Genomic DNA, 64,343 nt, shown 5'->3' with positions numbered 1-64,343 from the left:
ACAACCAGGCATGTGCCTTGACCGGAATCGAACCGGTCCCTTCAGTCCTCAGGCTGATGCTCTATCCACTGAGCCAAACTGGCCAGGTCAAGTGTAACCAACTTTTCAAATAAATCTTTGAGAGTGGGCTCCAGCCTGTGACCTTGAACCAGATGCAGTGCTGGGGTAGTCAGTGCCCATGTGCCCACCGAGCAGGTCTCACTGAAGGGGCTGAGTTCTGCAAGAAGTTGTTCTGGGCTTGGACCACATGCCCGGCCTGCGCTGGAGCCAGAGCTGAGACCCAGGGCCCTCACCAGAGAAACCTCTGCAGCGGGTCTCACGCCCACGTGAGAGATACAGTGAGAACAGAGAGGAGAGGCCTGAACGCTGGGATGCGATGGCAGTGACTGTGTTTCTGGCCACATTCTGCTTTTTTCAGGAGCTGCCACCTGCTCACACTCCATCTCTCACCTCAGTCTATATCCACAGCAGCCTAGGGACTGGCCAAGTCCTACCACACTGAGCCTCCCAGAAGCTCCTCCTGCATTTAGGACGAAGCCTAAACTGTCCCTCCACCACAGAGCGGCCCTCCCAACCCTCCTTCCCTTTCGTGCCCTCCCTTTCGTGCCTTGAACAGTGTGCCCCTGGTGACCTTGCACCTCTGCCCTAGGGCTTCGCACCTGGCTTCATTCATGCTTGCTGACCAATGGCTACTCTTCCATCCACGGGACAGAGGTGGTGTGATTTATTCCCTCGAGGATCCCTAGCCCACAGCTGAGAAATCTGTTGCTAAATTCAGTACCAACAGTTTCCCGTTCTCTGCCTGGTAGTTCAGCTTTGTCCATTGCACCAGACTCTCTGATCATCATCTATAATAATAAAAGTATAATATGCTAATTAGACCAGACATCCTTCTGGACAAAGCCGGGGCTGCGAGGGAAGCCCGGGTGCCAGTTGCCAGAGGGAAGCTGGTGCCAGCAGCCAGGGGAAGGAAGGCCTACTCTTGCATGAATTTCGTGCATTGGGCCTCTAGTTTTCTATAAAGACCTAGAGCAGCCGTGGGCAAACTACGGCCCGCGGGCTGGATCCGGCCCGTTTGAAATGAATAAAACTAAAAAAAAAAAAAAAAAAAAGACCGTACCCTTTTATGTAATGATGTTTACTTTGAATTTATATTAGTTCACACAAACACTCCATCCATGCTTTTGTTCCGGCCCTCCGGTCCAGTTTAAGAACCCATTGTGGCCCTCGAGTCAAAAAGTTTGCCCACCCCTGACCTAGAACCACATTGTCATGGCTGTTGGTTATTTGACTACTCAAAGTTCCTTTCCTCTTGGAGCTGATGTTCTGGGCGGGGAGAGAAAACACAGGAAGAATATAAGGGGGCGGGGGTGGGAAGGGTTGTTTCTGGAAGTATGGGTTGGGCAGTTCCTGAAAAGTGTGCCTGAAAACTTCAAATGAAGGAGGAAATATGCAGGTAGGGGCCACAGGGCTCTGCGGGTGGGAGCCATCAGAGTGGCATGGATCACCTGGTGGGCTGCTCAGAGTGTGGACAGCTCAGGAAGGCCAGGGTGGAGGCAGGGAGGCCAAGGCCACTGCATTACTCGGGGCTGAGGATGGGGGCTCCAGCCAGGGTGGAACAGTGGGCTGAGAGGAGCTGAGTGCAAGCAAGGGTGGGTGGGGTGTGATGGAGAGAAGGCTCAAGGCAAGCATCTGACACTTTCAACACCCTGAGCTTGTCAGGGCCTCCTGTCCTAAGGCAGGAGGTCTGGCTGGCAGCCAGCACTGCTAGACAAAGTGTCACAGTCCAAAGGGAGCCTAGAAACACTGTCGCTGCCAGACTGGGGTGGACACCCACTCTCCAGGCTCATAGCGGATCCCAGGAATACCCCATACCAAACTGCCCTTGAGGATGAGGTGGCGAGTGACTAGGGGGAAGCATGGAGAGAATTCCAGGAGATGGTTTAGCACCTGGAGTGCACAGGAGGGCAGAGGGGGGTGATGAGCAGTCCTAGCAGGGGGATGGTTCCGCCTCCTTCTTTGGGGCCCTTCCTTTACTTTCTGCTGCCTGGAGACAAGCCATAAAGGTTTATGGCTAAGTCACGCCTTATTATAACTGCCTTCCCAGGCTCCAGGGCCACAACCTGGAGCTTTTTGTAAAATTCAGACTCAGCAGACCAGAGCCTGTGTCTCCCCCATGCCCTTCCCCCCATGTCACCTCTGCCCCCTGTGCAGCCCAACGGGCACAGTACCTCCTGAAGGTAACATATGACATTTCTCCACACTGCGGACAGGTAAAAGGAAGCAGTAAAGAATTGGCTCCAGACACAATTTGAGTGAACCAAGGGGGCACCCTGCTTTCGAGCTGAGGATCAAGAACAGAATTGTGTACAATTTCACCAGCAACCAGAAAGACAAAGTTTATGGTGAGACATGGTGAGTGTGATACGGGTCCTCCATGAGGGAGTGGTGGAGGCCTGCTGCAGCTCATTCTGAGAGCTGGCGAGGCATTGCTTCCTGATTGTTCCTAGCACTGCTGTTCGACACTTGTTTCATCCCAAGAATATGACCGCAATGTGAAATTGAAGACGCGTCACTTTCTGAGTGTGGCCAGGCGGGTCCTGCACTGTCCCTCACCCTACTCCCTCCCAGGTCCTCCTGCCCTGGCATGGGAATCTGGGAATCCTCACCGGCTGTGTGGCTTGCTTCACTTTCTTTTTAAATTTGTTTAAAATATATTTTTATTGGTTTCAGAGAAGAAGGGAGAGAGATAGAAACATCAATGATGAGAGAGAATCATTGATCGGCTGCCTCCTGCACGCCCCCTATTGGAGATCGAGCCCGAAACCTGGGCCTGTGCCCTTGACCAGAATCGAACCCCGGACCCTTCGGTCTGCAGGCCGACTATCCACTGAGCCAAACCAGCCAAGGAACTTGCTTCACTTCCAAAAGCCAGTTAGGGATTTTTTTTTTTTTTTTTTTTTTCAAAATTGACTGGTTGGGTCCTGTCACTGCAAAGCTGACCCATTTCCTCCCATCTTTTTGATACTTTTACATCTGGAGATTTTCATATTTCTCTAAGATCTTCTAGCTAAATACTGAAGCCTGGGTCTTTCTTACAATCTAGCTCTTTGGTGTTTTTTCTCTCTCCTTCAACTCAGCAACATGAGTGTGGATTTGGCTTATCCCCAAAGCCCGCCCTCCTCCGCATCATCCAATTCTAGGGAGCCTTCAGCAGTGCCCGAGACCTATCAGCCTGAAGAAAACTCTGCATCCTTGCAAATGTCATCTGCTGAGATGTTCCACAGAGACTGCAGTCTCTTCTCTTCCTTCCTCCATGGACCAGCTTATTCAGACCAGCCCTGCTTCTCCCACCAGTCCCAGCGCAACACTACCCACCTCTGTACAGAACAGGACAGGGAAGGAGGAGAAAGCCCAGGTCAAGAAACAGAAGATCCGCCGAAACCGGTTTGGCTCAGTGGATAGAGCGTTGGCCTGCGGACTGAAGGGTCCCAGGTTCGATTCCGGTCAAGGGCGTGTGCCTGGGTTGCGGGCACATCCCCAGTGGGGGGTGTGCAGGAGGCGGCTGATCGATGTTTCTCTCCCATCGATGTTTCTAGGTCTCTCTCTCCCTTCCTCTCTGTATAAAATCAATAAAATATATTTAAAAAAAAAAAAAAAAAGAAAGAAACAGAAGATCCGAACTGTCTGCTCACAGACCCAGCTCTGTGTACTCAATGAGAGATTTCAGACAGAAACATCTTAGCCTCCAGCAGAGGCAAGAACGTTCCAACATCCCGGACCTTAGCTACAAACAGAATAAGACCTGGTTCCAGAACTGGAGAACGAAATGTAGGAGGTGGCAGAAATATAACCGGCCAAAGAATAGCCACCGTGTGATCCCGTGAGCTCAGCAACTACAGACGACCCGGGCCTCTCCTCCTGCCAGCGGGGATGCCTGGCGAACGCTTCTGGAAACCTTTCCGTGTGGAGCAACCATTCCTGGGCCAGCCCATCTTGGGACTACCCTGCCTGGAACAGTCAGACCTGGTGTCCCCAGGCCTGGAACAACCACTTCCTTAGTTATGGAGAGGAATCCCTGCAGCCCCAGATCCAGTTCCGGCAAAATCCTGTCAGTGATTTGGAGGCCTCCTTGGAAATTGCTGGGGAAACCTATGATGCAATACTGCAAGCCCCTAAATATTATGGTGCCCAGCAATCCGCGGGTTCATTCCCAGATTATTCCATGAGCGTATCGCCTGAGTCCACGAACATATAGCCATGAACAGAGTGTGATGATGGGTGTATCACTCAATCTCAGTTTGGGCAGTGGCTGTATTACCTCTCCTAGGATTTTTCTACGTATCTCTGCCTTGATGTGCTGCTTCTCATTATGCCTTCTGTGCCAATTTGGAGGGTGGGGTTCTGGTATGATTGGATGATTAGAGTCTAAGTAAAGAGGCTTTGTAGTCTTGCTGCTGTTAGACAAATGATAAAAGATGCTTCTGGCTATAGATAATTAGATATAATCCTAGATCTAGTATTTGGATAACTCTAGATCTAGAACAGCCGTGGGCAAACTACGGCCCGTTTGAAATGAATAAAACTAAAAAAAAAAAAAGACCGTACCCTTTTATGTAATGATGTTTACTTTGAATTCATATTAGTTCACATAAACACTCCATCCATGCTTTTGTTCCGGCCCTCCGGTCCAGTTTAAGAACCCATTGTGGCCCTCGAGTCAACAAGTTTGCCCACCCCTGATCTAGAATCTTAACCTCAAAAATAGAAAGTAAAAGTACAAAGGTGTATGATAAAGGATTACTCATGTTTTCTGGGATTGGGAGGCTTGTTAAAATCCTCAATTCAGGTGAATGGTTAAGCTATAATATGCTTCACTGATTTCCTCTGCCCCTTCTGCTGTTTTACTACAACCTTTAATTTGTTTATTACTCAAGTATTTGTAGATGTTTTTTGTATTTTGCTGTCATGACAATAGTACCAGTTTGGCTGGTTGGTTTATAAGTTTACATACAAATAAATAAAACATCTACTTTACCATAAAAAAAAAAAGCCAGCTGGGAAAATGACTATCAGACGCTGTGGTCTGTGGACAGAAAACCTTGCTTTTGTGAGCAAATCCTGCTGACGTGCCTGCAGAGTGAGACATCACAGCCAGGCGGTGACACGGCGACCGGCAGAGGCTGTCACTTCCCCCTGGTGACTAGTTCCTGTGGGACACAGAGGGGAGGCTCTCCTGTGCTCTGCACTAGTCCCGCAAGCTGTGCGTCTGCCCTCCACAGCGCCCGCTCCAGCCAGGGCCCTCACTTCTGCACTTCCCTGGAAGGCACTGGAAGTGGTCAACCTAGGGTTTTTTAAAATACATTTTTATTGATTGTAGAGAGGAAGGGAGAGGGAGAGAGAGCGAAACATCAATGAGAGAGAATCATGGATCAGCTGTCTCCAGCACGACCTCCACTGGGGATCAAGCCCATAACCCGAGCATGGGCCCTTGACCGGAATCGAACCTGGGACCCTTCAGTCCGCAGGCCGATGCTCTATCCACTGAGCCAAGCCAGCCAGGGCCACTCTAGGTTTTTTCAGGCGTCCACAGCTGCCTTCACCTGGGAAGGTGCAGTTGACCCCAGGGGACATGGGCATGAGCACCACAATGAGAAGGTCCTGGGACTGGCTGCAGCCACCCTGGTATTTAAATGTTTGGAAATTTCATAAGTAAAAAACTTACTTGGGATATTCCAATTCAGCTTAAAATTATGCAGTGGGCTAGCCAAACAGTTCTTCTTCCTTCACAAAAATGAAACTTATGGTAAGTGCCAGAACTCTAGAGAACAGAGGACAGGTTCCAAACAAGACACACAGGCATGCACAGACGAGACACATGCAGATACCCACAGACAAGACACACACACACACACAGATACACACAGATGAGACAAGATACAGGGCTGCTCCGAGTGGGGACAGAGCAGCAGCCAAACAGAAAGGCTGTGGAACTCCACTTTCCTCCCAGCCTTCCCACCACGTCTCACTAGATCAGACTGCACTTAATTCTTATTCTTAGTAGAATAACTTTATGAAAGAAAGAAAGCTTTTGGATGACCACTCTGAGAAAAACGTAAAAAAATTTTACTACAAAATTGATGAGGCAGTAAAAGCAACCTATTCTGCATTTTTCAAAAGGTGCTGGGCATCGCCCGGCCAGTGTGGCTCAGTGGTTAAGTGTCAACCTATGAACCAGGAAGTCATGGTTTGATTCCTGGTCAGGGCACATGCCCAGGTTGCAGACTCCCAGTGGGAGGTGTGCAGGAGGCAGTCGATTGATGATTCTCATCATTGATGTTTCTCTCTCTCTCCTTCTCTCTTCCTCTCTGAAATCAAGAAAAATATATATTTTGAAAAAGTTTTTTTAAAAATGGTACTGGGTGTGGACATGCCTGCAGAAACAAAATGGAACTTCAGAATCACATGTAGAGTGCCACGGAAGGTGACGGCTTATCCAGTTTACATGACCAATGTGACAGCACAATCTGAGTTTATGGGTAATTACTACGGTCAGGACTTCCATTGCCCCACACCTTGGCCCTCACACACAAAGACATCGTCAGATTTAACGATGTAGTAACTGCGCACGTGAGCGATCTTATACAGCATACACTAATAAGAAAAGGTGATGAAGCCCTTACCGGTTTGGCTCAGTGGATAGAGCATCAGCCTGCAGATTGAAGGATCCCAGGTTCGATTCCAATCAAGGGCATGTAGTTGCTGGCACATCCCCAGTAGGGGGTGTGCAGGAGGCAGCTGATCAATGTTTCTCTCTCATGGATGTTTCTCTCTATCCCTCTCCCTTCCTCTCTGTAAAAAAATCAATAAAATAAATATTTTTTTAAAAAAAGGTGAAGACTATGCTGCGTTATTGGTGCATCCCTAAAAATGTAGTTTCATCTCCATCTCTCTCCTAGCATTTGTCTTCTAGCTTCTGCTGTAGTTAAGTATCAATGACCTGAATGTGAAACCCTCTCCCCTCACATTTTTTTGTCCTCCAACCTCAGAGGAAATGACCCAAGGTCACACCTGAGGTGACTACTGAAGCGGTCAGAGTGGAAACGTCACGGGTGGCATGTGGGTGTGGCAGAGGCTAGGACGTCCATGGTGACTGTGCATTTGACCTCCATGTCTGTGACTGACTTACAGAACCACCAGGATGCCCACACTGCCCACTGCTCTACCCACTGGGGACCTCAGCCTCTCAGGGAAGCTGTTTGTTCCGAATCCCATGGCACTCATGTGTCCCCAACTACACAGGCTGCCACTTCCAAGCTCTCCACCCCTGGGCAGAAGACAAATGTGAGCACAGAACTGATAAGCCTACAGAACCAGCTTGTGTGAGCCGATGAAACCATGAGGCTGAAGTGCGAGACCTCCAGGCCAGCCGCATGCCCCAGCCTAAGCCTCCACCTTGTCAGGGCACAGTGTCCCCCTCACAGTGCTGGGCAAGTGGCCCTCCAGCTGCAGGACCAGAGGAAAGCATTGCCATCACCAAGCCCTGAAAACAAAAGGTTTGCAATGATGATTAAAACTTTTTTAGAGGCATTTTGGTCATTCTTGAAATCAAAGCATAACCTTTATTTTCAATAGAACTGCGCAGAAGAGATGGTTTGTTAATCCACCAGGAAAGAGTCTCTGACCACAGACAGCACCAAAATATATATTTGAAAAATTAAAAAACACACAGCCACCCCTCACACACACGTGTCCCCCAAAGCCACACAACCCAGACCGAAGGGAAAACAAACCAAACTCACTGCCCTCACACACAAGAAGTCTTTGAGTTAGGGTTTACAAGTTCATATAGTCTCTGACATGAAAAAAACAACAAAGGCCAGGTGAAAGGGCAACTTGTATGCGGAGACAGGAGAATGAAGAACGCGTTTCGTCTGCCCACAAGTTCTCAGAAAGCAGGACAATGATCAGTGCTTCCCGTAGACTCTGGGGGGCCTGGGCGGTCACTGGTGTCCGTAACAGGACAGTGCAGTGGCCAGGGAACCCTTCAGGAGCAGGACACCTCGAGCACCAGGGGCCACTGCCACTACCTTCAGGATGTGCTGCATGAAGTCGGCACCAGCTTCCGAAGACAAGGTGTCATTCACTGCAAGCTTCCCAGCGCTCAAAAGGGCCATTATTCCTTTAAAAAAAGGTGCTGGGCTCCCCAAAAGTAAAGGGGGGACAAGAATCTCTACTGCAGTAAAAATCTCCCAGTCAAGCCGGACATGCCAGCGAGTCCGTGTGATGACACACGGGGTCCCCACACAGGTCTACTTGGGCTCCTCGATGACGCCTTTGCTGAGATCTGTCATTTTGGGGTACTTTACTTTCTTCTGGTCCAGCTCATTCTGAGCCCAAAGGAGCAATTTCAGTAACTTGGCCAGTTTGGGTGTTGACTCCCGGTTCTCATAATCCAGGACAGCCTGGTTCACTTCGCTCCACACCTGGAAAAGACACGTCCAATCAGCCAGCCACACGCAGGCGGCCAGAGAGTGTGTTACAGCACGCATTTTATCCATCTGCAGAGGCCTATAACCACTGACACACATGAGGCCCCCTGCATGACACACAGACACATTCCTGACCACAGGGAGCTCACAGTCCAGTTGGCAAATGTCACACCAGGCCTAGATGGCAGTTCAGTGCCATGAGCCAGCCTGGAGGTAACTACAAAAGAGGAAGGAGCAGGCAGGGGTGACAAGCTCCATCCTCAAAGCCTCAGGGAGCCTGCTGTGGCCTGAAGGACAGTGGAGGGGCCATGGGAGGACAGGCAGCTGTACTTGGGGCAACGGCTGACGAAATGTTGGCTGGAATACAGAACCAGCAGTGAGGACAGGAAGCTTCAGAAACAAGTCTGGGATTTTAAATAAAAAATACTTAGGACCCCTATTTGTAAGAGGCTCCAAATACACAGGAGGACGGCTAAGATAAATGAGAAAAATCGGCAGAGCTTGGAGACAGCTGACCCTTGAACACCACCATTCGTGGATTTTTCGATAAGCACAGTTGGCCCTCCATACCCAAAGGTGGGTTGTGCCTCCACTATTGGGATCCGTGGAGGTGAGGGGCAGCTGCATGCACTGTCACACCATTTTATACAAGGGACTTGAGCCTCCAGAGATTCTGGTACCCACTGGGTGTGTGTGTCCTGAAACTAACCCCGCCGTGGTTATGGAGGAACGACTGTAGTTAGGTTCCATAGGAGTCAAAGTCATACATGTGCCCAGAAACCTCACATTGTTCAGGGTTGCTGTGCTGCTGGGTAAGGGCACAGCACGCTGCGCCTAGCTCCACACGACGAAGAACAGAACACCAGGAAGAACTGGTGCTATCGTACCAGTGCCACACGCCCAGCACGATGTGTCCCTCACTCAGTCACCCCATGTGGGTTCTATACCTTCTGCCTCTGCATCATATTCAGAAGATCTCCAAAGGGCGAGTCCTCGGGATTATCGAAGGCCAGCAGGGCCAGCGTGCGCTCCATCTGTCAGGCACTCCCTGCTCTCCTCCCCCTGCTCCGCCAGCTGCGTCTGCGCGAACTCCAGCGCCGCCTCCGTCTCCCGCTGGCGGATCAGCTCGATCAGGTGCTGTTGCTAGTCAGGGGCCAAGGCGCACAGACTTACACACCGCACCTGGGCCAGCAGCCCCTAGCGGCACCAGGCTACTCTCTAGTCAAAAGGACAACTTAAAGGACACTTTTCTAGCACCTGAGTTATTAAATTTGCATTTTAAAATCAAGAAACCACTTCTGAAATACACAGCAGCTAACTCAAACCCCTTCCCCACGTAAATTAAACGATGTTCTATTAACACAGATTCACCCGACACTTCTGAATCATCACAAGTCACCTATCAGGGGTCCACAGAGCAGATAACTTTCAACCAAAACTCACCTGCAGGTGGAAGTAAAGGTAGCGGTTGGTGTCCAGCAGTTCCGGGTGGAGGCTGTTGATCAAGGCGATTGCCTCCTGAATCTGCCCCTTTAGGATCATCTCACGGATTTTGATCCGCTCATCAAGGGTTTCTAGATCCACACTAGGCTCAATCCCGGACTCCATTCGAAACTTCTCTGCGGCTTCCTTAAAGCCCTCTGGAAATGAAAACTGGCCTCACTGCTCAGAAAGTCAGCAAGACAGTAAACACAAAGCCTCCTCACCGCTGTCTGCCCCATCGCCTCGAGTGAATCACCCCCACATGAACCGTGCTTCCTCAGGGACTGGGTGTTAGTATCTTTGTGAATTCCTGGGGAGGCCTTGATATACAGAAAGTGAAGCCAGACATACTGGCGTGGGCTCCCTGGAGGAGGCTGCAACCCAGATCCAGTTGCAGAGCAGCTGCAGGTTTGTTCCAGGTGAGACAATAACTCACAGCCTCAAGGACCCGGCCACTCCCTCCTCTCCACTGAGTCCACAGCCCCGCCTCTGAAGCAGCCTGTTTGCCCTTCTCTATATACACACACAGCCACAAGCTCACATTTCCTCCTCACCTGTCAAAAAGTCTCAGCAGAGGCCAGTGGGGAAGGGGCACTCAGAACTACCAGGAAGGAGACTCCTCCCTTGTGGAAACGTCTGGGCTCCCCACCAATGCAGAACCCCCTTTCCTTTCCACTATCACAGAGGACGGCACGTCAGCTACAGACCACTTGCTTCCCTCCTGCTCTGCCCTCCCTGTCTCCTTTGAGTTGAGCACCTTCTAGAAACAGTGCGATATAATTTATCAGGCTGGTCAGGGGCCATCACTCAGGCTTCAAATGTACTTTAGAACATTCTTAATGATCTTGATTAACTGCAAAAATGTCAAAAGCCAAAAAAATTGATTTTTGCCTCAGGTACTATTATTTCAGAGACAGAAATAATGACCTCCTAGCCAAGAGAGGATATCTTTAACGTGATAATATACAAATCTGGTATGCTCACACTGGGTTTTATAATGCCAGAACAAACCTAACTGCACGCAGCACTTCGGTAGTAAACTCTGCGTGTGTCCACAAAAGGGAGCGTCTGTAGCATCCTGACTGCAGGCTGTTACCTGTGACGAGGTAGTTCATGATGAGGCGATTCCTGTCTGCTCGCTGCACGTGTAAGTTGTTGAGCTTTTCCATCCACTCATCTTTTGTGATTTCATCAGGTTTTTCTGTATAACTCATTCTGCTTTATTTCTACAGGGGAAAAACATTTTAGAAATTGGTGAAGAATTCTCCAACAAATGTGGTCGTTTCAGAAATAACACAGCGATATAGTAAGAAACAATAGAGAGTGGGAAGATGCTTCACTCTGGAGAACAGCAATGCAAAGGGCCTCTGACCCCAGCACAGTGTTAGGGACCAGGAAGAAGACTTGGTGTTCAGAAGGCCGCTTTCATGAATGCAAGAAAGAGCCAGGGATCAAAGAACCAAGAGGTCATCTGAGGTAAGACTGAGCGAGGCTGAGGAGGGAGTTTAGATAGCGTCTCTCCGAAGTGCAAAGGGCAGCTGCCAGAGGTATGAGCCAAAGCATTACATATTACATCCACACTCGAGGAACTGGCCATCGACCACCAGACCAACAAAAACTAAGAAGTGACACCACCAGCATCACAGAGACCCAGCGTTGTCCCGAGCTCTCCCTGCCGCCAGAGCAGCGCAGCTATGAAAAATGTGTCCGCCCTCATGAGGCCAAACACAAGTGCTCCTACAGCCCCGAGACGCTACGCCCGCCACACCAGACTCGAAAACTCACCACCCTCACCAGACATACAAGCCCGTCCACAGAAACACTGCTCCAGATGGCAGGGACACAGAAGCCACGCGCCACACGTCCAACCACCAGCAGCATGGACCAGCAACTGTGTTCCCAGGACCACAACCCCAGGCTCCAAACCCTTGGGCGGGTGTGTGAGGATCCAGAACTTTTCAGACCACACAAAACCTACGTGACAGTCTACACCAGGGGTCCTCAAACTTTTTAAACGGGGCCAGTTCACTGTCCCTCAGACCGCTGGAGGGCCGGACTATAGTTTAAAAAGAAACTATGAACAAATTCCTACGCACACTGCACAGATCTTATTTTGAAGTAAAAAAACAAAACGGGAACAAATACAATATTTGTATTTGCATGTGGCCCGCGGGCCGTAGTTTGAGGACCCCTGGTCTACACTATATGACACGGTGCCCTCTTGGGTTTGGGGCAGCACCCCATCATCGCACATCTCTTCTGTGCGATGGGTGAGTATTAGTGCTGAGGGGAATATAGGCCATTCAACAGCCTCCACCCCGAAGAGGTTAAAAACAAAAGCAAGCACTTGGTTTTCAGAGCTATTGGATTTAGTTTGCTGAGACGGGATTGTGAGCGAGGGCTCACATGGCAGAAGTTACCAAAGGGGTTGAAATGAATGAAGACAGCTACATGGACTGCTCTTAGGAACGAGCTGATGAATATAGCAAACTGTGGCAGAGGCCCATGTGTGGCAGACAGTTTAGTAAAGAACAAAAGCAAGGCAAACTGCATAACATGTGCTTTAGCAGTAAACACACATGAAATGGGAAATTGAGGAGCTGCCACCAAGAAGGAGGGGTGGACAGGTGCCGCCCCGGGAGAACCACCTGGGCTTCTGAAGTGGGGGTGCCGCCACAGTCCACTTCCTTTTGATTTCTCGTCACTGACAAACATACCCATTAGGAACACTGCTTTACAGACAGCAAAGTACATGCTCAGCGCTTCAATACATTTTTTAAAATTTTAAGATAGCCAATGTGGGGTGGTGAGAGTTGAGCAGAAAGACCACTAAGGAACCACCCAAACAAGAGGGACCAGGGGCAGATGTGCCGGGGACACCGTGGGCTTGCTGCTGGGACGACTGGAAGGCTGAAGCTGCCCCTGAAGGATGGCGCCACAGTGAGGAGGCGGGCGGGGCCAGGAACAGGTTTGGGGAGCAGGGCCCGTTCGGGCTGCCGTCAGACATGCGGCTAGGCAGCTCCAGGAGGCACCTGGATTACAGGTCCCGAGCCCCGCGCTGGGAACATTAATCAGGGAAACACTCGCCAGGAAGTAGGGACAGCAGATCCCCCAGGGAGGCAGTGAGGGTAGGGAAGCAGAGGGACACAAGACAAAGTCCTGGCTCGTGGGAGATCCAACTCTCGGAGAGCACCGGAGACAAACCCGAGAGACGCTGTTCTTCGCACCACCCCTCGCGGACGCGGCCCACGGCGAAACTCAGATCAAACTCTCACTCCCACTCGGGACAAAAAGACACCCGTCTCTGAGTTCTCAGGGGACAACCACACCGCCGGCACCGCTCCCGGACGGCGAGAGAGCCTTCCGACAGCGACCCCTTCGGAGAAGTCAGCGGCCAAACTCCAGCAGACACAACGGAACAGTCCGGCTCCGACGGGGCACTCGCTCCCCGAGCAGCAGGCTCCGTTCTCGCCGGCTCGGTGTCTGCAGGAAGCGGTTGTTATGAACACCGATCTCCTGGCAAAGACGCCAGTGCCGTGTCTCAGTATTCTGCTTCCGAACGCCGAGCCGCCCCGCGGTATTCTCCCGGTAGGACCACAGCGCCGGGCAGCTTCGGCCGGAGCAACCGGCAGTTTGACTTGCAAATCCAGGGGGCGACGCCGCCGCCGCCCGAGAATAAGCCGCGACCCGACACCTGCTCGGACCTGGGACCCCTGAAGACCCCGCGCAGGTCCGACCCCTCTCCAGCCCCCTTTTTGCCACGCTGTGCTCCGCGGGGACGCTCGGCCCGCCCGCCGGGGCCCACCAGGGCCATCTTACCGTGTGGATCCCGCCTCCCGCGCTGCGCAGTCTCCGCGGCCGCTCTGGGGGCCGGGCCGGCGGGGAGGGGCGGCGGCGAGGGGCAGGGGGAAGCGAAGGCGGGGGCTGCGACAGAGGCGGGGCGGGAACGAGAAAGCCGACGCACCGGCAGCCGTCCCCTCAGCCTCTTCCCGCGAGATCGCGCGATCGCGAGCCGGCAGCCAATCAAGTGCTCCCGCGACAGGGCGTGGCGCGGCGGCTGCCCGGAAGCGCGGAACTACAGCTTCCGTCCGGGCGCTGAACGCTCTAATCGGCGCCCTCGCTCTACGGGTTGGCGCGAGAGTCAAAAGGCGTCGTCCGCCTCTGGGCAAAATGGCCGCTGTGCTGGCGTCGTTGTCGGAGTACTTCGCGGGAGGAATGCAGCCGCTGCTAGACTGAGTCCGAGGCGAAGGTGCCAGCATCCCTTCCGTCGTTTGTGTGAGCCCGGAGGGCACGGGACGGGGGGACACAGGAGCCGGGGCCCCGCGCCGAGGTTCCTCCGGACCAGCCGCACAGGCCCGGGAGGAGCCGCCCAAGCGCGGCCAGCAGGAGCTCCCCGTTCCGTTGTGGGGTTCCCGGCCGTGTCGGGAGCGCGCACCAGCTCGCTCCAGATGCGGCGGCGGGGTCCCAAGCGGCGCGGCGCGCACCTGGGGGACGCGGAGGCGCACGGACACCTTGGCCGGAGCTTGCGGGTCGCAGCCGGTCTGCTCTAGAAGATTGCCGGCTCCGAGCAGGGCCCGGCTTCCCCGTCGCGGGAGAGGGAGGTGGAGCGATGTCGAGCGCTCCGGGAAGGCAGCGGAGGCAGCCCCGTCGCGGCCCTTTGAACCCGAGGGAGCCTTTTATTACTAGGTGGTTCTGTACGGCCGAGCTGAACCGAGACCCCGGGAGGCATGGGGGGTGGGGGGGTCGATCGGGTCACCCTCCCACTGTATCTTCACCTGCCTGTATTTCCTGTTATGGAGGATGCCACGAAGTCCCAAGGCACTGGTTATGTCAGAAGTTTCTTTGCATGGGTAAAAGCTACAGTAATATTTTAATGTGTAACTCCTGCTGATGTAACGTAGACTGTGTTCAGCATAGTGCCACCTAGAACAACGGGGTGGCCTGGGGTCGGGCGGCAGCCCTGTGTGGCTCGAGCTGACTGCCCCTCAGACCTGTCTGGTCGAGAGTTCGAAATACACAGACTGGTTTAGGAGTTGACCCTTCTTCTTCTTTCCAATTTAAGTTAATATGTATCATCAATACACACGTATGTATCCATAAATGCACACAATATATATGTTCACGGCCACATCTGTAAATGCTTCAAGGTTCTTTTTGCCTGGCCCAGATGTTGAAATCGGATGTTTGGCCAGTGGCGGCGCCACTGAATGAAGAAGGGACGTTTTTCAGTTAATGTCCACGTTTTCCTTTTTTTAAAAAAACACTTGCAAAATTTTGTTTTTGACTTTGAAATCCTCTTACCTTCATGCTTCAAGTGCTTACTTTGTGTTGGAGGGAGAGGAATTTTGTGTCTGACAGGCTCCCAGGATTTCTCATTCCCCTGCACATCCATAAAAGGCAGCGGGCTGACCTTCCACCTTTATAGACAGAGTAGGGCGCCCTTGTTTTTCCTTGGGTTCCTACATTTGGGAAGCAGTTGGTTCAGTTCGGAGCTTGAAAATCTCCTGCTGTGGAAGGATGACTTATGGATGTTGATTTTGTTGAAATGCAGAGTAAGAACCTTTAGGGTATGCTTTCACAATCCCTAAGAGCTCAGCCTCTGTTGTTATTCTTGGTGTTTCCGCCCGAGACACCTTTCTCATTTTCACCGTTTTGTTTTAGTGAGCCAGGCTAGAGCAGGAATGAATTTATACAATATTTCTATTCTGGACATATTTTTAAACACTCTCACTTTTTACTTACTTTCATTTTGGAAAAAGAACAATCTCACACTGTAGCCTGTACAATTGTAGCTGCCCCGCTGCCTGTAGCCCCCTGAGATCAGGGTCATGGCGAAGGCAGGCAGCTGCCTCGTCTGGGCGGCTACTCCTCACCCATGGAGGTTCCAGCTTTCCCTGCTGCTCCCCACCAGGTTCAGCGCAGAAGAGGTCTGTGGGCTCGGTTCTCGCTTCTCTGTTAGGCACTCCATCAGCCTGGAAGGCAAACTGCTGTGCTCTTAAACTGCTTTTCTGTTGGCGTCTGTGGACCACACTCATTTTCTTGGCTTTCTTATTTGCTGTGTTCCTTTAGACTTAGATTGTTGAGATGAAACCTACCAGCAAGGGAATGCAGTTTTAATGCCTTGTGCTTACTAAGATGTTAATTTCTCCTGAAATTGACTTTATTTACTTTGCACTGAACTCACCGGGAAATGTAGACATTTCAGAGTTACAGGACCATCCAAAAGGTAGTGACCAGTGCTATTATATGTGCACAGCTCAACTTGTCTCAGTAGCAGAGCTAAGGCGGGTCAGAGAGGCAAGAGGTAGAAATACTCCAGCTCTCTGGAGGGGCGGGAGCTGAGAACTCCTGATTTTCAGTGCCCTGAGTTCTCCGCAGTCCTTGCACCTCTTTAGATACTGGAGTGACCCAGAGGCCATGTCCTGTTGCTTTCCTAATTCAGTCTCACAGTGTCTTCAGGTGACGACACCATCCCTGATGGAGCAGCAGCTAGTCAGTACAGAGAAGTCCCTTAGGCCGCAGTGGTCGGCAAACTGCGGCTCGGGAGCCACATGCGGCTCTTTGGCCTCTTGAGTGTGGCTCTTCCACAAAATACCGACTTCTGCGCATGGGCCACGAAGTTTCAATCGCACTGTACATGCGTGCCCGCACGTGGTATTTTGTGGAAGAGCCACACTCAAGGGGCCAAAGAGCTGCATGTGGCTCTCGAGCAGCAGTTTGCCGACCACTGCCTTAGGGTGAACATGGTACTGTCCTCCCACCCTCCTCCCTTTCCTAGTCTTTCATGGCTATTTCTTCTTTGGTTTGAAGACAAAAGTTTGGTGCGGCTCTCATTTGCTCCTTTGAACATGTAGCACTGTCACACCCCACAGCTAACTTTCTATAGGTCTTCCATATTGGCCACACAGTTTAACTATCACTCCTGTCTTTTCCTTGCATTACTTGTTTTTTTGTTTTGTTTTTACGTGACTTACCTCGCACCCTCAGTTCTTGAGCACTCTGCGTCTGAGACAGTTGGTAGCCCAGGAACAGCACCCAGTACCTCTCCGGGTAGTGATTGGGGTGCAGTGGTGGGACTTGCCCTCCTGTGGACCGAGGTCTGGGTAGCAGTGGTAGCCCAGTGCTTTGTGCCCTTTTGCTTTGATTGTGAAACCTTATAGCTGTTAAACAAAAATTTAACTTCCACAGCTGAAGCCTTTCAAAAATAAAAGGTTTATTAGGCTATTGGTAGCAAAAAAAAGGGCAGCTAGTTTTGGGGTGCGGAGTCTAAACCACTTGTAGCCAGGCTAAGAGGGAAAGACAGACCCGCCCATCTGTCCGGGGTTTTGCTGCCAGCTTTGTACATTAGGTGGGTGAGAGAGATGTCAGCCTCTGATAGGATTTATGTTAGCTTTGAGCAGGGTGGGGAAGGGGGTGGGGCTAGTTCTGGGTGGGCCCTCCTGGGATTAGCTGTCGCTGCAGATTGGGAAATTCATGTGCTAATCAGAGCGGGAGGCTCCTGGGGTTTGAGGTGGCTGGCTATTCTCTTTTTTGGGTAATCACGAAATAGTCACCTGGAAATTAATTCTCAATTCTCACAGGTATGGAAGCAGACTTTCGTTAGAGCTGGTCCATAGCTATAAATTAGCTGGCTTATATAAAATGTCAAAGTGGTAAAAATCAGGTTTTTAAAAAATAAAGTGATTGACGCTTTTGTTAGCTATAAAAAATTACTAGATTTATCTGTTCCTAGGAATTTATATTCTAGCCGCAGGGAATGGTGGGTGTAACCTTTTCATTTTACATATTTTAATTCCACAAATGGTTAAGAGCACAACCTCTGGGTATCAGGCACCCTGGGGCCCTGGAGTAGGGTGGGTGGGTTTATTGCCCCTTCCCTCCTCATGGTCCAGCCTGGGGCAGCCCAAGGATGACTGGGAAACATGGAAAGGCCGTAGTTCTCCACTGAAATGTGCCACTGCTTTCACTCCAGTAAGCCTTGGGCCAGGGTGTGTGTGAGGTCCGAGCCTTTCAGCCCATGACCCCTGAGTCAAAGGGCACCGGCGGGTTTTCCCCAACTGCTAGTGGAGGTTAGGGAGGCCAAGGGAAGGGGTTCAAGGGGTCTGACCTTGGCCTCCCCCCTCCCCGCCCCGCCCCCCCCCCCCCCCCCAGGTTGCTGGGCTGCTCCAGGTCTCTGAATTCCAAATAAGAGTAACAATAAAACTATTTGTTGCTGCCTCGCTGGTTTTGAATTGTCCTTGGAAAGGGCCAGAACCTCGGAGAGGGGATTGGGGCTCTCAAGGTTGCACTTGATCCCAACGGTGTTCTGCTTTAGGGTTTTCATTTGAGACCAGGACCCTGCTTTCCAATGGGCTTTAATTCAGGGTGAGAAGAGGCTGAAAGCCAGGAAGCGGTTTGTTGAAGGATTGATGAATCCCGGATCTTTTCTGCTTTGATAGACTTCCACGAGGTGTGGGCGTAGCGGGACCGGGTCTACACGTATTGGTAATGCACTAATCATATTTTTTCCACCAAGACTCAAACCCCATTGAGGCATGGAAGCCTGTTAAGCTTCCTGTCCCCTCTGGCCCTCTGAGCCACTCCTGTTGCCACTCCACAGGACTTGGGAGTTTTGTTATGCATTGGGGTTATCTAGGGAAGAATTTGAGACACTGGAGACTACTTTTAAATTTAGGTTAGTTATTAAAATAATTTTGTTAGGAGGAAGTATTCCTTCATTGGTAGAGGTCAACTAAAAAATACCCAATCTACATTCCGGAAATGCCTCTTTCACAGTGAGAAGCAGCTCCCTTGAGGAGGTGTAACAAGTGGGCTGGAATTACCTGAAGAGGTCAGAGGGGGAGGCGGCCCTCAGCCCCAGACCCAGTCAGCCTGCTGGGAGAGGACTTAAGGCACAGCCCCGGGCTGTGAGGGTCATCTCCAACTACAGTGGGGCTTCCCTCTGTCCCCGTGGTCTCCCATTCTGAAGCTTCCTCAGGCTTCCTTGTCCACTCTTGGCCCTGTCCTTAAGTGCCTTTCACCCCTCCAAGCACCTGGCCTTATACTGTACCCCAAAGTTAAAATCTCAACTTGCAGAAAAACATTGCTGCTGGTTTGTGTTTTTTTGTTCTTTCATTTAAGGATCCTCAACTAAAGAGGCTGGGCAGGCAGGGTTCCCCCATTCTAACTCCCATTTAGGGGCCCTTTGTAGGGATGTTCATGTGATCTCCCTCAGTTCCCCAGCATGCCAGCCCCATTTTACAGACAACTTGCCCAGGATCAATCACCATGCTTGTTCAAACCAGTTTAAACTCGATCTGTTTGGTCTCTAACCTTCCCACTACACCTACCTGGGGGCAGACCTGAAGACACAAGATGGAAGAGCATAGAGCCCATCCCTGCAGATTCCACAAGCAGAAACTAGCTGCATTGTATTCCTTTGAAGAAAACTGACAGGCCTTGTGGTCCTTAGAGATGTCTATTAAAAAGCACTCCTCCTGATCCAGGCCCTGGTTCTCCTGCACATGCCAGCATCTGGGAGACCCGGTAGTGTCAGAGGGCACCTTTCCACTTTTCCCCTAGGGGTTCCGGCTTCCAAGGAACGTGGAAGTGGGGCTGTAGGGGCAAGTGATGGGAACAGAGGTCAAGAAGTTACTGCCCTTGGGGCAAATGTCCAGTGTCCACAGTGTTCCAGGTCAGCAGGAGTTCCTCTCTGAGGTCGACTGATTATTTGGGGACAGGCAGATGCTGGGGTGTCACTAGTCAGCCCTAAGTGAAGAAAATCCATGTGGAGGGTTGCGCATCGGCCAGAGCCTTTTCCCTTTCTGTACAGTAACTGCCTCACCTTTCCCTCCAACCCTGTGGACAGGTGTGCCCAGGTCGCTTGTTAGCTTGCGTGCGTGGGTGGGTGGGCGGCTCGCTGTTCTCCTTGGCCCCCTGGGCTGCAGTCCAGAAGAAACTGAAAACGCAGGCTGGTGGGAAAGGGGCCCTGCGCCTTGCTCTTTTGCCCTCAGGAGCCCGCCAACAGGAACCGGGCCACTGTGTGCCCCTAGGGGTGCGGGGGGTCTACCGTGAGCTCGCAGCCTGGGATTCCCGCCCTCCCCGCCCCCACCACCGCTTTTGCCCCAGCTTTGGCCCTTGGGCTCGGCGCGCAGAGCGCATGCGCGCGGTGTGAAGCCTGTACCTGGCTTCCTTCCGTTTGCCGCACGGGGGCGCCGCTCAGGGCGCGGGTATCCTCTCCAGCTCCAGGCGTCTCGGTGGCCGGCGTCTTCCCGGCGCTTGGAGTGGCGGGCGGGCCCTCTAGCCCCCGCATCTCGGTGGCCGGCGCTGACCCCGCCCGCCCGCTTGTTCCGGGGCTCTCGGAGGAAATGGCAGCGAGATCCTAGGAGCCTGGGAGCGGAGGTGAGTGGCGTTCGCGTAGCGGGCGAAGGAGCTGGCCGCCACGGGGCCGTGCTCTGGGGAGGGCGTGAGGGTGGCGGCTCTAGAGCCCGGCCCTCCCATAGCTGCGGCGTTCGCGCCGGGCCTGCTCCCGCCGGAGAGGGAAGATGGCGGCGGCGGGGGAGGGGCGGGGGCGGCCCGCGAGCTGAGGGAGCCGGGTCCGGTCCCGGCGGGAGCGCACTGAAAGGGGAGAGAGCGAATGCGGTCCTGGGACCCAGGCACGTTCCCGGTGCGGCGAGCTGACACGCAGAGACGCCTGTTCCAGTGGTCGTGGAGCTGGTGGGGTTGAGTTGTTTACACCGGACGTCTCGGTGGCGAAGTTTCGCTCCAGAGCCTGTTCAGGGTACGCTCTGTTGGCTTCCGTGTAACCGGCTGGTTTTGACGAGCGCCGACTCTTGCGAGGGTGACGCCGCGACGGCGCGGTGTGTGGTACGGAGAGACCCGCCTGCTTTCTCAGCGCCCGCGCCCGGCGGGAAGCGCGGTGTTGGGTTTTCTGGTGTCGCGGTGTGCCGTCCGGACTTTCGCCTCTGGCGCTCAGATCGTTAGCTTTCTCCTCGGTCCCCGCGCGCCCCGCCCCCGGCCAGGCCTAGAGACAGGAAGTCAACCAGCGTTCCTGCTTTGGGTCTGGCACCTCGTTGTGGGCGCCGGGAAGGGCGGCCTTAGGTGACAGCAGCGCGGTGACTTAAGCCGTAGCTGTTGAAGGTACCCTCATCCTTGCCCGGGCCGTCGGTAACCATGTCCTTGTCGTTGGCACGCTGATGGAATGAGATTTGAGCCTCGTGTGCTAAGGGGCATATGTAGGAGAAAGGGGGTTTTAAGATCTTTTCAGTGTATTCACATACCTTGTATCTAGGTTGGTACGGGGGAAGCTGAGCCTCCCATTAGGAGTGTAACGGCTTGCAGCGGGCCGAGTGCCAGCTCGTTGTTTTGAGAAGGGTGCTTTGTGTGCAGCCTGACCTCCAGCCGCTGAAGTGCAGGATTGCACGGCTGGGCTCTGACAAATGGTGGTTCCCTGGTTTCCCGGAGCCACGTAGGCCCTGACTGAAACATGCTTCCAAGAAAGGTGCTTTCAGCTGCGCGTTTTAAGGAAATAAGATCTCTGATCTTTGGAACGATTCCTTGATTTATTCAGCGAATATTCATTGCATCCTGTGTGCCAGGCACCAGGACAGAAGCAGCGACCAGAAAGTTGACCCTCCCAATCCTGTAGACAAGCCTAGCGGGGACATGCGAGGTCATCCCAGCTCCTTCATTGGGCTCTGCGTTGTCAACCCTGCACCCTGGAGCCTAGAGCCCCGTTGCACGTGTCTCTGTGACTGATCCACATTGTAAACACGGTATAGTCATCTCAGAAGGCCCAGCGCTGGCCCGGTTATAAACGTTTCGCCTGATGCATTTCCTCAGCACCGTTTTCTGCTTACCTGTATTCACCATGAGTTTAGGAATAACGCAGCTTTTGTTTACTTACGATTTTCCAAGAGCCTTTCCTTATTTTACTATTTGATTAAATGTAAGCTATTTCAAGCAAAGTGAGTTCTGTTCTCATAAGAAAAAGGGACACGAGTAAAAAGTTGTATAATTGGCTGCTCCTCTTTCTTCCTTACTATTTGCTGGTACCCATGGTTACCAATTTCTTTCCTGGCAAAGGGTGGCTGTGAGCATGTGTGCTGTGAGCATCACAATGGCTTGTTGCAGACGTGTCCCTGGGACTTAGAGATGGGCACGCTTGGTCCTGCAGGTGGGCCTTGGTTCATGGGCTTGCTTTTACATGGGGAGAGGGCTTTGGAGTGGGCACTTTGGCTCCCAGTGCAGCTTGTGGGTCCTGCTGTTGATACTGTAAGTACTAGGGGGTGCCTAATTTCCTAGGAGTTCCATCCCTGTAGCCCAGGGACTGGTTCTTTCTACTACATGTTGGCAAGATGTTCCAGGACCTGATTTTTCTTCAGATGTCTGTCCCATGATACCAAGTGACTTCATTTGACTCTTAACAGAGCAAAGATTGTGTTCGCAGGCTAGCTCTCTGTTGTCCTTGGGTCCCTGAAGGGTGGCACTGTGTCCCCTTAGAGGTCTGATTTCTCATACCCCTCTTAGACTCAGCAAGGCCACTAAGAAAGCTTTTCCCTACAGTTTGACTTTTGCATTTTCCTTACTTAAGTGGTGAGGTCACTTACAGTGTATGGAAATATAATGTTACCCTTTTTATGGCCAGCGTTCAGTGACCTTGCTAATTCCATCACAGAGGTCTGTGATTGACAACTAATGGAAAGGCATCAGTCGGGAAGGAAGGGGCTAGAAATCATTGAATCGAGTTCACTTGGTCCAGTGCCCACCTGATTTGCAGAGTAGTGGCTCTTGCTTAGGCCTCGTTTTATTTTTTGAGTAAGGTAAATTGTTACACGAAGTTGAATAGGTAATTGTATGTGTTGTAATAAGAATGCCTGTAACCATGACTATAAAGTATACTTCAGCAGGTGGTGGTTACCTTGTGTGTAATTTATGAGGCAGATATTTCTCTCTTTGGGTATCAAACTTCGATGCTGTGGTTTTGTTTTTCATATGCTGATACAGACACCTGTCTGTAAACGGGGGCTTTTTTCCAATATAAAGATAGCTTTACTATGATTTGGGTAATAAAGATAAATACACATATAGAAAATTAAAGCAATATTTAAAAAAAAAAAAAGAAAGCAAAAACACCACTGAGCTACGCCATTTGGGCCTGACATTGTCATTTTAATAGGTGACTTCCATCATTCATTGCATGTTTGCCTGCTGTGAGCCCTGACCAGTCTTGACTTTGTATAATTTCAGATAACTTTTTAGGAAACTGTGAGGTCACAATTGTCCCCCATTTCCCAGGCAGGAAAGTGCAGCCCAGAGAGAGGTAACTTACTGTTAAGTTTGCAGCCAGAGACATCCTGATGTAAAAGCCATTGAGCCCCAGCCCCCAATCTGCTTATCAAGGACTTAGCCCACTTGTCAATGGAGGGGTGTCATGTTGCGGTCAGTAGGGGAGGGCACTGCTGGCTGCCTTTGTCAGGATCAAGAATGGTGAGTGGTCCCCCTGAGGTGCCACCCCACACCCCATAGAGAGACAGGGCTAGGTAGATGCTAGCCTTGGACTCTTGGGGTTTGTTGATTGTAATCTGAAGTTTTCCCTCTGGTTGTAAGACAGCCTTCCTGGGCATGCCTCTCTGCCCATGCAGCATTGAGATAAGCTTGAAGATTCAGCTCTGTGTAGGTCCATGAAAATTGACACAAAATCCTGTTATTTATTCTTTAACACCTTAATTTAAGCTTAGAACTTTCCCACTACCCCAGTGGTCAGCAAACCGCGGATCGTGAGCCACATGTGGCTCTTTGGCCTCTTGAGTGTGGCTCTTCCACAAAATACCACGTGCGGGCGCACACGTACAGTGCGATTGGAAAGAAGAAGTGGGGGGTGTAGGTCGGTCGGGCGAGGGGAGACGCAGCGCAGGTGGGCGGCGGGATACGCAGTGTGGGAGAGGTACATTGTTTTGAGGTATGTTCGCTGAGGTCGACCCCTTCCAACTCTCCCATCCACACTCGTCTATCTGAAAAGTATACAAGACGAGTGTGGATGGGAGAGTTGGAAGGGGTCGACCTCAGCGAACGTACCTCAATCAGATTGAGTGCGTTTTTTTAGCAAAGGCCAGCTTAGGAGTACCCTAATGAAGTTAATAACAATGTACCTACCTATATAGTTTAAGTTTAAAAAATTTGGCTCTCAAAAGAAATTTCAATCGTCGTACTGTTGATGCTTGGCTCTGTTGACTAATGAGTTTGCCGACCACTGTACTACCCCAAAACCAAAACCAGACACTGGCCTCTGCTAATCTTGGGGAAAGAAAGGAAGATTCTAGCTGAAATACACAGTAATTCTTAACTTGTCTCCAAGGTCTCTAAGCATCATTTCTGCCCTAAGACCTGTATGGGATGCAGCTCTGCTCAGGAGACACAGGCCTGAGTATAGGCTTTTGTTTCTCCAGCCACCTTCTCTGAACTTAGGGGCAGTCAATGTGAGCGCTGCAGTCTCCTAACTGGAATCAGCCCCTTCTCGGCAGTCATGTGAAGCTGGTTTAGGGAAGGCGGGAGTCTCCACAAAAGTCCACTGCTGAAGCGGTGCTGTCCCTGCCTTGCAGTCCTCCTGGCTGGAAGGTCACTGGGTTGCTTGTGGTCCAAAAGGCAGCAGCCCTTAGGGTTCCCCCGAGCGTCAAGTCTGTGCTCTGTCAGCCATTCCCAGAGGTTTTGAAGTCAGGACCTGACACACCTAAAATTATTGGGACCCAGGAGAGCTTTTGTTTAAGTTGTGTCTGTTGATATTTACCATCTTTGGCATTGCCAATAGAGGCATTTACTTATTGTAAAACAATAAACCCTTGCATGTTAACATGAATAACATTTTACTGAAACTATTTTCCAAGACAAAACCAACTTAAAGAGAAAGGTGGCATTGTTTTACCTTTTTTTTCTCTCTTATCTCTGGCTTAACTGGCAGCAGTTTGACTTTCACATTTGCTTCTAGAATACTGAGAGTGACCCATGAAAACGGAAACAATGTCTTAATGTTGTGTAAATAGTTTGAACTTGGAGACCTCGAAAAGCCTACGGACCACACTGAGAACCTTTGCTCTAGAATCTAGATAATGGTTAGGAGTGCTTACTTTTGAGAAGTGCAAGTTTTAAGAAATAGTTGACTCCCGACTTTAACGTGGGAGGGGGGATGAATTACTTTTAGGAAGACAGGCAATGTCTTTGCATTTTACTTGCAACCACATTACTTGCTTTTTGGAAAAAGGTTGGTTTGTGGTCATGGGTGAAAGTGTTTCGGGGCATACCTCCCCTCCGCCTCCCAGTGGACTGCCTGAAGTGAGGCCAGGGTGCCTGCTGGAGCGGGGGAGGGGGGGGGCGGACGGAGGAAGACTGCTTTTAGCTGTAGGGCACTCTGCCTTGCAGGTGAGATGCCTGAATGGGAGAGGCCCTTGGTTTTGTATGTTAAATGGCACTTGGCATTTGTTGTAGGACATCCTTTAATTATACACAGCCTCTGTAACGACACCACTTGCTGCAGTGAAAATGGGTTGAGAGTGGCCTGTATGGGGGACTGCGGATGACCCCAGGAGACTCCAGCAGGGCACTGGGATCTTGTAGCAGTGCACCCACGAGGTGCCAGAAGGAAGTCCAGCACAGATGTAATTGGGGCCCAAACCGAAAGTGTGGATATAAAAGCAGTAGAGTGGCCATTTGTGGGGGGTCCTGGATTCTTTGTGTGTGTGCCTTTATTCTTTTTTTTTTATTATTATTGATTTCAGAAAGGGAGGGAAGGGGAGAGAGAGAGAAGCATCACTAATGAGAGAGAATTATTGATTGGCTGCCTCTGCACACCCTACACTGGGGATTGAGCCCACAACCCCGGGCATGTGCCCTGACCAGGTATAAAACCATGACCTCCTGGTTCATAGGTCGATGCTTAATCACTGAGTCACGCTAGCTGGGCAGGTCCTGGATTCTTAATTAATAGCTACAGGACTTGGGATACTCAGGGAAAGGAGTCCTTGAAGTGCCCAACAGGGATAACTGGGAATTGATTGATTGATTGTTAGTTAATCCTCACCCACGTATTTGCTTTTCCATTGCATTTGGGGGGGGGGGCGGGGGAGACATCGATTTGAGAAAGACATATCCACTTGTCGCCTCCTGCGCGTGCCCCAAGGGTATGCTCATGTTCTGTGGATGAACAGCGAGTGTTTGTGACTGCGGACCTATGGAGTAGATGAGGGTGGCTACCATCAATGCTTGAAAAATGGCACACACTCGGGACATCCTGCGTGGTTGGAATTTCTGGGTATATTCTCATTAGTGACCACCCCATTAATAGAAACTGAATTGTGTGACTCAGAATTAAAAAGTCTGCATCACCAGAGTCCATAATGGCGAGGTTATGTTGTAGCTTTGGATGTAGTTTCTGACTGGCAGATCAGAATTGTTTCAGAATTTAAATGGTTAGTTGTGAATGTTGTTCTGGGGATGTGAGGTGTGGGCAAACATGGTTTAACCACCAGGTGGGACAGGTCAGCACTGGGTGGTCTCTTTGATAAGAAGTGGTTGTCATGCTGTGAGAGTAGGATCCACATCGTGGTTGGGCAGCATATTGTAAAGTGACTTAGGGACACGAGTCTCTTCACTGTATAGCACTGCACCACTCGAAACAGGCCTCCAGCGTGCTCTGTGGTCCTGGGGTCGGCCTTCAGCTCCACCATGGTCACAGTCACACCACTGACATTTGTATTTGTTTTGTAAGTAACACATAACATCTTAGAAAGGTATTTATCCTTTTTGTTTTTTAAACTTTTTTGGGGGTATTTTTATTGATTTCAGAGAGGAAGGGAGAAGGGAGGGGGAGAGAGAGAGAAACATCAATGATGAAAAGAGAATCATTGATTGGCCGCCTCCTGCATGTCCTCACCAGGGCATTGCCTGCAACCTGGGCATGTGCCCTGACCAGGAATCGAACCTTGACCTTCTGGTTCATAGGTCAACAGTCAGCCCCTGAGCCACACCAACCTGGCTTTTTGCCTTTGATTTTAAGAAATTCACTTCTGACAGCCTGACAGAGGGAGAGTGGAGGCCAGAGTGAGGGCTGCTTTAGAACAGGTTTGGTGGAAGGCGGTGTTGGGTCCCTTCTGGTAATGAAGCCCACGCCTGTTAGTGCTGCGCACGGGCGCGGTGTGTTCTTACACGGATAGAAATGCCTTGTCACAGGAGCCCGTCCTCAGTGTGTCCCTGAGTGTCTCCAAACCCTTCTGGGCATTAGAGGTAAAAACTCTCCACTGTGACAGTAGACATTTTTTGCCTTCTTTGCTGAGTTAACTGGTCGTGGTGCCGAAGCAAATTCGATTGCTGACATCAAACCCTATAGTGTGCTCTCCACCTCTGCACCAGCCACTTAAAATGTGCCAGCCTGCCCAGCCAGCGTGGCCTGGTGGTTATGCGCTGACCTATGAACCAGGAGGTCATGGTTCAATTCCCCGTCAGGACACATGCCCTGGCTGCGGGCTCAATCCCCAGTGGGGGGGATGTGCAGGAGGCAGCCGATCAATGATTCTCATCATTGATGTTTCTATCTCTCCCCTTCTCACTTCCTCTCTGAAATCAATAAAAAAATTTTTTTTAATGTGCCAGTCTCCCTTACTGTCTTTGGTGAAGCAATAAAGACTATTTTATCAAATCTCAGCCGATAGTGTACATCTTCCTACCACTCCCTGTGACGAAGTGGCGAGGATGCAGTAGCACCTCTCCTCCACCCCAGATGGGAAGGGAGACTGTCTCCAGGAGGTGCCCCTGGGGCTGTTGGGACCTGAGCCATTTGTACTTGAAAGGACTACTGACAGGCGGCAAGTTTTCAGACTGGCATTTGGTGGGCATTTTCTTGAAGATGAAGGATGTGAGTCTTAAGGAAAGAACTGACATATTTGTTCCTAACGATAAAATTCCAGGTTTCAAATGAGGGTTAGAATCTTGAAAAGCTTCTATCTGCCATTGTGAGCTTGATGGCTTCCCAGTGATTAAAGCTGTTTGACAAGACAGGTGCCAATATTACTAGCACGTGTGTGTCTTCCGTGTCATCTGATGGACCATGCTGCATTTGGACTTGCGTGAGTTGGTGATCCAGATGACCATATGGTTTCTGTTTCTGTGTTGCAACTAATGTTTATGACACTACTGCTTGTCAAGGCTTGGTATGGGGGTAGCAAAGAACACCCACAATTACCTGGAAAGTTTCTTGTTTTAATTTTGGAAATAACAATGTATTTCACATAAACAAAAGCTCTTTGGGGTTTTCAGTTTTTAAGAATGTGGAGAGGCCTTGGGACCAAAAAGTTGGAGAGTTGCCTTTCAAGGACCTTGATAGCGGCAGATCTTGTTCCTGGATCCCATTTATCCATTGGGGTTGCCCTATAGGTACACAGGCTCCTGGTGGATAGCAGCTGAGGTTTTTAAACCTAAGGTGTCAAAGAATTATTCCTACCTGAGCTTAGCAGGGAAGGGAGCAGTCTTCAGCTAAGAACAAAAATTGCGCTTATGATGGGTTCCCCGCCCCCCTCACTTTTTCAGGAATGCCCACATTTTTTCCTTTGGGAAAGTTGTATTATGATGATGTGAATGAAAGTTTATGACCTGTTTTCTTTGCGTGGTGTAAAGGGTTACACACTTAATTGTGTTAGGAACTTAGCACTTGACTATAGATGTAAATATGAAATGTAAAAAAGTCCAGATAAATGAACCAAATTGTCTAAAATGTCGTGTGTTCTGAATAGAGTTTATCTCATTCCACTCTATAGCATAGAAATATTTGATTTTTTCTTTTCTGATGAATTTTTCAACACTTAAGTCAAATCCAGATATATGTTGGTCTTTCAGAGTAACATAAATTAAAAATATTTTCATTCCTGAGAACATCTTAAATTTTGTTCTTGGGGTTTTGAAATATAAAAGTAAGGTTTATTTCCAGTTTCTTCTGAAAAGTAAAGTTTCTGAACCATTGTAGTCTCATTTTGAGACCGATTTACCACCACATTTAAGAGATTTGGTGGCTGTGGTGACCTGTTTTGCTAATGGGGTGAAATGGTCACTGTTGCTTTAAAAGGAGGGGCATCAGAATGTTTGTCTTTGTTCTGAGTCACTAAGGAGACCACAGTTACAGGAGGCAGTTGGAGTGAGGCTAGGAGGAAAGAGGTGAGGTGGGTCCCCTTGGTTGGGGTGAGACTGTGAAATGTGTCAAAAGTAATACTTAGGGTCCCTCCGGGAACTGAGGCGCGTTTAGTGGGGCTGAGACCAAGTGAGGCCGTTCCTTTGTTCATTCAAAAGAGGGTGTAGGAAGAGAGCTGTTTTTAATATAATACATGACCTGTACCACTCTGATGCTCGATTATAAAGTCTTTCTCAGGTTTTTTAACTAAAATGATGGTGTAGATGGAGAATTAAGGATTTTTTAAAATATATTTTATTGACTTTTTACAGAGAGGAAAGGAGAGGGCTAGAGAGTTAGAAACATCGGATCAGCTGCCTCCTGCACACCCCCTACTGGGGATGTGCCTGCAACCAAGATACGTGACCTTGACTGGAATCGAACCTGGGACTCTTGAGTCCGCAGGCCAACGCTCTATCCACTGAGCCAAACTGGTCAGGGCTAGAATTAAGGATTTTTAAATAATTATTTAATTTTGTTGTTCAGCCTTTTCATGTTTTGTTTGTTTCTCTCTCTGTTGGGTTTTATTGAGAACTAGGATTGATTGGGTATTAGCTGACACCTGATTACTGGTTGTGGAACCCACCACCCCACCCCACCAGGGCCTGTTTTCTCTTATAGCCAGCTCCACCCTCCACCCTCCACCCTTGTCTGGTCCCAATGTGGTCACAGTATTTTCTCTAGAAGTCCTTGAAGGAAGGGAACTGTGTGTGTTTGGGGGGGGTGCTTGTTTGTCTTTTTTAAAATTTAATGTAGTTTAATTTATAGTTAAGACTTATAAACCATCTTCTTTCTTTTAGGAGCTCACTCGTGTGAATGGTCTCACGATAATCTGTGTAGTCGTCAGTGAGCAGTGACTGGCGGCAGCAGTGTTTGAGGCCTGGCTGTTTGCTTAGACCAAGTGCTTGCAACGGTCAGGCTGGGTTTTTTGAATCAGGACTTCTGGAGGTGTCCCAGTGTTCAGTGTCTGGCGGGTAACGTATCATTAGTGTTAAATGTCAACAGCAAAACCTTAAAAGTTTTAAGTTGTGTTTTCTATTTCTAAAGTGGCATTATATGTAAAGAATGTCATGCAATGTAACATTCATATATGTTTGAAACATTCTAAACTTTAGCTGAAAAGTTTTTAGGTGAATATGGGATGATGTTTAGAATTGTTCTTTTCACCTTTTCTAAACTTTTGTGTGCATTCAACTGAAAAAGATAACTTAGGTGTTTTGGTGCCCACATTCAGCTTATAAAAATGTAAAAGACTATTCACACACACACACACACACACACACACACAAAACAATTAGCTCAAACTGGAAAAAATAACAATTTTATTTAGAGCAATTATTTTCCCATTGGTTATTTTATTAGTGCATAGAACTTGACGTAATGCGTTCTCTCTGTGGTGAAATGTACCTGCAGAGGAGATTTCCTCCTGCCGTGGGGATCGGGCTTCTTCCCCGGCCCTGCGGTAGCTTCATAGGCTCAGTCCCAGACCCTCTGAAATGGAGGGACTGTGGCTCCCTGCACTGCTTGTGGCCAAAGGCTGGTTCAGGCCCCTCACACTTTGCCTTGGGTAGGAATTGAGAATGGTGTATGAAATAAGGGCTTGATCCTCTTTTAAGGTGGCCCTTAGGTTTGCTACAAGTAGATTTGCAAGAGGAGAACACTTACCCGAAGGAGTCAGATTTCTAGGCCAGATGGGCAAACGGTTGTAACTAGTGTGGTTAGTAACAGCTCTCACACGTACACGGAAGGATCACGGCCCTGTTCTTGGGAGCGTGAGTGCTGCTTCTCACATTGGAGCTCACAGCATTATGAGGTCAGCATTGCCTCCGGGATGCAGGCAGTTCACCTGACTGCTCAAGGTCACCAGCCAGAGCACTCTGTGTTGGAAGCTCCATAAGGACCTCACTTTAGTTCGGCTGTGACTAAAGAAGTGGTGTGGTCCTCCATGGCACACATGCTAATGACACAGCCACTCCTGCAAGCTTCTGTGTGGTTGGGAGCATGAGGCCAGGTTCTAGGGTGAAGGGTGTGTGGAGCTGGATGGGAAATGGGGTGACAGCATTTAGTGGGAATAGAAAGGAGTTAGGTTGCATATTGAGTTTTGTGTATTTTATGTTTTGAAGGTCTTCATTCTATACCAGTCCTTCCCCTAGGATGGAACATGGTGTAAAGTCTGAGTCATCACTAGCATTTACATGTGACTGAAGCCTGGACAGCTCGGAAAATAATTCTTAAGGTACATACTGTGTTCTTTGGGTTTTATTATTTTCAAATAGGAGTAACGTTTTCACAAGCATGACCCTTCAGTGATCGTATTAGAAGGAAAGGGAAAAGGAAGAATAGGGAAAAGAAACACACATTCAAAGTAGCCAAGGTTCAGTATTTCCTATGTGTCCTAGTCATCTGTTACGTAACAACTACCCTAGAACTCGTACTTTTGTAGCTACTAAGTCAGAGCTCCGCTGGGCTGTGGTGCAGGTCCAGCACACACCCTCTCCACGGGGTCTCTCCAGCCAGGTGGTCGGACTTCTTATGTGACTCCTCAGGGCTCCAAAGCCCAGGACAGGAGCAGCCAGTACTCTCACCTACTGGGCCCGGGACTGGCACAGCGTCCCGTCCACTGTGCCCTGCAGGCAGAGTCCGCCTGACTCAGGGAGGGCAATGGCAGCCACCTCTCATCGCAGCAAACACTGTTCTGGTCATGTCCTTGCTGCCCGGGACTGTGGCTCGGTTGACATTTCCCCGCTACCTGTTTTATAAGACCTGGTCCTCACCAGTTAAATGGCAAAGTTACAGATTTGCTAGCTGTTTTTCTTTGTAATATTAGATGTATAACAACTAGGATTTTATTCAAAAATCGCCTCAAATTAGGACATGGCCTCACACTTGAAGAAGCACTGGTCACAATGACATTTTTTTACTTGTTTTAATGTCCACCTTCACTGTCCATGGGTAGGAAGCTGTTCCTTCCTGTGTGGTCCTGTGGGTGTCTCCCTCCTGTGGGGTGAAGGTCATGCTTCTCTAGCCCAGGGCCTCCCTGCTCACGCGCCAAGGAATGTGGCCTCATTAATGTTGGTTGTGGTTTGGTTGCATTTCCCCATTAGGTATGGATGAGAAAGGTGACCTGAACCATGAGGAAGCCCCCAAGGTCATCAAACCCACCAGTAAAGAGTTTAGGAAAACGTGGGGGTTTCGAAGGACCACCATTGCTAAACGGGAGGGCGCTGGGGACACGGAGTTAGACTCTGTGGATCAGCAGCCCCAGCAGCAGCAGAGCCTTTCCTTGCGACGCAGTGGGCGGCAGCCAAAGCGGACTGAGAGGGTGGAGGAGTTTCTCACAACAGTCCGGCGCAGAGGGAGGAAGACAGTGCCTATCTCCTCTGAGGACCCCAGTGAGTCAACCTCTTGCCCAGTCACAGATGTCGAAACCGCTTCTGAGGGGAGCGTCGAGAGCTCCTCTGACAGTAAAAGTGGGCCCAAGGTTGGCCCCACAGGCAGTAAGGGACGACCAGCCTCATCTGCAAAGACCAAAGGAGATGATGGTGAGGACGACACCTCCGATAGTGATAGCGATGGGTTGACCTTGAAAGAACTTCAGAATCGCCTACGAAGAAAGCGTGAACAGGAGCCAGCTGATAGGGCCCTGAGGGGAGTCCAGAGTCGCCTGAGAAAGAAGCGTCGGGAAGAGGGCCCAGCAGAAGCTGTGGACGTGGAGGTGGCCGATGCCATGGAGAGCTCCCCACCCGGCCAGCAAGAGCCGGCAGATGAACAGGCAGCTAGTAGTGACAGAGAGGGGAAGTCAGAAGGGCGGACGACCCCAGGAGTCAAAGAAGAGGACCCTGGAAGCTCAGTCAAGCACAAGCCCGAGTGTGAGGTGTACGACCCCAATGCTCTGTATTGTATATGTCGTCAGCCTCACAACAACAGGTAGGTCATGGGCAAGGAGGTTGCTGGCTGCCCTGGGTTTTAGGGAAATCCATGTGAGAAAAGCAATGGGATTTAGGGTTATAGAGCCGGGCTGAATGAGCAACTTGTGCGTTGAAAAAGATGAACAAGTCATTGTCAGAAAGGGACTCTGGAGCCATACATTACATGCACTGTGGTCGCCGTAGGCCACTTGGGGCTCTTCACTGCCTTGGTCACACTAGCCACGTGCAGCCAGTGGCCAGAGTGCAACGCGGCAAAGACTAAGCTACCCACCACCCACTGTCATCCCAGAGGTCTCTGGGCTGGCGCTGCTCAGGTGGTGGTAGGGAGCTGCGGTCTGGTTCCTTGGGTGGGAGAAAGGCATTGTTGCTCTTTGTGGAGACAGTACTGAGCTGGGGTGGGGGGATATTAGGAACCCTTTAGTTAACTGAAAATGCTCTACTCAAAACAAGATTGAGTGAACTTGCTTGAATGATGAGAGGGTATATTGTGTTTTTTATCCTGTCTCTACTTTCCTGTACGTTTGCATTTTTTTTTAACAATGTTGAAACCAATTTTTCTAAAATTGAGTGTGTATCTCTTTGTTTTCCATTCCTGGTTATTTTCCAATTTCAGGTTTATGATTTGCTGTGACCGATGTGAAGAATGGTTTCATGGCGATTGTGTGGGCATTTCTGAGGCTCGTGGAAGGCTCCTGGAGAGGAACGGGGAAGATTACATCTGCCCCAACTGCACCATTCTGCAGGTGCAGGACGAGCCTAACTCAGAAACCACCGACCAGCAGGAAGCGAGGCTGAGACCTGCAGACGCTGACAGCACTGACTGTACAAGTATCGGGACCATAGAGCAGAAATCCAGTGAAGACCAAGGAATAAAGGGGAGAATTGAGAAGGCTGCAAATCCAAGTGGCAAGAAAAAACTCAAGATATTCCAGCCTGTAAGTATTGCCTCCTAGGTCAGTGATGATCTTACTCCTGCTGACAAACATGAAGACTGAGGAGTTTGGTTCTTTTGGTTCCCCAGAAGCAGTGTCATGTCTGATGAGGGTGGGCTGGTAGGAAAGCAGTTGTGTTTTGTGCTTTGTGAGCCTCCCCATTCCTGCTCCTTTGGGACTCCATGTCCAGCTCATAGACTATTACTGTTGACTCAACATTTTTCTTAACTGAACTGATGGACTGGCTTGTTAAAAATGAATCTTTCCGGAAGTGTTCTTTATGGAGTCTCATGTAACAAATCACAGTCGTCTTGGAGTTACTGAAGTGAGTGTGCCCTTGTCTCAACTGGCACCATCTTGATAGAACTTGCGGTCTCCCCCCGTCCCCCCCCCCCCAAAAAAAAGCACTTGTGAGCATTTAATGAACTTCCTTCTGTGTGGCTTCAAGGTAGCAGGACACAGCCTCTGCTAACACCCTTCATTTTCTCCTCAGCTCTCCTGAAGCACTTGGCCTCCACTGTGACAGTTTTCTGTGGGAGCCTTCCCTTCCCCAGACTATAGTAGTCTGATCGCACCACGTCAGTGATAGGAGCAGCTCCTGGCTTGTTTTTTGGCAGCATTTGTGTGTCTGCTCACTGATCAAGGTGCAGTTTACTAAGGTTGACAGTTGGGCAGAAGCTTGGGTTCTCTTTATGTGCTGATGCCTTGCACCTATTAGGTGATACTTGCCGAAATTGATCCTGTGATGATGCAAGCCACCTGCATTACCTCGGCCTCCTGGGTGCTTCCTGTGCTCACTGATGTGGCTGTGGCTCTCTTGGCCCCAAAGTTTTCAGGTCTTCCTCAGTCTGGATGGCATGCTGGTGGCTGAGATGCAAGAGAGCAAGAACTAGTAATCTTGAACCTGCCTTACTGGAGATGCTGAGGGGTGGTGGTGGCAGCTTTCACGTGGCTACTAGGGATTTAAATGACCTCAGCCAGGGACAGTCTCCAGCCCAGTGTCTGTGATTCTTGTCCACAGCTCTTTACTCCGTCCTTCTTTCCAGCTGGTCTTCAGGGCTGTGATTTTTTTGTCTTGTTTTCCATGGATTGTCAGCTTCCGCTGTGGAGAGCCGTCTTGGGCTCTCGTGATTGCCCTGCTCAGGACATGTTTTCACTCCCAGTCTTCCTGCGTCTCAGCCACCCTTCACCAGCCACCCCTGGTGTGGCCAGCTGGGCTTGTGGGAGGGCGCCACTGCTGGTTGTGCCCCGCCTGTCCTCCTGCAGGTGTCCGGTGGCCAGAAGGCTGTGAGATGACCATGCCGAAGGGTCTCTTGCCTTCACATCCTGCACTGTGTTAGTGAGGACTGGAGCCTTCAGTATAGCTATTGTGAGGTACTGCAGGTACTCAATGGAAATATGATACCGTTAACAACTTTAGTCATTAGGAAGCGTTAACAGAAATGTAAATTAGTGGGGAAAGCCATCCTAATTTTATGTCTTTATTGTCAGTGTGTTTGAAACTATGTACGTTTAATTTTTATCTTGAGTGAAACTTGGATTCAGTGGAAGAAAAACTATTATCTTAAGTACTTAATGTGATACATAGATTTTGCTCAAGAACATTGAGGGATGTGTTTGTATGTTTGGTCTTGACCGTCAGACGTACTCAGCTTGTGATAACGTCAGGTTTCTAGCACCACAACTACAGACTTAGCAGGAAAACACGTACTTCTTAGCTCCGTTTCCACGGGTCACAAATGGCTAAGCCAGGCCCTCTGCCCAGGGTTGTCCTAGGCTGTATCCCAGGGGCCAATGGAGGCCAGGGTCTCAGACCTGGCAGGTGAAGATCCACATCCAGAAGCTTCCATGTCTGTAAAGGTGTCCTGTGTGGTTTTGTAGCATGCTTATACTAAAAAGGTATTTGTTGTTTATCTGGGATTCAAACCTCATTGGGTATCTTGGCTCTCTCCTGCACCCTCACCCTCAGAGCCAGCCACTGATGGCCCTCACAACAGGGCCGCTTTCTTCAGAATGAGCAGCAATGTCTCCTCTCCTTTAACAGGTCCAGTTTCTCTGTTAGGTGTTTTCACCTGATTGAATCAGACCCTTTCAATTAATACCTTAACTGCTGGAATTGGTAAGTCTGAAGTCATGTGTTCTGTTCTGCAGGTCACAGAGTCTCCTGCTGCCGCAAAGTGTATTGGGCCTGGGTGCTCTAGCGTGGCGCAGCCCGACTCTGTCTACTGCAGCAGTGACTGCATTCTGAAACATGCTGCTGCCACCATGAAGTTCCTGAGTGCAGGGAAGGAGCCAAAACAAAAACCCAAAGAAAAGACCAAGACCAAGACCAAGCCAGAAACACTCGTTCTTCCCAGATCTAGTGTTGAGGTAAGCTGACCAAGACCACCACCCCCATTGCAAGAGTCAAAGCGTAAGTATACTCATGTTCCAGACTCGCTGGTTGGTTTGTAGAGTGTAGGGGACAGCGGCATAGATGTAAGTCAGGTGCCGTCCCCTCTCCTGTTGTCAGAATTCCCAGGGAGTATATATCCTCACATTTCCTTTTCTCTGCCCTCTAGCTGAGGGAGTGACTAATGCGGGCACCGTAAAGCAAACCCAGGCAGCTGGCTTCTGTTCCTCAACCAGCCCTCTCCCAGGAACTGTTGGTGACCGTTGAAGCCCATGTGGGAAGCAGCGTCACAGGCAGCCAGCAGGGCTGGGGGCGGGCTCTGAGGCAAGACTGTCTCACTGCGAGACCTGGCTCTCAGGTGGTCTGGCTTTGAGACACACGTGACTTGTGAAGAGTCAGGGTGTTTCAAGAATCACTTGACTCCCACTTGCATGCCCTCCTGGAGTTAGCTTAGGTTGGCATGGCCGTGGCATGGCCCCATTGCACTTGTATTGAGCAAGCCTAATGGAGTGTTTTCTTGACATAGTTGAATGCTTATTTAGCGTTTAGATGGCCTAACTTTTATTTATTTACTTTTGTTAATTCCTTACCTGAGGGTATTTTTTCCATTGCTTTTAAAGAGAGTGGGAGGGAGGGAGGGAGGGAGGGAGGGAAAAACATCGATGTGAGAGAGACACGACTGGTTGCCTCCCGCACGCGCCCCAACTGGAAAAGGGGAGCAAACCCAAAACCCAGGTACGTGTCCTTGACCGAGAATCAAACCCGAGACCCTTTAGTTCACAGGTGGATGCTCTAACCACTGAGAAACACCTGCCAAGACTCAGTGGCTTGATTTTTATTTGTTTTTGTTTTTGTTTTTTATTTCAGAGAGGAAGGGAGAGGGAGAGAAGGATAGAAACAGATGATGAGAGAGAATCATCAACAACTGCCTCCTGCATACCCCACACTGAGGACTGAGCCCACAACCCGGGCATATGCCCTGACCAGGAATCGAACCATGACCTCCTGGTTGAAAGTTTGACACTCAGCCACTGAGCCATGCCAGCTGGGCTAGATGGCCTAATTTTTAAGGCTGGTAATTTTGAATCAACTGCTGTGTCCAGTAAGAGTGACGGTGCAGGATGCCTGATGGAGAGCATGGGAGTGTGGGTCCTGGCCTTGTTGCCCAGCGTCGCCCTCTCCCATAGTGTTGTGGGCAGGCACACTCTCATAGAGGCCCTTCCCACTTGGGTCTTGCCTCTTTTCACCACCTGCTCAAGGGACTTGTTCTATGTTACCCTGGCTGCCTCACACCTCAGCTGGATGACAGTTATTCTGTGTTGGGCCTCGTGTCACTCAGAAGTTGAAGCCCTTCCCAGCCATTATGGTGGAATGTTGAGGGCTCAGCTGGTGCCGAGCAGGCTTGGTGCCCAAGCTCAGGGTGGGGTGGGAGTGTGAGTGACCTTAAGCATGTTCTCACCTTCATTGAGAAGGGAAGCGAATGAAGGTTGACTTTTGATCTCCTTAATGATTGGGGTTTTACTGATTATCCAGGCAGGCATTAAAGTCTCTTCTGTGCCCAAGAGACCCGCTCCAGACAAGAAAGAGAATGCCATGAAGAAGGCAGTGGTGACCCCTGCTCGGACTGAGGTCCTTGTGAAGGAAACGACTTGCGAGAGCAGCACGCCATCCTGGGCGAGCGACCACAATTACAATGCAGTAAAGCCAGAACAGACTGCTGCCCTGTGGCCGTCACTGTTGTATAAATGTATGTATCATCTAGGGGTGGCTTCTGGACCCTTCCCTGTCTTTCTGGATGTCTGTCCATTCAGGACTGTCCAGAACTAGGAGGTGTAACCAAGCTCAAAGCTGCACCTCCAGGGATGGAAGCAAATACCAGGGAGCCCCAGGGGGCTAAGCGTGAGGCTTAGCCTGTTTCCCACAAAGCCCTGCAAACCTCAATGTTGAATGTGGCACCTGGCAATTGAGGTCTAATCTGTTTTCATTATCAGACGCTGGTAAGTATTTAGTATTGTTGCCAACAAAGTCCAATGAGCGGGTACTCTTGCCCGGCACTCCAAGTTCACCACCATCCACACTACAGGTGCATCATTATCACCGCTCTGTTAGCTGCACAGGTTTCCACACTGCCTTTGAGCACATGTGGCCATCACTTCTTTTGTGTGTTGGGAGCTCTTTCTGCAAATTGATGATGCAATGATAGTCAACTAAAGTACAATTTCTGAGCTGAGAAGTTTTTCTTGTTCAGTACACATTACATATCCCCATAAACACACTCCTGGTCTCACACCGAGCGCCTTGTGTCTCAGGTAAGTGGGCGAGGTGTCTCCTAAAGCAGACTCCACCAGGGGCCTCCAGACTTCTCTGGACGCCGGACTGTAGGTCGTGCCTCCCCACCCCCAAAAAATGAGGAGTTGAGGTATTGCCAGTCAGTCTGTGAGATCCCAAATTTGCTTATGCAGGAGGACCTTTGGTTTCTTGTTTTTCAGCCTAACTCTCCAAAATTAAATTGGTCTGCAGGGCACATCTTACTCTATTACTAAGATTATTTTTATTCAGTGTTTTGTGCTGTTTTTTATACTGTTTTATGCCTTTTTTTTTAAAGCACTGAAAGGTTAAAAAGCCCTGAATCCCAAGACTATTGAGCTCTTCTGCCTTCTCCTTTTAGTCACCTTTTAACAGTCACTGAGGGAGGATACCTGTAGGTAGGCGCTGGACTAGTATAATTAGAAAATGTGTAACTAAATGCTCACTTTGAGAATGTAAATGGCCTAATACCTAAGTAAATTGCAAAGTAATACTAGATTTTTTTATTATTTTAGGAATACGTTGTTAAATACAGTTAACAAACTATAGCACGCCTGTGAAGTAGCACTTTTATAGAGGCTGTGAGCATACCTAAAAACGTACATCACTTACGTGTGAACGGATGGTAACCGTGACTTTGGAGTCCTGTGTACTGTGCTCTAAGTGGGTTACAGGTTACAGGATGCAGCAGAATCAGGAAACCCAGGCACATCTATCAAGGTCCTGGCGACTGATTTCCATCTGTTGACTAGAGCTGGAAAGCTGCTCTGAGGCACCCTGTGCGGAGTTATGAGGACAGGATGGCTCTCTCCCTGGACTCTAATCCCACTGTGACCTTGAGAGAAGAAAGGAATTGGGGGTGGGGAGATACACCAGGGGCCCATTTCTCTGCTCACAGACTGGGTTTTCTTTTCTTCTCCACCTCCTCTCTCCATATCAGCTCCTCCCTGAAGCTTCATGGGCTTCAGTTGACAGAAAGTTGAAACAAACTAATGACTAACTCTTCCTAGCACACTGACGCCAGTTAAAACTGATGGATATCCAGAATTGATTGAGTGCAGGGGGGACATTTTCGAGTTGCTTTTGATCATTTTTTTTGTTAACCCAGAAATGTCATCTTCCCAAAAAATGATTGGGAAGGGTCATTGGAAAAATACTGACTTCAGCCCGGGTGAGTAGCAGTTGTGTCTACCTCTGACCCAGATCATCCTTTCACAGTTGCTGTAGCACACACAGAACCCGGCGGCCCCATGAGGACCCCCTACCTGCCGCCCTGGCCGGCTTCAGAACGGGCTTTTCTGGGTTGGGATGGTGAGATGCAGGGTGCACCTGATGCTGGGACACCGGCCTGGGCATGTGGAGCCTTCTTCAGCCCAGAGAGCCAGGGTGCTGCTCCTGGAGGTGCTCTGTGCTGCCTGGATGTGGATGCAGGGACAACTGTCGGGGTACATGGTCTGGGACCTTCCAGTAAACCACGTCGAAGTTTGCTCTTCCTCCTCATGAAAGTATCAGTAGGTCCTGCGTGCTCTCAGGGTAATGCTATTAACATACACTCATTCCTGATTGATTTCTTTTATTTAAATTGTTTTTGAGGTTTTCTGTACTTGTGGAAACAATTGTTTTTTAATTTCTCCCCCAAATCATGTTTGTGCTTTTACAGTTTTATTTTTTTCCTCTTTATTTCCACTATTGGTTTGCCTTCCTTATTAAAGCATGGAGAGAGCTTAACCTTTTTTTTTCTTTCTTTCTTTTTTCTTTTTTTTTTTTTTTTCTAAAATGCCCCAGGTTTATTAGAAAGAATATGGAAGTGGAATTCTGGTATTTGTATTCTAGTATTTTGGGCTCCTTAAATGTCTCAATAGGTGACTTAAAACATGGGATCTAAACAAATTTTGACTGAAATACGAGATTTCTACAGTTTATCTATGAGAATTAAAATGGAAAACCCTAAGGGAACCAGGACACCCAAATCCGGATGGTTTATTAAACATGGTGCCCAGATACAGCATTTCCCCCCAGTCCAGTCCATATGTGGCCATGCAGATCGTCCACGAGCTGTGAGAAGTGGATGGAGAACACGGACTCTCACGAGGGTGACTAATGGCATGGGCTCCAGGAGCATATTTCACAAATCAGCAGAGGAAACAAGTTTCCTATAATAAAAAATGTAGGGGATTCTAGAACCCAAGCATATTTTGTAGATATTTAAGCGGGGACAGGGGGGGTCTTTTGCTTTATCAGCTGCGTGAGCCATTTTTACCTGTCTCTTCCAGGATTGTCAGTAGCAATAAAATGTGGCTGGGACAAACCAGACTTCGTCCATATGAACCAATTCCCCTCCTACCTCTCCCCCACCCCCCAGAGGAAAAACCAAAGCTTGTACTGATGGATTTAGTTTGACAGCTGTTTTTAATGTTCTCCATACAGCCGCAATTTTCTTGGTTGTCAGTGACATTCTTTTGGTATTTTACAGTGTTGTACTTTTATAACATTAAAATACCCAACTGCGCAGGTACTTCTATCGGGGAAAGGTTTCATGTACATAAACATTTGAGATGAAACCCCTCAGCAGCACGCTGTGCTGGAGCCCCAGGGGAGGGGGGTGCTAAAACTTCCAGCTCAGGGTGGGTCCTGCTCCCTCCACCTGCTCTTTAGTGACCTATGACCTTTTGGAGCTTTGGGCCCATCTGATACTGCTTGCCACTCTGGTGGCATCATCAGTGTTAGAGCCCAAGTGCCCCTTTGAAGACGCTGCTGCAGGTCTTCCAGTGTGCTACACAAGTCGTTGGGTATATTTGTATAAAATCATAAAATACTATTCTTGATGTTTGTGCATGGCACAAAACTGTGCACATAGTTATGTTCTTAGCTTCTGAGAATTAAAGAAGTAAACTTAGAAGATGGATAAGAAGTTTTGCCACTTTCATTTGTTTAAATGAAAGAGCATCTGTCATTGCACGGGTGGACCTGGAGGAGCTCGGCAGGAAGAGCGCCAAGGTAACTGCTGCCTAGCCGCTGCGTCTGCACGGCCACCCGCCGGCCCTGGGCGTCCACTCGTGACCCTTTGTGACCTGGAGCTCACAGGGAGGATCTAAGACCCTGCCCCCATCATGTTGGTGAAGTAGTAAACAATTTGGGCACAGATGATATTGGTTAAACTGTAGCCATATTAACGTGAGGAGACTGCCTGGTGACAGTGCTGAGATGGCAGGAAAGCGGCAGCTGCGCTCCCCAGGCCACCACCCCGCCAGGCTGTCTGCCCGTCCTCTTGATTACATGCCTGGCTCCCCACGAGGCCTTGATCACATTATTCTAGTGTTCGTGGTGAAGAATAATTGGGTCAGTTGTTTCATATGCTGTCGGTCCAACATGAATTTGCAAAACCCTGTATGTGAGACTTAAAATGAAGAAGGGCATTAACCTCCAGATACATACTTGGTTTTTGCAAGTTTCTTTGAAGAGTTCTAGGCACCTCTCCATTTAAGTGTAAATCACCCAAATATGACATCAGATAAGTCAACTGGGAAAGATTTGTGGCCCAAACCATAGCCGTTCAGACCTCTTTAGAGACATCCCAATGATAGAGCGTCTCCCGTCTGAGCAGCAGCTGGGAGGTGGCTTACATTCAAGTGTTCTCTAGGAATTTGTGTTTTCTAACAAAAGCAAATCAGAACTTACTGAAAAACTCAAAATATTTAAGCAAATGCATAAAAGCAAAATGATTTCTTGCTATTACTTGATATTTGGGAAGAATTGTAACAGGAAGCCCAGGTTGCAGTGAGAAAGTTAAATAGAACTGGGTCCCGCTGAGCTGAAAATAGAACTGAAGTCACCACGAACAGTTCACGTCCACGCTTTCTCCACTGTGTCATCAGAGCCCCTCTCTGGCTCCGTTACAGAGACGGCTCTCTCAGTGGTAGCTGCCTCAGTCTGACTGCAAGCAGATATGGGACCCAGTGGGTGGTGGTGGTGGTGTGGAGCAGGATGCTGAGTCAGTGGGCAGCTCCAGGGAGGGGACCCCTGCCACGGCCTCTGTTTGCTTCCTGCATCTGCCATAAGGTTGGCTCACTGTCACACCACATGCTCACTTCATTTCTTTGGCTCTTAACAGCCAGTCACTAAGAAGCAGGCCCACCCGGGCAGCATTGTGACACTCTTGGGATTTTGGGGTTCGGGTGGTTATATTGGCATATTGAGAAGGATGCGGTATATATAGCATTATGCAATTGCTCTGAGGGCTTTTCACCAGGCCCTGTGCCTGTGCTGGTTGGGTGCACCCCCATATTTACTTGCAGTCCTGCTATAACTTCATTTGGGTGTCTGCAGTCTCCATGTGGCAGACAGCAACAGTGCTGGTGAGACCCATGTCCTCCAGTCTTCACTGAGGCCCGCCAGTGCCACCCAGAGGCCAGCAATGCCCCCACAGCCTACCTTTGCAGTGTGACAAGGCCCCTCACTCCATGCTTACTGGGAAATGAGCCAATTAGAGAGTTGCTGATTACCGGTCCCTGAGAACACCAGCCTCCTTAGTTCTACACTAGGCCTCTCCCCAACCTTCCGTTCCCATTACCAACGTGGCCAGCAGGTAGAAACAGTGTTCTGGCCCACAGGGCAGCCCTGCCTCCTACAGCTGCTAAGGAGTCTGGCTCCCCAAGTCAGCTGGGCCTGGAGCTCGGGAACAAGCAGGCCCCAGAGTGGGAGCTAAAGGCGCCTTAACTGCCAGGACAGCCCAGACTGGCACACTCCCAGGGCCCCCTCTGCCCACACTGCGATCACTGCTGATACTGCCAGCCGTGCCACTGCAGATCAGCAGGGAGTTCAGCTGGGGGGGGGGGGGGAGTGTCTACCGTCCCCTGAAGCCACCCCAGCATGGGGTGTGCTGCTGCTTTTCTAGAATGGATTCTTCCTCGTTGGTTATCAAATTATTCCCTGCCCTTGCATAAAGGTATACACAACATAGAAGTGAATTTAGGTGAAGGTTTTGCAAATTCGATTTTAGCTCTACTCAAAAAGAGTTTCTGTCACTGTGAGAATGTTCCGGCACTGCACTGGAGTCACTGTCATTCCAGAATGTCCCAAATCCAGCTTTCAGAGGGGCCACATGTGCTAACGTGTAGCAGTTGCTACATGGAAGTTTTTACATGTTTTTAATATGTCCCTTCAAAGTAGAAGAGGTTGGTGGCCAACTTGGAGTCCACTGGTTTCAGACATTTTACCAATAATTAGTTGTACCTGTTTATGCCCTTAGGAGGTCAGATAAAGGATAGTGAAGCTTGACTTTCAAGAGGCTAAAGCAACTGATTTTATGAACTCGCATGATGGTTAAGGAAAGTCATCTCTACTTTTTAAGTAGATTGCGTGTGTTCACTGTTACCGCTCTTGGTGACAGGTCATTTTAATTGTGGGAGATGTTTTAAAAGTAACCTCTCAGTGGGGTTTCCCTGAATGAGAAAAAGACCAGTTAGACCAGAAGTATTGATCTTAGGTTCTGATCTGAAGACAGACCCAGAGCTTTTGAAGTTAATACAAATGTGTCACGTGAAATAATGTCCAACAACAAGGTTTGTCTCAGGCCCCAGCATGCAGGTGTCCTGTGTCACAGTCGGGCATCCTCTTCAGGTGTTGGGATGTACCTGGGCCAGGCTTTTAGAGTTCGTGAAACGTGTGCTTCTAGAATACTCCGCCAGATGTGTGTTTATAAAAGGCAGTGACTGAACTGGTTTCAGGTCCCAGTTTGCATTGTCGGCAGCTCGCTCCTCCCTGACTGCCGATAGATGGCTTCCTTGCCTGGTGCTCAGTGACCTCCCTCTGAGGCAGTGCCTTAGACACTCAGGCAGCACCGGCTCCTCAGTGCCCAGCCTCTCCCCCTGCCAGGTCCCCATTACTGAACCTGAGCTTGAGTGATCCTGCGGGGAAGGCGCTGCAGACCTCAGCCACATCCACACATAAAAATAAATTCCCAAGGGCCGCCGCCTCTGGTGTGTGGACTCGGTCTGATGAAGTGATGTGTAGAAATGCTGCTTTATCTTTGTCCTTGTCCCGTTTCTCACTTTGTCAGACTTGGGAGTGTGCTTTATTTAGAAACCCAGTTCCCAAAGAACTGCAGCCTTAGAGGTGAGCCTTGGTGACGGTAGGCCTGGTAATGACAAGCAGGGCAGGTGGAGAAGCGGCTGGCGGAGGCTTGGAGCCCCAGCAAGCTTGGGGGTCTGGTGCACAGACCACCTTAGGCTGGGGTAGGCAGGGGATGTGAGGACTTTGAGAGGAAAATACGGGATTTAAAGTCAATTGATGATAGGAACAAGGGACTTCTAACACTGTCCTAGCTCTTGGGTCCTGGTGGTGCTGTTGCACAAACTAAAATTGGGTGATTGCACTCACACGACCAGTGGGAGGAATGTGAGGTCCCTGCGTGCCTTTAGGAAAGCCCAGTGCTGAACTGGCCTCACCTGCCGCGGCAGGCGGGCAGTGCTCGGGGTGGTGGCCCTGGCCCTCTGCCAAGGCAGCCACAGCTGGTGGTGGTGTCTGCCTAGGCCCTGGAGCATCAACATCTGGGAGGGTGGCATCTGGAGAAAGGGTCTCACCAGCTTCCAGACTTCCTCCCTGATTTACTGGGAGTTGGGAGGAGCTGTGGTGGCTGGCTGGTGGCTGATTTTTAAGCCCTGGGTAAAATTGACAGTTCACTGGAGCATCATCTATTGAAGCCCTGTCCTCATTTGCACGTATGGGAGTCTTAGAGGCGCACTGCTGCACAAGTAGTTTGAGAAAAACCCCACCTACAGGAGGCGCCTTTACATCGGCCCCTTGGGGCCTGGTCGGTGTCCTGGCTCGCTTACTGGGCCCACCCGTTCCCGCCATTCTGCGTGTGTGTGGAGCAAGGGCCGTCTGTAAACCTGCCAGCCTGGCTTTGGTCGGCTGCACACCCTGGGACTGAGGGCGCGGCATCTGTCTGAGAATTGTCTTCCTCGTGTCCCTCAGACCTTAGGTATGCCGGCCTGGCAGGATTAATGTAATCCAGACTTCAGCATGCTCTCTCTCAAATAAAAAGTACTGGTGTCAAAATTTTTGTTCCAAGTTGAAGGGTTTTGATAATGTTTTGAGCTTTTGACTACAATTCTTGTTTGGATTAAAAGCGCTGATTTACGGTCTTAACCAGTAATCAAATACAACTGGTAGTTTTAAATGAGAATGTTTATATCAGCATAATCTATTCTTGTCACCTTAGTATTAGAGTGATAAGTCTTCCCATGTTACAGATTTCTGCCAGCTTTCCTGTGTTTTATAAATGGCATCGTATTGACTTTTGTCCAAAAGAATGATGAACACTTGTGGGTGACCTCCCCGCAAAGGACTCTTACTCCTTCCACAGCCTCCAGGGCTCGGAGGCAGTCTGCCAATCCTGAAGAGATTTTTAAAGTCATGTTTACAAAGAAATTGTACTCGAGTTCTTAGTGAAAGTGCTCTTCTGAATTTACTGCTTTAAAATATATTTTTATTGATTTCACAGTAAATCATTGTTCTTTAAATACAGTTTTATTGATTTCAGAGAGGGAGAAAGAGAGGAACATCAATGATGAGAGAGTATCATTGATTGGCTGCCTCCTGCACGTCCCCTACTGAGGATCAAGCCCACAACCCAGGCATGTGCCCTTGACTGGAATCGAACCCAGAATCCTTCAGTCCTCAGGCGGAGACGCTCTATCCACTGAGCCAAACTGGCTAGGGCCAGTAAAGCATTTCTTTCTGAAATAAAGTATGGTCATGATCATAAATATTGCCAGACGCCTTAATTACACTCCTTTTCTGAATTTGATAATTACTTTAAAAACCATTTTCCCTAAATCAGTGTCTCATACAATAAAGTCTGGTGACTTTTCCCCCCCCCCCCCCCCCCCCCCCGCCTGCCCCTTAGTTTTCATACTTAGTATAATTTTAAGGTGAACAATTGGGGAGGGAGGCATGTTTTCTTTGTATTGGTTTCATGTGTGTACGGCTTAGTGGTTAGAGCTTTGCCCTTGCTGGTTTGGCTCAGTGAATAGAGTGTCGGCCTGCGGACTGAAGGATCGTGGGTTTGATTCCTGACAAGGGCATGTACCTCAATGGCAGGCTTCTCCTGGCCCGGGCCCTGGTCGGGGGTTTATGCAGGAGGCAACCAATCAATGTGTTTCTCTCACATCGATATTGCTCTCTGCCTTTCTCTCTCTTCCACTCTCTAAAAAAATCAATGGAAAAATATCCTCAGGTGAGGATTTAAAAAAATCATATACTTCACATAGGGTTCCCCTCAATATTGCCAATACCTCAACTGGGGCCTGGTAAGCTTTGCTAGTGTGAGGCTGAGCATGCTTTTTATGTCACCTGACAGTGCACTGCATGCCCTCCTGCCTCACTAACGTCGTGTGTTCTTTGCAGCCATGAAGGAAGACCGGCAAGTGGAGAACACGGCAGCTGCGATGCCGAAGAAAGTGGCTGCTCAGGGCCCTGCTGTGGGCAGCAGGCAGCCTGCAGCCCGGAGTCTCCTTCCAAAGAAGTCCCCTCCTTTCACAAATGTGACCAAGCCAGTCATCAGGAAGTTGCCTTCAGGCTTCAAGGGCACTATACCCAAGAGGCCGTGGCCCTCGGCTGCCCCCTCGGGCAGTGTTCCTGCCACCAAGCAGGCAGGGCTGGTGCCTGGTGCCACCACATCTACTTCCAAAAAGCTGCCAGGCTCCTCTGCCCCTGGGGGAGCCGCCAGGAAGCCCATGGTGACATCTGTCCCCTTGGCCTCTCCAGCCCCAGGACGCCTGGGGGCCTCAAGCACCACCCCATCACAGCCAAATTCTCAGATTCGGCAAAATATAAGGCGCTCCTTGAAGGAGATTCTGTGGAAAAGGTGGGCTGTTAGGCTTGATTATCTGTTAAAGTGAAAGCTTTCTGCTGTTGGGAGAATGAAGTGCAAGCTCAGGGTTTACACAGTTGTGTTTCTTTTAGAGCCAGTGACAGTGATGACCTCATGATGACAGAGAGCGAGGTCGGGAAGGTTGCATTCCACATCGAGAAAGAGATGTTCAACCTCTTCCACGTCACTGACAATCGCTACAAGAGCAAGTACCGCAGCATCATGTTCAACCTCAAGGACCCCAAGAACCAGGTGTGTGCCTCAGGGCGGCTTCCTGCTGCGGAGCAGAGGGCACTGCTCTGGGCTCTGAGTGTCATGTCATTAAACCGTACATAGCGTGAGACAGTCATACCCTTTCTGCGGAAGCCAACAGGCATTTTTGTTCCCTTTGACACTGGCCATCGGTGTAGGGAATAGTGGTGCATACTTCCTTCCTTCCCTTAGCTGCAGCCTGGGCTTCGCTGGCTCCCTAAAGTCCATCTGTAGTTCACCAGATGCGTCTCTCTTAAATATGGCCGTAAAATTGCTTTCTCATCATTTCATTGGTTCCAGAATAAAGTTCAAATTCCTTATGGTAGCATGTGGGTATCTCCATATTTGGGCTTTATTGTCATTCCACCTCAGCGGAGCGAGCCTGTCCTCGGGGGTTCCTTAGATGAACTCTGCTGTGCTCACTGTTCGGACAGGTGCTGTGCACACCTGGGTGGGGCACTTGGTTCTCACAGCAGCCGTGGGAGGGCAGTGCTGTCCCCACGGGTAGAGTGGCCTGGACTCTGGCCTGGTGTGGCTCCTGCTTCTTGCACTGGGTTCATGGTTGCCCATTTCTCTGCCTCTTAAACTCTCACCTGTGCTCAGAAGCAGGGTCAGAGGGAAGCTCTGACTTTCCATCTTGCCTCTTACTCCCTGGCAGAAGAGGTCTCTCCTCACCTTTAACCCTAACACTACCTTTTGGAGTTGATCTACTTTCTGAGGTCTCTCTCTAGCAGTTGGTGCAGCGTGGGCCTCAGGTCAGCTGTACAGGCCCAGTGCCGATGTTTTCTGGGCATGTTAGCTCCCATGAGCTCTTAGGGAGTTGCCACACTTTGAGGCCCCTGCTGTGCTGGGTCTGGTGCTTTGGCCTGTGTCACCAGCCTCTGGGTAGGGACTCCACCTACTGCTCTGTTTCCTCCATGCCCTTCCTTGGGTCTTGGAGACAGTCACTCAACTATCCTGAACCAGTGAATGAAAAATGTTTGTTCACAGGGTCTCTTCCACCGTGTTCTGCGTGAAGAAATCTCTTTGGCCAAACTTGTGAGAATGAAGCCAGAAGAACTTGTGTCTAAAGAGCTTTCCACATGGAAAGAGAGGCCGACAAAACCTGTGAGTGCTGGGGAGCGGCTGCCAGAAGCCCGAGCAGCTGGCCTTGCCCGGAAGTAAAGGCTGCTCTGGGAGCAGGAGGGCGCCCACTAAGGCTGTCTTCTCTCTTAGGTGATGGAGTCCAGGGCAAGATTGCACCAGGAAAGTAAAAAGACAGCCGTCAGGCAGGAGGCCATTCCCGACATGGAAGACTCGCCCCCAGTCTCGGACTCGGATGTAAGCCTGTGGGTTAGGGTTACGCAGTTGCCGTGTCTCAGCGGTTTGTGCTCGGTCTCAGCCCTTGCTGGACTGGGAAGCAGTGACCCACGCCGTGTCCCTTCTTTTCCTCTTAGGAGCAGGAGTCAGTACGTGCTGTTCCCGAGAAAAGCGCTGCACCCGCTCTGGACCTCTTCAGCAGCATGTTAAAGGACACGACGGGCCAGCACCGCGCCCACCTCTTTGACCTGAACTGCAAGATCTGTACAGGTGAGCAGGTGAGGGGAGGCCTTTGTTTAACATTGCTGACCCATGTGTGGCAATTGTATTCACCCCAAGTTTAAAACGTGACACAGCCGGGATGGTCTTTGGGAGTGTGTGAAGTCAGCCCCTGCTTTTAGAGCATTGCTCCTTTATCCTTGAAAAATGGTCATTTGCTTGGGGGCAGGCTGTGCCCTCAAACCAATCCTCTCTTGTGCTACAGGTCAGGTTCCATCATCAGAAGATGAACCGGCTCCAAAAAGACAAAAATTGTCAGCTCCTGCTAAGAAAGAAGAGTCCAAATCCAAGCACGACAGCTCTGCCTGTGAGCCAGCTCTTAGCTCAGCGGGTGAGGCAGTGCCAGAAAGTCTCCCTGAAAACACCTCTGAGCCAGACCCCGAGAGTGCGTCCCAGACTCTCTCGGAAAGGAGGTACTTATCCGAGGCTCCAGGAGACGGCCCGCCTGAGCCCTGTGCCCCGGAAGGGCCTTCTTGCCCAGCCTCCTGTGGGGGCACAGTGCTCACCACCGTCACCATGTCTGGCCGAGACCCCAGGACCGCACAAAGCGCAGCGAGCACCGTCATGCCTCCTGCCGCAGCCCTCCCAGGCAGCACCCACCTGGCAGAGCCGCCACAGGAAGTCCTAAAGCCTGCTACGACCGCGGTGCTGGTGCCCAAGTCCATACTAGCCAAGCCGTCCTCCTCCCCCGAGCCCAGATACCTGCTGTCGGTCCCGCCGTCCCCAAGCATCAGGTGCGGTCTCCACGTGGGTTCGCTTCTCGTAGAGTAACGGGAGGGGCAGAAAGAGCGACTCATCCTCAGCTCTGCAGTCGCCCAGCGGCACCGCTGCTCTGGAGGGTTGTGTGAGGCACTCGGTGTCCCACATTGAAGGTGCCGAACACCATTTAGAAGTTTAAATCTTGAAAATTTGAATATATGGCCATCTGGTTTTGTGGCCTATTCAGTTTATTTTTCTTTGACAAGAATATCTGTTTATATCATAATGATTAAAGTAGTTAATTTGAAAAAGTGAGCTACCAAAACCTGCCCGAACTTTCACTTTTGTAATATGTAAAGTCTTCGCACTCTGGACGTTCTTTGTGCAAAGAGCTTTACTCCTTTTCTCTGGTTTTGTTTTGCAGCACTGCGGCGTCTCGGTCCCCTCCAGAAGGAGATACGACCCTCTTTCTGTCTCGACTCAGCACCATATGGAAAGGATTTATTAACATGCAGAGTGTAGCAAAGTTTGTCACTAAGGCTTACCCCGTCTCTGGATGTTTTGATTATCTCAGTGAGGTTAGAGCCAAGAGAAAGTGTGAGAGAGAGAGAGAGAGTGTGTGTGTGTGTGTGTGTGTGTGTGTGTGTGTGGACACCTCTCATAGGCGTTCTGATCCTGTGGGATTGTCTGCCATCGGTGATTGAGCACCTCTGAAGTTACAGCGGGGACTGATGGACAAGTCCACAGGTTGAGCAGCTTGGACAGAAATTCCAATGAGTAATTGGGCCTCCCGGCTTCTGTGAAGAAGCCCAGTGGTCTTCCTCCTCTCTCTGTTCTGCTTGGGCATTTACCCAGAGTGTGCGACCTGCCTTGGTGTGCAGTGACACACACAGTGAACAGAGCCCTGGACAGGCGGCGTTTCTGGAGACACTTGAGTCAATCCTGCACTCTGTCTTCACAGAGCTACCGCGCGTGTTTGGTACAAGGCTATCATCATCCCCACGATGGGTTTGGTAACTCACAATCCTGTACCACTTGGTACAGTTATTACCCTTTCTTTGGAATCTTGACTCACTAGCTTGGGGCCCTGAAATGACTGTATCAGCCTCTGAATGCTGGTTTACCTGTCACTTATGCAAAGTGCATTTTGTTTAGGACCTGCCCGACACTATTCACATTGGTGGACGGATCGCACCCAGGACTGTGTGGGACTATGTCGGCAAACTCAAATCCTCTGTGTCTAAGGTACTGCTCATTGTCTGCACCACCGAAGAAGGTGCTCGTTCTAACACAGCTCTGCCCTCACTTCTCATCCTGATGGGTTACTATGTGAAATGTCAGCTTCCTAAGTATTTCCAGTTGGATGTTCAAAGTTAAGTTTGGAGCTGGATGAGGCGGGCGGGTGGGAGTGCTGTAGTGCTGAGGTTTGGTGCTGACTGACCATGGGCACATGCAGGTCATTGTTAGGGTTAGGGAGCAGCCACTCTGTTCCCGGTGGTCCTTGCGACAGGAGGAGTTGACCGGCTGTCCTCTGTGCACCCGAGGTTAGCCACAGCCACGTGTGCATGGACAGTGCTCGTGGAGCCAGGCTATCATTTTTCTCAGTTCACAGGGTTTCAGGCCCTCCAGTCTAGCTTAGCCCTCCTGTTAGATAGGCACAGGGAGTTCTGTAGCTCACCACTTTGCCCTGCTCATTGATTGTCCTGGTATGAGAACTCCACAGGTGGGTGCTATTCCGAGGACCCGCGGCTGTGAGTTCAGAAGCCTGGCCCTTGAGCCTGTGCTCTATCTGCCGCTCCATTGCTAACAGGACTGAAATTGAAGTCAGAACCGCATCTCTCTTGTTCAGATCGATGCTGTTTCCGGCACCGCAGGCCAATGCTCCCTGTCCTGTTTGTGTTGCAGGAGCTGTGTCTGATCCGCTTCCATCCCGCCACGGAGGAGGAGGAGGTGGCCTATATATCTCTCTACTCCTATTTTAGCAGCCGCGGCCGCTTTGGCGTTGTTGCTAACAATAGTAGGCACATCAAGGACCTCTACCTGATCCCACTGAGCTCTGAGGACCCTGTTCCATCCAAGCTCTTGCCCTTTGAGGGACCAGGTAAGCACCTTTGGTCACACATGTCCCCCTTCCCCTGACACCGAGTCCTACTGACCTGCCACCAGTGGTCGTAACCCCCCCCCCAACCCCCCACTGTCTGTCTGGCAGCAGGAACTAGCAGTCGCATGAAGCTACATTGAGCTGGACAGTGCAGCTCTAGGCTTGGGTGGTGGCACCAGAATACCCTTATTATTGGCATAAATTGTCTTAGAAAAGTTTTATGAAGGGAAAAGCCCTCAGCGTTCCACCAGCCTTTCACTTTCACGGCCTTGGTCATTGGGCGGGTCAGGTGCCCAGGAGTCTGGACAGGATAGCAGGGGAGGAGCGGTGGAGAGGCAACACTTCACAGCGCTGGTCACTGCCGCCTCCCCCAGGGGGTTTCTGTGGACACCCCGCTCAGAAGGTGAGCAGGTGCCACTCGGAGGCGCTCTCTGCCTCTGTCAGAGAGTCATTTCCAAGAGATACAAGAACAGGTAGTGAAGGAGAAAAATTTGAGAAATACTTTTAAATCTGTTCAAGTTTTAATTTTTAATAAGTTATTTCATCTTTTGCAAAATACTTAGTGTTTACTCCTTCCTTATAAAGTGCTGCTTTTAAATGATTTCTTACAAATTAACCTTTAAAAATGTCAGACTTGTCAAAGGGTTGAGGGTGATTCCAAAGGGACATAGTCTGTGGGGTTTCAGCTCTTTGTAACCTGAGAAGAAGCTGGTGCAAGATATCTAAATTGATGTGTCTCCTTGGCTGTGAAGTCCCCCAGGATTAACAGTGCCAAGAAGATGACGAGACACATGGTGATGCTCTTTTGAAGGGCTTTGTCCTAGAGGCAGTGACTGAACCCTCTGACCATCACTGGGGCTGCCTAGACCATGGCACCTTCATGCCTTGACCTCGTCACCAGGCCTTGGCGAGTGCTCCCACCACAGCCACGTTCTGCACTCACACCACACCTACACTAGCTGGGCCCTGGCTGTCGCCCCACTCCCACAGGCACACCCCGTCCTGGCTGGGGCACACGCTTAACACAGGGGGCTCAGTTTGCCCTGATTTCAGAATTGTGTCCACAAAGGGGTTGGTGTCAGTAACCCCAGGTTCAGTACTTACTAACACAGTCATCAAGCTCTCTTCATGCGGAATACATTTTAAAAGCCAGGCACTCAGGGTGTCCTCTCATACTCCTTGGGGATAAAGAAATGCCACCTGGCGGTGGGTGGCAGAAAGAACCTTGGTGGAGGTTCTTGGTGAGCAGCTCTGAAGCGGTTGGCGAGCTCCCTGATGACCATGAAGGGCAGCATCCTGTGTCCCTGAAGGTGAGAGAAAGAAGCTGACTTCTCAGACACCTGTGAGGAGCCTCCGGTCAGTCACGAGTACCTCGCTGTGCGGGTCCAGTGGGCATGTGGCTGGGCAGCATGACAGCCCGAGTGCAGAGCCCTTTTTGTTTACAGAGGTGGGTTAGCAGGTCCTGGGCCTACTCCCCTCATCAGCCTCATGCGCTGCTTTGAGCTCCCATTGCCCATCTGCAGACTCACTTGGCCGAGGAGCCTGAGTAACACCTGGTTTGGGGCGCTGACCACCAGACAAACTGGAGACGGGCCGAGTGGACCTCACACTCCTGGGGCTTGGACACTCCCTGGGGGGACAGCCAAAGGACCCACAGCTTTTCGTCCATAATAAAGAACAAGTAGTGACAGGTTTTAGAAACTAGTCATGTTTTGCCCCTAAGCTCTTACAGATTTAATTTAAGGGCTTCTAAACGCAAGCCTGCTTAATTTAGTCTGTTATTTTTTATTTTGATATTATTTTTTATATATGCATTCATTTCCATGTATATCTTTCATACACTTCACATCACCTAAAACCCACTTCCAGGCAGGGCCTACCTGCCTGCTTCATGTGTTTCTAGTGTGACACGGCTCACTCCAGCTGCAGTGTCCTGTGCCATGGTGGTGTCCTGTGTGTGTCCTGTGTGCGCGTGTCTGTGTGTCTGGTGTGTATGTGCACCTGCAGCGGGAGCGTGGGTGGAGATGCTTCTCCGATCGTGGTGGTCCCTGTCCTCACCAAGCTCACCTCTGCAGAGCACCCTTCGAAGGCACAGGTCCAGTCTCAGAGTGGCGGCGATGTCCCTCAGCAGAGCAGCCAGCAGGTGTGATCACGTGCCACCCGGCAAGCACTGGCATCATGGCTTGACCGGAGCACCCTTGACCCCACTGCAGCCCTGTGCTGTCACAGTTGTCATTCACCTGAGGTCGCACCCAGTTAGGTGTCGAGCCAGGGTGGCTGTCCTGAGGCTTGCACTCTATCCCTCTCAGTTCTCTTTAGGGCAAGAAGCACAGGTCTGGGTGGGGCCTGCCTGCTGTGGGGGTGGAGAAATTGCAGAGAGGGACCAACTCTCACACCACATACAGAAGGTGCAGGGTCCTCCCTTCCCTGACCTCAGGAGCCCGGTAGAGTGACGAGCTCTTGCTGTCCACACCTAAGAAGTCAGTAAAGCCCCAACCGGTTTGGCTCAGTGGGTAGAGCGTCAGCCTGCGGACTCGGGGGTCCCAGGTTCGATTCCAGTCAAGGGCATGTACCTTGGTTGCGGGCACATCCCCAGTAGGGGGTGTGCAAGAGGTGGCTGATTGATGTTTCTCTCTCATCAATGTTTCTAACTCTATCCCTCTTCCTTTTCTCTAAAACAATAACATATTTTTTAAAAAAAGAAGAAGAAGCCAGTAAAGATGCTGGCGGCCCTGACACCGAGTTCAGATCCAGTAAGTCTGCACTGGCCACCCTCACATAGTCAGGGCCTCCTGTCTCGGCCATGCTCTACACAGCAGACCTGGGAGCTGTGCCCATAGCCCCTTGGCCACCCGCCAGCCGTATGAGCAGCCTGCTCAGGGTCCAGGATGCTCTCACCCTCGCGTACTTTAGACTTGTCCTCAGAAATGCCAGGCAGTCTCGTGTGACAGCAGCGTTTTCATAACGTGGCAGTGTTATTTCAGAGGACAGCTGTAAATCTGGGTCCCTTTGGTCCAGCTGGAAGTCACCCACTTTGGGTGCTAGCTCAGCCCTACCGCTGACACTGACAGCTTCGCCACTGGGGACAAGGGTCAGGTGGTCTGCACGCCCCGGGGCTTATTTGTGAAGGAAGACAGATCAGATTGGATGCTTGTCTTGTACGGTTCCTGTGCAGCCCAGCAGGACTGGACCTAGGCTGGGACTCAACCCCCACAAGTAACAGGCAAGGGCTCAGGTTCCGCTTTGCCATGGCTGTTGCGGAACCTGGTGTCTAAGGTGTAGGTGTGCGCTGACAGGGCAGGGACTGCCTCCGAATGCTCCGCCGAGAGGACCCTTAATTCACAGCCACAGTGTTCCTGTGCCCCATTCTCACTGCTTTCTAAACTAGCTGGACATTCTGTGACTTAAATGTCAGGTAAGCATTTCTTTGTGTGCGTATCTAGTGCACTGTGCTCCGAGACAAATGTAGTATTGAATGTATTAGTTTCTCCTTCGAAATCAATAAAATACATTTCCTGGAAACTGGTTGTTGTTTGTTTGAATCTGAACCATGTAGTAGCTCTCTGTACCTGTCGTAGGTGCACTGATGGAGGGCAGAGTCCCCACTTTGCTTTTTATAAGCCGACATGACTTACCTGGTCCTTCAGCCTCAGGTGTGCGGGCTGAGCTGCTTGGGCCACCTGGATGGAGATGGACAACACTCAGGCATGCTGAGCCCAGCGGCTTTGTACAGGTCGTGTGAGTTTTGCGTGCATGCGTGTGTGTGTGTGTGTGTGTGTGTGTGTGTGCGCGCGTGCACTTGCGTGTGGACTGGGGCAGGTACCCCGCCCCCCCGTATGTACCTAGTCTTTTCTATCCGGTCACATTAAGGATGGTCACTGCGTGACTCCCACACTTTTCTGTCCAGCAGGTGGGGAAATAGTGTTGGGACAAATTCAGACCATAACAGGGTTTTCCTTTTCAATGGAGTGGGGTGTGTGCCCAACAGGTTTAAGGTTAAAAAGCAACATTTTGATAGTTTGGGGGTTAAGGAAGCAGTTATTAAAATTAAGCTTCGTCCATGGTGTGCCGGGCTGGAGGTATGTGGGGCCCCAGGGCTGCTTCCTTCCTTGCCACTTCACCTCTTGCCTCCTGTGGCTGACACACCTGGACATGGGTCCTGGTTTGGTCTGGACTCGGGAAGTCAGGTGGCACCTGCCTCTCTAGATGTCACAGTCCCTGGGCTTTCCAGTTTCCTCTGCTGTTGGGTGATCTGATGTTAACACCGAGCTGAGGCTGCCCCTCACATGACCACTTCGGAACAGATCTGAGCAGCTAAATGGGCTTATTTTTATCCACACAGTACAGTCTCAGGTCACTGTTGCTCTGGAAATGCAGGATAGCCCAGTTAGCAGCCCCTCCCCCTCACCAGCCAGTGTTTGTTTTCATCTGACTTAGGAATTTAAGCCTCAACAACCCTCAGAAGGGAGGTGGGTAAGAGCATCTCCTGCTTCTAACAATGGAGACGGATCCCCTGTGCCCTGGGCTTGAGCCTCCGTCTCCTCACTGCAGCCAGCATGGTCCCTGCTCTGCACCTTCTCAGCACTCTTCTCTCCAGGGTGATGCTCCATCAGTGGGGTGAGCGGGAGGGGCCCAGGCCCAGAGGGGTATTCGGGTGGGTGGGGAGAGCTAGCCTGCGCCACCTCCCAGCAGTGGGTGACCCCCCCTTACAGCACCCGTCTCAGTGAAGGCTGCCCCTAAGGCCCAGTGCAGATCAGTGAACTTCATTTTTTGTTCCTGTGCACATTATTTCCAAAGAACTAGTTACCTTTCAAACACCCTTGCAGCTGTAACATGAACATGCGAACCAGATAAGATTTGATGGCTTCAAAACAAGATTACACATTTTGAGAGCCCAGTTTAAACTTCCCATCTTGTGGAGGAATTCAGAACATGCCCACCCAGTTCCGGACTGTTAGATGGCTCACGGTGTGTGCAGGTGCGGGTGCTGGGAGCTGAGTGTCTGCTGTTAGATGCCCATCTCCAGGTCGCTTCCTGTCTCTGAATGTAAATATTAAGAAATATAACTATAACCTTACCTTTGAATATGACAACAGGTTAGTCTAAACGATTCTCTTAAGAGTGGGATGTACTATTTTCTTTAGAAAGCATATTAAGCCATTAGACATTTTAGTTGGTGGGGTACACACATCACTGGGCTGGAGACCATGGCTTCCTGGGTGGAGCACAGCGACTTCCCACCACAGCTTTTTGACCTGGAGTTTCATTGGTGCCACGAGCCTGCTGTTGGCACTGGAGAAGTTGAACTGTTCCCTGTGAGGTGGCACAGCGCCTCCGCTGGTGACCAGTCCAGTGCTGTGGACTGCCAAGGAGACTTCCCCACACTGGGGCTCCCAGCCTTGCCCACAACACCCATGGGGCCAAGCACAGTCCTTTCGTTCTGCCAGGTTCCCTAGAGACAAGAGGTTTACAGGGCTGTCCCCTGGTGGGTTCTGTGGGTGTCTGCATGTGCACCTGCTCTGCAGCTCTGGGGCTATTGTCCAGACAGGCCTATCGAAGTCAACTATACCCCAAAACTGGGTCTGAATAAGCTGTGAAACATTCAATAAATACATTCTGTCTATGAAAACAGAAGTACTGTATAAGTTAACCTTGATTCATGTTAATTATAAAACAGACTTGCTAGATTCCCCTTCATACCTACTGACACTCTGGTCTGCCTAACCTTCCAGCCCTGTTCCCTCCGGCCAGCTCCTCCTTTCCCCGACACACGGCTGTTCTCTGAAGCCATTTCTCTCATGAAGGTGGGGGTGAGGTCCTGGGAGTTAGGTCTTCAGTGGGCACCTCACCTCACACGGCAGCCTGATCAGCAGGGAGGTCAGCACAGCATTGTTAGTCTGGCTGTGCTGGGCCACCCAGCCCTGGCATGCCTGCTCCTGGGGCCGGAGGGCACCTCCACCACCCTCGTGGGCCCAGCCTGTCAACCTGTCTCTGTTGGAATTTCAGAAGATTAGCAGAACTGCATCATGGAGTGATCTGTGATCATCTTTAAAGTCATACAATAGGAAAAACAATACTTGATTTCTTGTTTAATAAGTAAGAATGTCACGTGACTATATACCACAGTGTTAAATTACCTATAAATTGAATTTATACATTTTGATTACTTTTAATTATATTCTGCTATCATGAAACAAACTTTCTGTGTGGCAGCATTTCTCCCCAAATTACTGCTTTATGAGTTGGGCTTTTTTTGTTTCCTTGTGGTAGTCTGGACTTATTCTGACTGGGGGGAGGGGTTGTTATAAAATATTAGTATTCCTGAAATAATGCGCCACAGCTTGCAGTATTTGGAATAAGCCTTTCTTAAGAAGGAATGACTTACCTGTTGTGCCCTAAGACGCTGGTGTGCTTTCTCTGCCACCAGCTTGCTGAGCTCCTCAGCGCTGGATTTAAGCGCCATGTCCTGTGTTTACAAAGACTGAGCATTGGACAACTCTTGATCAGTTAGTGCTCGTGGAATGTCTCTCTAAACCTGAAAGAATATTTATTTTAGCCATTTCAGTCAGCAGCATTTTCCCCATTGAGAGTAATTTTCACATCGGCTATCAGTGAACTTACCTAATGGAGTGGGCTGCATTGATCACTATAATTTTATTGATCATATACCTGAGTTGTTGAACTAGTCCCTAATCAAGTGTTTAATATTAGTACATTTAGCTTAATGTAGGTATTGGAACTCCAGAGTTAAAGGCCAGGAGGGTGTGTAGCAAGAGCCAAGATTTGCTCAACAGCTACCCCGACTCATTTGAGCTTTGTCCCTGTGGTTGGTTAATGATGGTGCCGTCGGCACAGGGCCATCCCCTCCTCCGCACTGCTGCTTGAGTGTTGTGTATAATTTTAAATCTGTAACATAAATTCCAACACCACCTGTGTGTGCTCTGTCCTTTGCAGTAAGTCCTTTAAACACTTGATTTTGTCTTACACAGGATTTCTGCCTATGAAAACATTCCCCACTCCCACCCTTAATAAAGTTCACCTCTGAAGGACAGAGTGGAATTTAGATCCTAAAATTTGCACATATATTTTGTTTTTCAGGTCTTGAGTCACCACGGCCAAACATAATCCTTGGGTTAGTAATCTGTCAAAAAATGAAACGTCCTTCGAATGCTGGAGACTCAGACAAGACAGAGGAGAAGCGGGCCCGACTGCAGACACCGGAGGAGACGGACGTGGCGGCCTACCCCAAAGTGCCTCCGGCCTCACAGGCTGAGAAGAAACCCCCCAAGTATCAGCACAGCTCTGGGGACACAGCTGTCAGCACCACCCCCCCGGGGTCTCCCCCACCCCCGCCCCCTCTGCCAGAACCACCAGCTTCGTCCTCGGTGCTGAAAATACTGTCCTCCCTCAAGCCAGGAGCCACCAACACCGTCACCGTGCCAACGGCGCCCGCCGCAGTCACAGGGGCTGCTTCCTCTGCCTCGAAATCAGCTTCGCCGCTGGAACACATCCTGCAGACTCTGTTTGGGAAGAAGAAATCATTTGACCCTCTGGCCGTGGAGTCTGTGGAGTCGGCCTCCACCTCCCGCCCAGACCCCAAGGCCAAGGCTGAGTGCGAGCTGCCAGCAGTGCCTCTGCTGGACCCCATCGTCCAGCAGTTTGGTCAGCTCTCCAAAGAGAAAGTTCTAGAGGAAGAGGAAGACGACAGACCCTATGACCCTGAAGAAGAGTACGGTCCTGACAGGGCCTTCGAGACACAGCTCGGGGACCGAGGGAAACGGCACGACGTGGAAAAGGCCTCTGAGACCACTGAGCGGGAGGAGGTGGCCTATGACCCAGAGGACGAGACGATTTTAGAAGAAGCCAAAGTGGCCATCGACGACCTGCCCAACAGGATGTGCGCAGACGTCAGGGGTTCGGCGGAGAGGCCGGCGGGGTTCGCAGCCGACATGGCTGCTCCCTCTCTGGTGGAGCAGCAGCAGATGATAGAGGAACTTAACAAGCAGATCGAGGAGCAGAAGAGACAAGTGGAGGAGCAGGAGGAGGCTCTCAGGCAGCAGCGGGCCGCCGTTGGGGCCTCCATGGCCCACTTCTCAGTGTCGGATGCGCTGATGTCGCCGCCTCCAAAGTCCTCACTGCCCAAGGCCGAGCTCTTCCCCCAAGAGCAGCAGGCTGCCGGCAGGCCAGCCGGGCCCCCCACCAGTCAGGGGCCAGGCCCTGGCTCTGACCCAAGACAGAGTCGGGACCCCCGGCAGGCCCGGCGACTGGCCGCGGAGAGCAATGAGAGTGAGAGCTTCTCGAAGGCCTCGGCCAGCAGCATACCCAGTGCCCTGCCTACCAGAGAAGCACCCAGCGGGGTGGCCACTACTAGTCAGGGGCCTGTACCTGCCTCAGAGGAAAAGGAGCCCACCCCTCTGCCCTGGGCTCCAGGTGACGGGGCCACCCTGCCAGCCAAGCAGGATGGCCCCACAGGTGAGCCCTCAGAAAGCCAGGGCCCGCCGGCCACCGACAGCAGCCCTCCCATGACGGGTGGGCCAGGCCTGGCGCGGCCCGCCCGAAAGGTGCTGCTGCCCACGCCGCCCAGCACCGCCTTCCAGCCCAACTTCTCTATGCCAGGTGAGGGGCACAATTTCAGTTCTGCAGGAAGAGACCCATTTTCAAGCCCAGTGTTTGCGTCTCAGGACAAATCCTTCGGCTCGTCTCCATATGAGGATCCAAGAAATGCCCTGTTTGCTGAAAAAAGTGACTGTTCAGCTGTTGAAACTGAAGGAGACAGAGACCCACAGTGCAGACCTGGAGAGGGGGCCAACCCATTCCCCGCCCCTGGACAGAAAGGGACCCCTCTACCCCAGTTACAGGGCCAGCGTGAGCCTGCACCCCGCACTTTCGGAACATTGGGACTTCATGGCCCGAGCTTCCCAGGACCGCGGGGACCAGTGGCTCCGTTTTCAGAAGACGGTGTCATTTCTAACAACGATGGAGCAAGAGGGCCTCCGCCAGCCAGATTTGGAGCTCAGAAGGGGCCCATCCCTTCCTTATTCTCAGGGCCACATGGGCCACCTCCTTACGGGGACAACAGGGGCCCCTCACCCTCTCACCCTGGTGGGCCCAGAGGATCAGCACCACCCCAATTTGAAGAACGCAAGGATCTGCACGGGGAAAAAAGGGAATTCCAGGACGCCCCATACAATGACATGGCTGGGCCTCCTGCCCAGTTTGAAGGACCAGAACAAGGCCCGTTGGTGGGAAGCAGAGGCGCAGGCCCCTTCCAGTTTGGAGGCCCACGGAGGCCTCTGCTGCCCCCGTTTAAAGGGCCCCGAGGAGGCCCACCTCCGTCTCAGTTTGGGGGTCAGCGGGGACCACCCCCTGGCCATTTTGTGGGTCCAAGAGGTCCGCATTCTAATCAATTTGAAAGCACCCGGGGCCCCCATCCCAATCAGTTTGATGGGCCCAGAGGTCAAGCCCCAAATTTCATGCCAGGACCCAGGGGAATTCAGCCTCAGCAGTTTGAAGAGCAAAGGGTGAACTCGCCACCCAGATTTTCGAATCAGAGGGCCCCAGCACCCCTTCAGTTCGGTGGGCCAAGGGGGTCTGTGCCTTTCCCTGACAAGAGTGAGCCTGCCCCTCCCCGGTTCCACTTCCAGGGCCAGTCCCCTCAAGTGATGAAGCCGGTGCCCAGACCCCTGCTGGAGCTGCCCAGCCACCCACCCCAGCACCGCAAGGACCGGTGGGACGAGGTGGGCTCAGCCCCCAACCTGCCCTCGGGGGCTCCCGGACCAGCCCCCGAGGCCGAGGCGCAGTGGGCCCCATCCAAAGGCCCGGAGTACAGAAACCAGCCCAGGCCCAAAGAGAAGCTGCTGGATGAGCCTGAGGGCCAGCCTGAGAGCCGGCAGGGCCGCACCTTCGAGGACCGACGGCGGGAGCGGGAGCACGAGCACGGGAAGCCCTGGGAGCGGGAGCGCAGCAGAAACTGGAGCCGGGAGCGGGACTGGGACCGGGGTCGGGAATGGGACAGACACCGTGAGAAGGACTCCGGCCGAGAGCGCAGTGCAAACAGAGACCGGGAGCGGGAGCGGGAGTGGGACCGGAGCCGGGAGCGCAGCCGGAACAGGGACCGGGACCGGGACCGGAGGCGGGAGCGGGATAGGTCTCGCAGTAGAGACCGGGACCGTGACAAGGGCCGGGAGCATGAGCGAGGCGGAGACCGCAAGGACCGCAGCAAAAGCAAGGAAAGCACTCGGGATCCAAAGGCTGAGGCCCTGGCCCCGCGGGCCACCGAGCCCGCTGCCCACACCTAGGCCTGGCCGCAGCTGGGCACTTTCTCTTGAAAGCCAAGTTCATAAAATGTGTTGAACAAATTGTTTTTGAAATAGCTATAAACGTAGATGAAGAATAGAATATTCTGGACTTCAAAAATTACTGTAATTTTGTGTATGATGGTTTCCTACAAAATTTCACATCTTTACAATTCTGATGCTTTTTTAAAGAAATGTAAGAACTCTTAATTTTTCCATTTAAAATTACTGAAATGGGAAAGTGTCTACAGAAGCATATTGCTTTTCAGATTATAAAGTTATCTTTTCCAATAACTTGACTGACTATGGTAAATTTTAAGGGAATTCTGTGGACCTCAGAGCCATACCTTTGCTGACACCTCGTCTGTATTTCTAGGTTTCCAAACGCTGTTTCTGCAGGTTTCGCCGGCTCTGGAGGGTGGTGTGCTTCGTGGAAGCGCCCTCGGCGGGCCGCGTGTGCGCACCAGAGCCGTGCTGTGAGCCCTCTGAAATGGAGACACACAACCTTCCGAATGCGGTTTCCTTTTTTCCTAAAGAGATTTGATGAGAAATTTCAACCAGGAAACACATTGTTTCTTAGTTGTGCTCAGTTTTTTATATGTCACCTCATACGTTTTCTTTTTTTCAAAAACATTAAAAGCAACATCTGTTTGAGTACAAATGGTTGCATTTTAAATAACAATTTATTGGAAAAGGTTTCGATTTTACCAGCCTAAAGGTAAGAAAATATACCAATTAAGTGTACTTTGAAGGGGGGTTTCTTTTATCTCAGTAATCAGGAACATTTTGTTTGTTGAACTTCACCTTCTGCACAGTTCTTCCTTCGTCCCAGGAAAAGTGCACTAGCTCTAAACCGTTATATTTGTCAGGGGGTAAATTTTAAAGTTTGTCTTTGAAAACAAAACAATATTTGTATAAACTCTGAGATGGAAAATAGTGATATTAGTTCAAGAACGAGCAAGTAGAAAGCATCCACTGTGAGATGGTGCGCTGCTTCTTGCTGTGTATTTTTCAAGTTCTGAGGTGTGAGAAAGAGAAAACCTTGCTAATTTATTTGACTGTACAAATACACTTTGATAATTTTTTTATATTTTCATAAACTTACTTTTGCAAATGTAAAATTAGAGCGTCTTTTTTGTTCTCTGGAGTCTGTTGCTCACTGCCTTGCTCCAGATTTCCTCCTCCCGGGGACGGTGGGCTGGGCGCCGTCCAGGGCGAGCAGTCTGGGAGGCTGGTGCCGGGAGCCAGAGTCCCAGGTAAGGCACAGTCAAGCGGTGTTGAGTTCCAACATCTAATAGGATGGGAAGGTTTTTACATGTAACACAAGTTTTTCTAATCTACACAAATGTAAAAATCCAGTGTGTGTCTTTAGGTTTACTCGATAGGATTTTCTGTAACTTGTATTTTATAGCGCAGAGTACTATATCCCCTGTCCATTGAAACGTGGAACTTGGGAGGTTTCGTTACTTGAAGTAGAATAAACATCTACAGAGGTTTTCTGTCTGTGTGATCGCATCCTCTCCACGTTGGAAAGTTGGGGCTGGAAAGGGACACCTTGGCCACCCCTTCTTGCCAGTGGACATGGCAGGGGCTGGGCTGCCCTTTGGCCCTCAGATGCCTTGGAGGTGAGCCCATTCCATGACCGGCTGGTGGCCAGATGCACTGGCTTCAGGGGACTTGCTGCCGGTGCAGCTGACACCCGACCTCATCGAGTTGGGTCAACTCCCTGCACTGCGTTCGTGTGTTGGCCTGTCAGAGCAGGAAGCTAAGCTCACAGCAAACCAGCGGGGGGCCCTGAACACAAGGGCAGTGTGGGGGGTTTC

The 64,343-nt window shown here is 50.6% G+C and overlaps 2 protein-coding genes across 7 annotated transcripts; one reads left to right on the top strand and one right to left on the bottom strand.

Moving 5' to 3' along the window:
- Window positions 1-7,596: 7,596 nt before the first annotated feature.
- Window positions 7,597-13,932, bottom strand: GID8 (GID complex subunit 8 homolog). The gene is given in 6 exon segments (XM_036323622.1): window positions 7,597-8,486; window positions 9,440-9,527; window positions 9,529-9,635; window positions 9,936-10,132; window positions 11,071-11,200; window positions 13,794-13,932. Coding segments are annotated over 5 exon segments (684 nt in total). The 5' UTR covers window positions 11,189-11,200; window positions 13,794-13,932; the 3' UTR covers window positions 7,597-8,312.
- Window positions 13,933-14,090: 158 nt separating this feature from the next.
- Window positions 14,091-63,641, top strand: DIDO1 (death inducer-obliterator 1). Of its 6 annotated transcripts, none has more exons than XM_036323535.1 (18): window positions 14,091-14,223; window positions 29,961-30,134; window positions 31,284-31,396; window positions 32,265-33,087; window positions 33,703-34,024; window positions 36,173-36,391; window positions 37,947-38,160; window positions 39,939-40,253; window positions 47,130-47,589; window positions 47,688-47,847; window positions 48,838-48,954; window positions 49,063-49,167; window positions 49,284-49,416; window positions 49,631-50,159; window positions 50,549-50,702; window positions 51,280-51,369; window positions 52,030-52,225; window positions 59,324-63,641. In XM_036323535.1, the coding sequence occupies exons 4-18, from the start codon at window positions 32,267-32,269 to the stop codon at window positions 62,521-62,523; spliced, it is 7,035 nt and encodes a 2,344-aa protein (XP_036179428.1). In that variant the 5' UTR covers window positions 14,091-14,223; window positions 29,961-30,134; window positions 31,284-31,396; window positions 32,265-32,266; the 3' UTR covers window positions 62,524-63,641. The 6 variants fall into 6 exon arrangements, with proteins under 6 accessions (XP_036179428.1, XP_036179427.1, XP_036179431.1 ...); XM_036323534.1 differs by having other exon boundaries at window positions 14,115-14,249; XM_036323532.1 differs by lacking the exon at window positions 14,091-14,223 and adding an exon at window positions 20,091-20,354.
- The last annotated feature ends 702 nt before the right edge of the window (window positions 63,642-64,343 follow it).

Source organism: Myotis myotis, unplaced genomic scaffold, assembly GCF_014108235.1.
Source record: "Myotis myotis isolate mMyoMyo1 unplaced genomic scaffold, mMyoMyo1.p scaffold_m19_p_9, whole genome shotgun sequence".
NCBI lineage: Eukaryota > Metazoa > Chordata > Mammalia > Chiroptera > Vespertilionidae > Myotis > Myotis myotis.
Note: the sequence above shows the minus strand (reverse complement) of the source record. Positions and strands in the feature narration are given on the sequence as shown.

Excerpts from the sequence above, each read along its gene's own strand:
- DIDO1 (XM_036323535.1), top strand. The coding sequence starts at position 32,267 with ATGGATGAGAAAGGTGACCTGAACCATGAGGAAGCCCCCAAGGTCATC. Across the intron at positions 36,392-37,946 it reads TTCCCAGATCTAGTGTTGAG|GCAGGCATTAAAGTCTCTTC; the intron begins GTAAGCTGACCA and ends CTGATTATCCAG. Across the intron at positions 52,226-59,323 it reads CTTGCCCTTTGAGGGACCAG|GTCTTGAGTCACCACGGCCA; the intron begins GTAAGCACCTTT and ends TTTGTTTTTCAG.